Source organism: Trichoderma citrinoviride, assembly GCF_003025115.1.
Source record: "Trichoderma citrinoviride strain TUCIM 6016 unplaced genomic scaffold BBK36scaffold_1, whole genome shotgun sequence".
Taxonomy (NCBI): Eukaryota; Fungi; Ascomycota; class Sordariomycetes; order Hypocreales; family Hypocreaceae; genus Trichoderma; species Trichoderma citrinoviride.
In genome coordinates this window covers 1970586-2035646 of record NW_020194709.1, presented here as the reverse complement: position 1 = coordinate 2035646, position 65061 = coordinate 1970586, and the positions used below count along the sequence as shown (strand labels likewise).

Here is a 65061-nt window from a genome sequence, read left to right as displayed (position 1 = left end):
GTTCACGGACCGTCTCCAAGTCGGCCGATATGCTCTTCAAGTTGCCACCAACGGCGGCCTTGCCCTTGCCCTCTTCCAAGTCCCTCAGCTCCCGACGCTTGTAGTCCAAAAGCTGTTCAAGCTCTCGCTTGACGAGTGCCGGCTTGGAATCACGCTTCCCGCCCTTCTTTCTCTCCGCAATCTCTTCGACCTTCCTAATCTTCTCTTCCAGGTCTTGCAGCTGGCGCTTGAGCCGGACCTCCTCCCAGTCCTCCGTCTTCTCCGTCGAAAAGTCGGTGCCCGCTGTCTTGAAGCCGCTGCGACCCAGCCTTGTCAGATATTGGTCGCCAAACTTTGCCTTGCGGCCCGTCGACGTAGTGTCATCTGCCTTGGTCGCCCACCGTGACGACACACCACCCCTTTGGTTGTCGACCTGGTAGTCGATCTGGTTGCGCTCGAAGCTTGACCGTAGTGAGGCCGGAACTGTTCGGGGGATTCGGTAGCCTTCGTGTCGGTTGTTGAGAATGTGAAGAAATGCAAGACATGCGTCCTTGTTGATGCTTGGTGAAGCCGATGGGTTAATGAGGTTCCAGGCGGATCGGATGTCCGTATCGGGGACGTCTAGCGACTCGTAGAGGTCCTCGAGGGCCGAGACTATCCATATGGTCAACGTCTGCCGGCTAAGAACAGGGGCAAGAGGGCTTCTAACATGATACTTCTCCTCGCATGTCTCGGCTTTCCTGATAGATCTGCTCGTACTTGGCCTTGTCTTCAGGCTTCATATACCATTCAAATCCATCTTTCAAGCCGGGCGTGTCGTCCTCGTCTTCGACTTGCTCAAACTGTGGCTGCTTTCCTGTGATGGCTTTCGTCGCCTGCACCAGATGGGCTTTGGACTCGGGGATCATCCAGTCAGGGAGCGTCTTCGGTACATCGGCAAACTCCTGGCGCGCGCGAACAAGGTTGTCAGTATTTCAGAACGCGTCTCCGAGCTCCGCGGGTTCCGTAGCTTACCCCGTTGAGAATGTCAAAGATGAGTCGCATAGCAACGCAAAACTCTTCGAAGTCGAGGTTTCCATCATTGTCCACGTCGGCCAGGTCCCAGACCTTCTCTAGCTGATCATCGCGAAGACCACTGTTCTTGAGGACGGGCGCAGCCTGGTCGCCAGTGAGGAACTGTCCACCACCTGTCCTATCCACAAAGATGTTCCAGTATGTTTCGATTTCCTTCTGCTCAATCTTGGGAGGCATCGTCGACGGAGCTCGGATCCGAGGCTTGTGCGGATTCGGTGATCGGGAGAGGTTGATTCGGTCAATGGGGGATTCGGTCCAGGGGAACCAATCGCTTGGTCGCAAATGAGAGGCGAAAAGACAATCGCAGGCTCCTCAAACACCACGCAAAGAAATCGCGAATCGCAAAGACGGCCGTAAGAGACGCAAGTGAGCGAACGGGGTGCAGGACAAGGAGTGACGAAGCTTTGGTGCTACTAATGAATGCTAGAGGGAATGCAGTGCAGCCAAGGCGCTGGAGATGCCAAAAGGGTACGGGGAGCGATGTACATGTACGTACCTGAACGGGGCGCATGTGCCTGAGCCCGGATTGGCGGAGTCTAGCGCCCCGTTTGGGCGATCTGCTCATGTGCATGCATGCATTGTACAATTGCCTTCGATCGACTGGAGCAAAGGACGCTTATTGCACACAAGAAGATGAATTCGGATGTGTTCTGTACCGCAGTAGACATTATAATTGAAAACCAACCCTACAAAGCCAAATGAAATTGAAACGAGACAATACAAGTCTCCCGTGCTAAAGAACTTGAAGACGCAGTTGGACTTGACTCTGAGCGTTATAACAGAGCGATTTACATCCAACCAATCGTATTCGCTCATTATAATCTGCTCCACAACTCGCCAGGGGTCCGGATAGAGGGTCTTTTCCTTTTTTTGCTAAGCTGGGCCATAATTTCATCGCATATTTAAACCTCGACGCCCATCGCCACCGACAAAGGCTGAAGCATTCATTTCCTTTCTAATTGCGAGGCGTTCTGATTATCTGGTCGGAGTCTTTCTTTCTTTTTCTTTCTCAGCCTCTTTGAAACAGGAAGCAGCCATGTCGACGACGACGACGACGACCACAACCACCACTCAGGCGCAGCCGATCACGGCCGAGACCATCCTCCGCCTCTTTCCCGACATCGACACCACCAGCGAGGCGCTGTCTGGCCACGATGAGGAGCAGATCCGTTTGATGGACGAGGTCTGCATTGTGACGGACGAGAACGATGCGCCAATTGGCACTGCCAGCAAGAAGATTTGTACGGATCCCCTCTTCCTCTACCTCTGCCCAGCCCGTCCTTCTCGACTAACAAACTCTTGCCCAACGTAGGCCACTTGATGACCAACATCGACAAGGGCCTCCTGCACCGCGCCTTTTCAGTCTTCCTCTTCAACGACAAGAACGAGCTGCTCCTCCAGCAGCGCGCGTCGGAAAAGATCACCTTCCCCGACATGTGGACCAACACCTGCTGCTCCCACCCTCTGAGCATCCCCACCGAGACCGGCGCCAACCTGGTCGACTCCATTGCCGGAGCGAAGCGAGCGGCGCAGCGCAAGCTGGATCACGAGCTGGGCATCAAGAAGGAGCAGGTTCCCTTTGAGGACTTTCACTTCCTGACTCGAATCCACTACAAGGCCCCTAGCGACGGCAAATGGGGCGAGCACGAGAGTACGATTCATCTACCCGACCTAGTATATGGATAGAACATGAGCTAACCTTGCGTATAGTCGACTACATCCTCTTCATCAAGGCCAACGTCGACGTCAACCCCAACCCCAACGAAGTCCAGGCCACCCAGTACGTTACCGCCGACGGCCTCAAGAAGCTCTTCGAGGACCCCAGCCTCAAGTTCACTCCCTGGTTCAAGCTCATCTGCAACTCGATGCTCTTTGAGTGGTGGGCGAGCCTCGATTCCGGCCTGGAGAAGTACACCAACGAGCAGGAGATTCGACGAATGCTGTAAATGGGGTTTAATACGAATACGATGGGTTGTAATACGAATAAGCGTGCGAAAATAGACACTTTCTGAGAGGGTTTTACAATGATGGGAGATGATGCATGTCGAAACGCCGAGGCTGCACGTTTGCGTGACAGCCCTCAATTGGGTCATGATAATTGTTTGTTGCTCTAGAAGAAGAGTAGAATTAGATACCAAAATGCGATGATCAAAATATTACGGAATTGGCTCTGCGTAAAATTCTCGAAAGCGTACACATATCAGCAATATCTCTTTTGCCCAGACCTCGAAATCACTCTGTACTCCCAGGATTGTCATTGTCAAACTTCCTTATGGGCAAAGATAAGACTGCCGAGCAAGTTTTCGTATACGCATACACTCTGTGTGGCTTTTCCGCGGAGACAGAATCTTATCTACGTGAGGCTCCCGTGCAACGTGAACCATGTAGCATTAATGAATGGAGGAGTGGCGTTTCCATTGCTGATTGAGACAAATCCGCGGTGGGAAGTCTCATGCGGGCGAAACTTTATAGGACGTGCACGCACTCAGCCGTACTCGTATGCGAATTCGTATACCAAGTATACCGGAATAGGTACCCTAAAGCTATTTTTTGAAACAGAGGCTTTCAAAACCAGCTATGAGAACTTCATAAGACAAACAAGTTTGAGACCGTATCTTAGATATATTCATTGAAGAAGGAAGCCTTAGTAGTACTTGGTCTTCTTGTACTGGTCTCCAGGAGGTATTTATCCATGGCAACCCATTATATTGTCGTGCTACCTTTCTGTAGGAGAAGCTATCACGATATTGTATTACCAAGTTTATTCTCTCTGACTTTTATGAGAACGAAAAGAGTTTTCTGTCTGCTTCTAGTCATCTACTCGAACCATTCTTGTTTCTCAGCAAAATGCGACAAAAGTCAGACTTCCAGTGACGCACATCTCAGGCGAAGAATGCGGAGTGCATATGAGTGAACTCATTCATTCACATGCTGATCGCCTTGGGGCATCACATCTCACCTCCAAACAACCGTTTACCCTCCCTACCGGCCATTCCCGCAACACTAATTAATAACAGAAACGCCATTGATTGCTAGCCCTTTCCCACCCATCCACCATGCACACATTAAGAGTACTACTTGGAGCAATACATACAGTTCACACGATGTACGAGTACAGCATGTATGTATGTAAGTTGCCGGTCACGAACCGTCTACCCCGGAGCCTCATCCCTTTCCCCGCAAACCGAGACTGCCGAATCCAGCACCCTCTCTGTCACTTCTCAACTTGGCTGATGGCCAATATTGCCCGTTCTTCGACGCACATGCACGAAGCATCGCACATGATGATAAAGAGATAAGGGAAACGTGATTCAAGTTGCACCGGCCAGCCTCTCGCCTCATGCCACGTTTTGTAGTTTCGGAGATGCCCTGTTCCATGTGTAAAGGTGGCTGCCCACCCAGATCAGCTCCCCCACGTTCGTTTTCGACAAGTCTGCTTTTACATAATGCTGATGCTGGACTGTTCGCTCTGAGATATCTACAATACTATTTCTCATATCAGATTACTATCAACCACTGGCTATCGATAAAAACAAAAGTAGGTGCGTATAGACCAGCCACTCGGTGTCTCGTAGCACTCAAACACGCGGTACAATCGGCCATCGGCCCGCGCCACCAGCCTCAACCTTCTTACGTCTGGAACGGCATCAGTCAACCGGGTCGGCGCCCTCCATAAATCAAGTCCCAGCGGGCTAGTGGGCCAATTTCCTGGGGGAGGCTCCAGGAAATGCGCCCTTAGCGCTGGGCCGCCCGTTCATCCGCTGGATAGGCAAACAGGGTCCCAATTCTGGTGTTACTAGCAGCTGACGTTGAAGGCCGGGCTGAGCGAGGTTCGTATCAGAGCGGCGAACTGCGTGGAGGAGAAGACTCCGCATCTTGGCTATCAATGGGGGGGAGTGCAAGATAGCAACCTGTTACGGTTAGACCTGGGGAAGGATCTAGATAACGAGACCGGTTGACGACGATGCAGGTCTTACAGTGCACTGGCACATTGGATGGTGATGAATACGTAATTGTCAACTGGGTTTACCTCCCGTACACTATTTTGTCGTTGGCATTTCTGAATCAGATCTCATATCAAATTACAAGACACATCACGTTGATAGTCTCAAACCTTAAGCTCACCGTAGCACGCAAGCCATCAACCACTGAACACCAAATAGAAAATGCAAAACAAAGTGAGCCTTACGTTGACACACCGGGCATACAGTACAGGAATCATCCCACGATACTTCCCCTCCCTCCCCCAACTCCAGCCGCGGCGGCGCATCATCTGACCCTCAACCTCGGCCACCCGCCCAATCACGGAATCGCCCTCGCTCGGCCAACCTCCCATGTTTCTGCTTCCCTTTCCATTCGTACGGACAACTGTTCGGCCGGGCCAAGCCGGTGTGGACCGCTCACTATCTCTGTTCGGTGCTCTGCGTCTGTTATCTCTGTTAGTGGAAACTTGCCCCCGGCTTCTCGGTGGCGTCCGGTCTTCCGCTTGTCAGATATCCACTAATAGACTGATGTCCTGCTTCGTTGATGCTTCTGTTTGTTGCGACTTCGGCAAGCGTGTGTGTGCGTATGCCCTGTACATTGTATGTAATCCGTCGACGAGGATTAAATACCCGGCTGCCGATCCGTGTCAGATCTCCATTTCATCTGCTCTGCCACCACAAGTCTTCCCAAACCTTTCTTCCTCAACACTCTACTTGGCCTCTTATCTTCTTATCCCATCTGATCTGATCTGATCTGTTTCGGCAAAGAAGTATCGGGGCCATCTCCCGCCCATCCCATCTATAGTAACCTTTCATACGTCCATTCTACCGACGCATTACCTGACAACCAGAGATCGAAGCGAAAGACACACACGGGGAAGGGATAGAAAAGAGAGACTCATAACTAAGCCTCCTAGGTTAACAAAACTTTGAAGAGCTTGGGAAAGAGGCCATCCTTTTTGTATCCCGCTCTGCTGGCTGTTGTTTAACCCTTTCTCACTTACAACCGCATTGATTACAATTCTTGTTATTCTGACTATTACCACTCGTCGTCTCCAACGTCGCCTCCAACCAAACCTCATCTTGTCCCACTGTGGTCCCGTCTCTATCTTCACCCTCTCTGCATAGACGATATCCTTCCCGGGTCGTCGTCAGTGAAGTGATTGATTGCTTGACCGGTGATTCATACCGAACCGCCCTCCATCAAAAGCCAACGAAACTCCATCCTCGCCCTGATCTACTTCTTCATCTTTCACCAATCTCTCTCTTCAACCCTCTATTCTTTCCCATCCATTGAACGGTCCTAAGGCCTTAAACACCACATTGATGTCGGTTGACCTACGCGACTGCCTCAATTGCCTGCAGCACCCCTCCAGGTTTATGCCCGTGTCGAGATCTCAGCTCTCAAGAGTCCATACGGGTGATAGCGCACAGAATAGTATACGTGAGTACCTTTGCGTGTGAAAGATAACCTTTTCCATCATGAAAACAATATCACTAAAGCTGGACGCGCCTGTGGTTGCGTATTCCCACTTATACAGGCAGCATCATCGAGTGAATAAGTCGAAACCATCTGAACCTCAAAGCACTACAAGAACTCGACGAGAAAGAGACAAGTCAGCCCAGCATGGCGCACGTCATCAGTAAAACAAACATCACCACCTCCTCCTCGACCGTCACCGTCGTGGACCACCGCCGCTCCCTCGTGCCCCAGGCCTGGGAGAAGTCGGTCCGCAGGATCGGGCTGGCCGAGTGCGAGCAGGCGGGCATCTCCCTCGCCCACGCCTTCGCCGCCGACGCCCTGAGCCTGTACCTGCTCGACGGCGGCGAGGCGGACCGCTACTCGGACGAGGCCAAGTGGAAGCTCCACGTGCGCATCATGACCTATCTTGTCTCGGCCCATTGCTACAGCGGCGTCGTCACGACCATTGGTCCGGATTATGACGCCGTGGCCTTGTGGTGAGTCTTGAAAAACCCCTGTATCACCATTGCAGTCGGAGACTATGACTAAACTGTTCCTTCAGGATGCCTCCTGGGACGCACATGGATGACTGGTGGACCATCTTCCGAAGCGGCATGTGGCGCCTCTACTACCAGCTCGGTGCAGAGGGCCGCAAGCGCTACTACGAGGACGTTCTGCCTCTCCTGCACGAGACCATGGACGAGGTCATGGGAGACCGCGAGTACTACTATCTTGCGTACATTGGCACCAAGCCCAGTGCCCGGGGCAAGGGCTATGCGAAGAAGCTCATCATGGACATGGCCGCAAAGGTGAGAAGAAGCGCCTTGAGCTTGTATATAAGAGATGAGATGGATTGTAACTCATCAATGACCAGGCCGATGCCGAGAACCGCGCCATGTACCTCGAGTCCAGCTCCCGCGAAAACATCACCTACTACGAGCGCTTCGGCTTCCAGTACCGCAAGGAAATCTCCTTCAAGCGCGGCCCGGTGCCCGTCCCGCTCTTCATCATGGTGCGCGAGCCCGTCGCAGCCAAGGTTGCCGAGGAAGCCGTGCCGATGATGGATCAGATTGAGATTGTCAAGGTGTAAGTCGCCGATGTTCGTGACAAGCCTAAGCGACGACGTCGTGTAAGTCTCCTGTTGGAGACTTGGAAGGAGTTGTCAAGTGAGGCAGAAGCTTGGTGTCTGCTTGGCTTGCTTCTTCCCCCCCTTTTCGTTCTTACTATCCTTCAAACGCCCCCTTCTGAAATGTATGTTGCAAGGAAACGACTGCTTCCTTGCGTTTTTGAACGTTTTTACTTTTCGTCTTTTATTGTTTTCATGTTCGTACGCTCATTATATCTTGCTGCTGCTTTTGCTTTTTGCAACTGTATGAAAGGCCTACTCTCACAATGGCCCAGCCCTGTCTCTACCGTACAATACATACCGATATCATGAACTAGAGATGTATGTGCTAGATGGTCTAATATTCCAACACCGCCCATGTCTCCTCGTCGATTGTGGTATATATCAACCCCAGTCCCATGAGCTCGTCCGCCGCCTCCATCACATCCCGCAGCCCCAGCCCCAGCTCCGCCGTGAGCTTATTCAAGTGCACTCCGTCAGTGCCGTCCGATGACTTCTTGAGGTACATAAACATGTTCTTCGCCTTGTTGCTGCACCCCGAGAGCTTGCTGGCCGTCTGTGCCGCTGCCGCTCCGCCGCCGGCATTGTATCCGTCACCGCCGTCGACGAACATGCTGTCCCCGTTGGCGTCTCCTGCGTTGGGTCCGCCGACGGCGCCGCGGGTGTAGAACAGGTGTACGTATGTCGCCTCAAGCATGTGGTAGTTGACCTCGTTAAAGTCCGTCACCGGCCGGATGACGTGAGCGCCGACGTGCCGCTTGTTGGAGAAGGACTTGAGGCGGCCCCAAACGCGGATGTGGGAGTCAATCTCGAAGCCGGGCTCTGCGTCGCTCTGCTTGTCGACGTCGATCCACTTCTTGACGTCGATCTGGCCCGTGCCGTCGTCGACCTTGATTGTGAGGTTCGTCTGTTGCGGGTTTATGCTGCGGACCTGGCCGACAAATGTGATTTGCGTGATGGGGGCGCCGTCGACTTTGAAGTCGGCGCCGGAGTAGGGCTCCTCTGCGTCGAGGATCTGCTTGATAGTCAAGGGCCGTAATGATTCGTCCTGGTATGACTGTTTGCACGCATGTCAGCTCTGGGTAATTCGTCTGCAGTATAGTCAAGCTTCACCAACCTTGCCGCCGCCTTGGCTGCCTTGCTGTGAACCGCCTCCGGCAAAAAAGCCGCCGGAGTCATCGCCGCCCTGGGCGCCGTAGCTGGTCTTTGAGTATCCGCCGTATGCAGCTGTGGAATAGAGTTCGTATTAGCAAGGACAAGTAAACCGTATCAACGAGGCTGCCTTACACATTATGTCAAGATTTTGTTTGGTGATGATTCTTGGTTTTTCTTAACAGAGGGCGACGCGTTCGAAGCGCGACTCGAGTTTAATGGATTTTGCCCCGCGACAGGCTACAGCGACAAAGTGGGCTTGCTGATGCGCGGAAGAGGCGCTGAGTCAGCAGCGAAGTACGATACAGCATTGGGACCAAGACGGCGGCTCACTGAATCTCAGTGGCTGTGGCTGTGGCTGGTATGATGATACGCAACTTCACATCATCATGTTTACTTCGTGTCTCTTCCGTGATAATAAGATTCAAGGTTATTGGTACCATTTGATGATTACTAGGTTGCTGGTTTCATGAAAATGGTATTCATCACCTATCATGGGTTCATCTTCCGCTAATCCCTCGGTAGTTGATACTAGCATAGATGCATGTGGTCGAGCCACCGCAAACACGTAAACATAAGGTACATGTACTGACACTCATGCCAGGTCAACCGCCACAGCTCAAACATGTAAACCCGGGAATGGAATGTCCGGACTGGCATCTCCGGCCATCACAAAGCCGACCTCCTCCCTTGCCATTGATGTTATTTGCTGCCGTACTGACCAATCCAACTTGTCAACCATTATCATCACCATCATCATCACGAGAGCGCGGCATCTCCATCCCCCGCCGGCCAATAGGCGCTCTCCACCATCAGCCTCGGCAAGATTTAGCCAGCCGGGGTCGCATAGACGGAACTGACTCGAAGCTGCCACTAAAGCCACTGGACTGGACGGACCGCTACCGCTCTGCGACCGCTGCTACGTTATGCCATAAGCCGGGCCTTGACATCAACAACAGCTCGTCGCTTCTCTGCCCAAATGCTTCCACCGCGTTCCGCCCTCTTGCGAAGCATCACCATCTGATACCCCGAAGCGTCGTCCTTGTTCCGCCTCTTCATCTCCATAGCCATTGTTGTTTCCGTCTGTTTCAGCGCATCGCTTCTTCTGCTTTGCGCTTCAGCCTCTTGCTTCTTGCGCTACTCCAACCACCCTGAACCACCACAGCAATCGCATCGCCATGGGAAGATCCCTGACCGCGACACTTCCGCTAATTCCTCTGCCGCGCGGAACGGTCCTGCTGCCCGGCCTCGCCTATCGAATCACCGTCAACTCCAGCCGGCCCGACCTCCCGGCCCTCCTCGCCCACGTGTACGAGCTCGCCGCATCAAAGGGCCCCGATGGCCGCATCGACACCATCCCCATAGCATGTGTCCCGGTCTCGTCTCCGCTGGTCGGTCCGGACGGCCAGCTGCTCATCACCAACGGCGAGGACATTGACAGCGCCCGCATCGAGCCCGTCAACCCGGGCACTGCGAAGAAGGACGACCTGTTCGGCTTCGGAGTCGCGGCCAAGATTGTCGGCATTGACGGCCGCGGGTCCGGCGAGTTTGCGCTGCGTGTCGAGGGCTCAAGCAGAGTGAGGGTAGACTCCTTCACTCGCGAGCGGCCCTTTTTCGAGGCCACAGTCACCTACTATGAAGACGAGAGTATGTCTCTCTGCCCATCTCATCCACGTCATTTGAACAAACAGGCCCCATGGCTTGACTGTTGCTAACACATTGTGCTATAGTCGACGTCACCGATAAGCAGCTGCAAGACTTGTTCAGCCTGCTCAAGCTGCGCTCACGAGAGCTCGTCACAATTCTTCGCATCTCCTCTCTGCTGCCTCGCACAGGCGGCCCCTCCCTCTCACCCGCAGTCACAAAGCGATTAGAGATGCTCATCATCAGAAGAGAATTAAAGGAGGCTGGAATGCTCGCCGACTTCATGGCCAACCTTCTAGACGCCACTCACGAAGAGAAGCTCGGTGTCCTGGCCGCTCTTGATCCCAAGGTCCGGCTCACAAAGGTCATTGAGCTGTTGGAACGTCAGGTGGGGGGCATCAAGAACAACTTCAAGATCACTACATTCACAACGGTCCCCGTTCAAATCATTGATCGGTTGAACGAGAATCCATCTAGAAGGCTGCCGAATAATATGATGCCTCCGATGGGCGGCATGGGGCTTTTGCCACCCCCTGGGGGACAAGATCAAAGCGAAGACCAGGATGCTAGTGAACTCGATGAGCTAAAGAAGAAGCTGCAGGCGGCAAAACTTCCGCCAGACGCTGCCAAGTCCGTAGACAGGGAGCTGCGGCGGCTGCAGAGGATGCCGCCCATGAACCAGGAGTACCAGGTGACAAGGAATTGGCTCGAGACGATATCCGAAATCCCCTGGACGACCACTACAAATGACCGCCTGGGGCCCGATACGTTAATAAAGGCCCGGCAACAGCTTGATCACGACCACTACGGCCTGGACAAGGTCAAGAGGAGGCTCATCGAGTACCTGGCTGTATTGCGCCTCAAGCAATCCATCAACGACGATTTGGAGGAGCAGATCCGCAAGGCGGAAGCTGATGCGGCTGCCGCCGACAAAACTCTCACGGATGGCACCATCAGAGACACTAAGCCAGAGGAGGTTGTCAAGAACAGCGTTAGTCGTAAGGAGGCATCAGACTCCGAACTCACCAAGCTCCAAGTGCTCAAGTCGAAGCGCGCCGTCGACAAGTCTCCCATCATGCTGCTCATTGGGCCCCCGGGTGTCGGCAAGACAAGCCTGGCCAAGTCGGTTGCGACTGCTCTGGGCCGCAAGTTCCACCGCATCTCCTTAGGCGGCGTCCGTGACGAGGCAGAAATCCGTGGCCACAGGCGGACATACGTGGCGGCCATGCCAGGGCTCATCGTACAGGGCCTGAGGAAGGTCGGTGTTGCGAATCCCGTCTTCCTGCTCGACGAGATCGACAAGATTGGCTCGGCAAGCGTCCATGGGGATCCCTCGGCCGCCATGCTGGAAGTTCTGGACCCCGAGCAGAACCACAGCTTCCAGGACCACTACGTGGGCATGCCCGTCGATCTGTCCAAGGTCCTCTTTATTGCCACCGCCAACAGTCTCGACACCATTCCCGGCCCCCTGCTGGACCGCATGGAGATGATCTACCTCCCCGGCTACACCACGCTTGAGAAGCGCCACATCGCCATCCAGCACCTGATTCCGAAGCAGCTCAAGGCCAACGGATTGGCCGAAGACCAAGTCGAGTTCACCCCGGAGGTGGTATCCAAAATTATTGAGTCGTACACCCGTGAGTCAGGGGTTCGCAATCTGGAACGTGAGATTGGCTCTGTATGTCGCGCCAAGGCTGTCGAGTACGCTGAGGCGAGAGACAACGGCACCCTTGACAAGTACCGGCGCCAGGTCACCGTTGACGACCTCGAGAGCATCCTGGGCATCGAGAAGTATGAGGAGGAAATTGCCGAAAAGACGAGCCGCCCGGGCATCGTCACGGGGCTTGTCGCCTACAGCACCGGCGGCAACGGCAGCATCCTCTTCATTGAGGTGGCCGACATGCCCGGCAACGGACGCGTCCAGCTTACCGGCAAGCTGGGCGATGTTCTCAAGGAGAGTGTGGAGGTTGCTCTCACATGGGTCAAAGCGCATGCGTATGAGCTCGGCCTCACTTCCGACCCGCACGTCGACATCATGAAGGATCGCAGCATTCACGTCCACTGTCCTTCCGGAGCAATTCCCAAGGACGGACCCAGCAGTGGCATCGGTCAAGCCATTGCCCTGATTTCGCTCTTCTCTGGCAAGCCGGTGCCACCTACAATGGCCATGACGGTACGTCTTCACTGCCGACCTTTTTGCTTCCCCGTGTCATACCATGCAATTTATCTCTCTAATCTTCCTTACTCTCATCCGATATGTGTCCCAGCACAATAAAATCTTTGACCGGCGTAACTAACGTGACATGTAACACAGGGCGAGATATCCCTCCGCGGCCGGGTCACCGCTGTCGGAGGTATCAAGGAAAAACTCATCGGTGCCCTCCGAGCGGGGGTTAAGACGGTGTTACTGCCAGCGCAGAACCGCAAGGACGTCAAGGACCTGCCTCAGGAGGTCAAGGACGGGTTGGAGATTTTGTATGTTAGGTGAGTACTAACCATTCTCTTCCCTTCTCATTCTAAACTATCTTGCCCCCTTTCTATGTTTGTTTGGTCTTCTGTCTCCTCACCCCGCCCCTCTTCTTTCCTCGCCTCCAATCTTCATCTTCATCTCTATCTCGATCCCCCGCCGGCAAGATGCAGTAACGCCCTTGCGGCTACGCACCTTGCCTAGCTCATCCAAACCGCAGAGCAAGAGAAGACAGTGGAATGGAAAGAGAGAACAACGAGAAATGCAGTGTTACTGACTTTGGTGGTCAAACAGCCATATTTGGGATGCGATCCGACTGGTCTGGCCCGATTCCCACTGGGCCGAGGACCACCAATTTGCCGGCGTCGAAAGCCGTCTGTAAGGGATGAGTGTTTTCACCACCACTGTTCACTACCGTATCATCACCATGATCTATCACACATCTCCCGTTGGCGTCCCGGGATGTTCCGCCCCAATCTGTACTGTGTCTTGCATATCACATCAGATTCCGCTTTGTAATCAGATAAATCATCTAGCAAAACCGGCAACCATCATGCACGGGGTCATGTACATACGTATGCAAGGGAGAGAGCTGGCTTGAAGCCTCAGTCTTGGCATATACTACCACTACAACTACTACTTTGTGTGGCTTGGAAATGGAGCGGATCTAAGACAATATGCCATCAGATCCCTTGAAGGGGCCATTTTGCACGCGGAAATCTAGCCGAGCTGAGCTGCGCTCACGTTTTCCTTTTTGGATTCACGCCCCCCTCCTTTAGAGGCAATAGAACAACATGTCATGTCGTATGTTGCTTCTTTGCATATCATGGGATATCCCTGAGTTCATGTCTGCACCATGATTGTTATGTTGTCACGGAGTAGTAGTCATCAGTGTTGCAGTATCAGTCAGTGTCAACGGGGCGAGTCGTCGTCCGAACTCTCATCGTCAAAGGGCCGTGCATGTGTTCCTTTAACTCACCGTACTCTCCGAAGCGGTCTCTCTGTTTTCGTGTGATCATGTCACTGCATCACCGGCGCCACAGGAAGCGAGTTGCATCCTACTAGTACTCGCATTTTTTGTGTTCAATGGCTTGGATATCCTATATCCCCCATAACACCGCCGGGGCGATTGGGTGATGCTCCAGGAAGAGATGCACTTCTCCTTTGCGTGTGAGATATCCTCATGTCCATAGGCTGCGATACCTGCTTCTGTGCTCTGATATACACGCTTACATGGTCTCCAGGGGGACCATGTGCTGCGGCGTTGAAGACACATGGACGAAATGGCGTGAGAGTAAGACAGCAGCACAAAGATTAGGCACCATCTAGTGATTCATAGTGAGACACTAAGGGATCTAGGGAGAAAGGGGGAAGAGGAAAGAGAGATGAGGATGATGATGATGATGATGATGATGAAAGGAAGAGGGATCGGTGCCGTTTCAATACAGGCAAGAATAAGAGCTGAGAGTCAGGAAGGCGTAAAACCCAGTCCTTCACCGCGATATCATCTTCGGAAGTGTACGCCGTTAGTTCGTTGGGCGACACGATCTAGGCGGATCCATCAGCTGCCTATAGCGAGTCAAGTGATCACACGCATGTCCATCTGTGTCTGTGGTCGACTTGCATCATCTCAGCTCTCAAATGAGACACAGATGCGAGACTAGCAAGCCTGTGTTGTCAAAACTTCCCTCGGTGTCATAATGTGCGTACTTTGTACGCAGGGGGGTTTGTGTGAGCAGTTGCGCTGTGTATCTTCCTTCAGCTGGACATGGATGGACAACGGAGAGAAAGGAAAGAAACGAGGACTGAACAAGACATTACCAGGTGGACGCAAGGTCAGATACCTGCTCTCTCAGAAATGATGGACAGATTGTAAACGTCTGCAAATGTAATTGCATCCCTTGTAGTTGGTATTCGTCCTCTGTTTGAACTACTTGCTCATCTTGCGCTGACAGCTGAGCTATCTTCTTCTCCGCCTCAGAGCCGTAATCTTCAAAGGTCCATGTCGGGTTGTCGAAGCATGCCTCGTCACGCCCACCCAGAGTTACCAGCTGGAACGGCAAGGGCCGTATGTGTAGCTCGAGTGGCTTGCCGCTGCGGCGTATCCCATACACCCGCACACTGGTTTCGATGCCCTTACATGCTCTTTGCTCTGATAGCTGGATAAACAATCCAATGCAAGCGAGGCCGGGCAGCACCAGCGAAGTGCCCCGTGGTTGTTTGCATGTAGGGTGCAAGACCAGGGAGCCAAGGCCTCAAGAATGCGTCCGGAATTCATACTGATCTTTGCCTTGGCTGACGCCACAACGCAACTCATAGATGCTCAAGCTGCTGCCATGAATCTTCCATGTTAGGGGCCGGTGAAGGGCCGACAAAAAAGCTCCCCAAGGGCCCGGCATCAGAGCACCGCGCACAAGCCGGTGATGATAAACATGAGCCTCGTTTCGGCCCTTTCGGGCAGGAAGTTTCGGGCTGCAACTTCAGATTTGAGAAGTATGTTATTCTTCACCAATGTAACGAGCCTAAAACAGCGCAATTCCGTATGATCAAGTATGTGCTGCTCATCCTTGGGGTCGCAGTGAGTATCTCTAAGTGCCGCAGGGGATGCCTGTTCACAAAACAGAACGAAGCAATGATACCTGCCACAATAATACCTGCCAGAAGCAATTTGAAAAAGCTCCGACGGCCTCTTACGAGATAGCTTCTGTCAACCAGGGGCTGCATCAACCCAGCACGTGGTGGCCTTGGCGTTAAGGGCTTCACTCTGAGCCAGGTAGAGCAGAAAGCAACCATGATGAGGATGATAGCGTTCTTGTCAAGTTTACAGCTCCAACCAGGTAGCCAGATGTAACACGACGACTGCGTATTATCTCGCTGGCTGTAAGTGAGTCGTCGGCATGAACGTAGTCGGCATTTTGTTGTAGCAATATAAAAAAGCTGGAATCACGCAGAATGAGTTTGCGGTTCATCTGCCTATCATCTTCGCGAAAGAGTGCGTACCGCAGCTGAAAAGATGCGATTATTCCCGTCACTCCTGAGCTGAACAAGAGCTACACTTTCAATCAAACTTTGTATTCGTGCTCCGTGTGCAGTCGGATACTGGGTGTTTGGTGCTTGCCCAATCCTTGTGTTGGCAACCGTCACACCCCTCAAAAGGCTAACACTCAGTCGAGACCATTCCAATGTGGAATGTCCGTCAGTTCCTCTACCCCAGTCACTTCGATGTGGCACTTGTACTGGTACAAGTCCTTCGTAGTATTCGTAGAAAAGCGGGTGTGGACGCCAAGAGAAGTAAGGGAGGACCTTAATGCTTCGATCCGATTGAGCAGCTAAGCTCCGAGTGTGATGCACGCGCGGCGGATTTCTCGTATGAACGTGAGAGTCTGGGCACGCAGTTCGAAATGCCGGAAATTGATAACAAGACCGCCAGCGTTGACCACATCGACGACTGACACGACAGCTGAGGACACAGCTGTACACGGATCGAAAGGGTCCAGGCAGAAAGTGCCGCCGAATAGATACCTAGTTTCACCACACCATGTCTGTGCATGTATGTCCTTGGCACGGGTTCGTCTATCGCATGTATGTAAGATTGAACGATGTAGGAGTATGTCACGGTGGACTCGACAGAAGGGGGCCACACAGCCCCTTCTATAAACCCCCACCCATATCGACGAGATGTGATGACATGCCAATAGACGCTTGTCAGAAAATTTCCGTCTGGATTCCTTGCCGCTAGGGGCAATTGCGCTTCAGATTCCCGTTCCGGCTGCTGCTTATCTTGGTGATTCTCTCTTGGAGTGGTGAAGCCAGTGGGAAACTTTCCCAGGTATTGCGTCGTTAGATGCCAAGCCTCCCCGGACTGATACTCGGAACAAGTGAAGATCGTATTGCTAGCTCCCCAAACATCCACCGGATGCTACGAGGCGGCATGGCTGTTGGTGAGATGTATTCCCCCATGGCCATGCCGCCGCGTGGCTCGATGGATCCCTAGATATGTCGCAAGACATCGTGCAGGTCAAGGCCGGTTCTTTTTTTTTTTGTTCCGTAGGAAAGCCGTGCGCCTTGGGCCGAACGGCAGCTCTGCACAGGGTGTACTTTGCACCTAATACCTTGGTTGAATATGGACCCTAATCTGGAGCCAGGGAGCCCAAACCCTTCGTCAAGCACGGAGCAAATAAGATTGTACGGAGAACGTTGGTGCCATATCGTTGTACTTCGTAATTCAAACTCCCGACGCCGTACTCCGTAGTCGCAACCTAATAAGGCTTGCTAGCCGAGATATGCACCTTCCTACCGGAACCAGACTAGATGCCTGAGACCCCTTGTTGAAAGGCCGAGGTCTAAGCACGCAACATGAGGCCTGGAGTCGCCGCTTTCGTGTCTGTGCCGGCACTCGACCCTCTTGCCAACTGCCTGACAGCAATGGTTAACGATGATGGCAGTAGCAATATGAGGGCTTTTCCCTCATTCAAGTATAGAAAATCGGGGCGAGCCACCGGACTGCAAAAGCTGTGTCTTTTACATATTTCTGATTTGTTCCCCCAGATTCGTTCGAAGACCTATCCCTGTCCCCCCGGGAAATTTAGCTCTTCAATAGTCCCGCGACCACCAGGAAGAAATGGGGTTCCGGCGGGGTGTTGTAGAGGCCGTGGGAAGAAAGGGCCTGGGCCTTCCGAAGCACAGGTGCCCAGCCGGCCCCAGTAGTCTCGTCACTTTGAACGATGTGCTCGTCCACCATGCAGCGTGCAATGGAAAACGTTGGTCTGACTCTGACCCGAGGCCGAGTGCAGGTGTGGGTGCGGGATATCACCTGCTGGATACGGGAGACAATATTTGCAGTCGATGTGCTCGTTGGTCTGTTGTAGAGGAAATCAGGAAGTATACTCTTTGTTTGAGCTTGGGTGTGAGATTTCGTATTACTACCTACTCGTACGAAGTACTAGTAATCCAGCCGGCACATACTAAGCACTGCGCAGACGAGTTCTTAAGTTGTTAGCCTGCCATGGTTGTTCCGCCGGTTACAACGAGTCTCCTGCTGCTTCGCCGGCGTCTTCGCGGAGCAGCTGCCGAGCGTACGAGATCCATTTCTCTCCTGAGTAGCGCTTCTTGTCACGAGCGACCTGTCGATTTCGGCCTGCCGTTCGTTGAGCTCGTGCAGCGGGAGAGATGGGGCTTTACTCCGTATGAACGAAGTACCACGGGAGCAGATGAGGAGATAATGCTCGTACGGAGAATTTCGATTGGAGACGAGAGGGGAGTAGACAAAGCCAAGGCCAGCAGGTGGCGGCAAATTAAGTGCAGCAGGTGTGGGAGGTTCTGGCCTGGCAGGTACCGACTGCTACTAAGGCAAACGGAAGGTAAAGGGTACCTCGTACCTGGCAAATTGGGCGTCGGGACGCCCAACGGCAAGAGTGAAAGCCGCGATTGCCATTCACTCCCTACCTATGCATCACCAGGCTTGGGGCTTCGGTTAAAACAAAATCCCGTACCTGCTGGACTTCAGCCAATGCTGGCCTGGGAGCGACATTCGACGTGCGTTGCCGACATCAACACAGCTTGGGCTTGGGCTTGGGCTTGGGCTATCAGCTCGAGTCTCCGCCCACACGACTGACCTGAACTTTGCTCTGCGCCTAAAGCAAATATTGCTGCAGTCCGTCTGGTGCCTGACCTTGTCTACACAGGGCCGGTGATGGGTAAGTTGCCAAGGCACTTCTGCTAAAGAGGCAATAACGTGCTGACGACATGCAGCTAAGGTGGACAGAGGGCCACCAACGGCGCCGCTCATCAACGCCGGAATAAAGTCCCAAGTGCAGTGCTTTCTGCAGCTACTCGACCCAAGTGCCAAGTAGTGGCAGTTCGTTGCTTTTGTGAATGGACGAGGGGCGAGCCGCGGGATAGGGAGGATCGGTATTCCGTGGCTCTTCCTACTAGCCACCAAGCAATCTCTGGTCTCTGCGTGATTATGGCCAAGGATCGAGTGAATAAGGGGTGTTCCTTGTCGGCAACTTCTCGACCTAACGCATCCAGCATTCCAGGGATTTCACAGGCCGTCTATCATCGCCGACCTTGCATCTCGATGATCACTCCTTACACGGAGCGTACCTGGAAGCTTTCCTTTTCCGCCATGGAGTGCCCACCCAAGTACGAGTACTTTTGACTTTCGACACCCAATCACGCCAAGGATCTCAAATGTTCCCTCCACTATCGCGGTGGCAGGCTTACTTCGTATCTGCTTCGTACACGTACGGAGTACTAGTATGTATGAGCGGCTATCTCTTGCTTCGGCACGCAAAGCACGAGTACTGAGCACAGATTGTGGGGCATACAAGCCAGTTGCTGGTACTACCGAGTACTCGCAAGGATACACGCTCTTCTTTCTCTTGCTTCTTGGACACTCGAAGCAAGACATCGACAGTAGATGCGTTCACATATAGTACCCGCTGGGATGTACCCACGCTATCTGCCAGTTGGTGAGCTTCATCTGCTCTTCGACCCGTAGCGCGGAGCTAGCGAGCTTTGGTTTTGCTAGAGAGCCCCAGCCGGCGACGGCGCCATACTATCCGCTGGTGTCTTTGGGATCCCGGTAACCGGACATGCCTTGATTCCCCGAAGCCAACGGCTGGTTGGTCAAGAAAAGTCTCCTGGGTAATACCTTGTGTCTCGCAGGGTATACTATACCTCAAATACACAGCTGCTGTTCTCGAATCACTGAAGAAAATACGAGAGTTAGAGGCCAAGCAGAAGTGATGAGAGTTAGGAAGCCCTCAGTCTCGATATCTGTTGCTTGCGCTGCCTCGGATCAAGTGAGACTGTCATCGCCACATCAACATTGTCATCCCGCGTCTTTCTACCATCGAGCCGATCTAGTGTTGTTGAGACTATTGGTGTTAGCACAATACTGCGCAAAAGGCCTCATCAACGAGCACAATTCTCCCCCATCAGCTGAGGTGGGATATGCGCATTCCGTCAGTCGCTGGCCCTGAGGTTGAAAGAGCCGCTTTGCTCCAATCGGAAGTCCATCACCATTGGTTTTCACGGAAAAGAGGCCCGAATTTGTGCCTTCGACTAACAAACAAGGGATCAAGGGGGGGCGAGAGCCATGAATGGGCGCCAACTCCTACTAGTAACCAACGAGTTGTCGGGCTCGGGGGATTTAGCCATGCATAGATCATCGCTCCTCTGATTTGACCTTTCTTATTTCTTCCACGGATGACGCATTCGGAAAGGAAACCGAACAAGGAAACGGGGAACGAGCAAACAACACTCTATTCTCGACTATTCTAAAAAAAGGAAAGGGAAGAAAGGATTGTTGATGAGCGAGACAGAGGAATCGGAATGATAACGACGACGAAGACGACGTACAATGCTGTTTTGTACAGCGAGGGAAGACAGAGGCGTCGTTGCCGGAGGGCGAAAACCTGACACTACTACTTGCGTGTCTCTTGACGCTCAATTTGTTTGTGTCCTGCCAGGTGTCGCTTTCGACAACGGCGAGGTTGGCAAGAAGTGAGGTCACGCCTTGTGTGGCAACCTCCGAGTCACGTTGTGACTGGTCCAGAGCCCGAGCCATCGGGTCAGTGACAGCGGTACCGCGGTACACGCAGCTTCCTGCAAGGGTTCATGCAGCTTTTCAGTGGCTTATCTGGGGAGGATTGGGCGCCTGACTGGCATTGGAGCATCGTCGACGGCATCGAAGCGGGTCTTCTCGCAGCCTGCAAGCTACAGCAGCGCTACCTGGCGCCTGGCGACCTCGGAGACTGTCGCCATATCACTCGGGCCCAGCCTTCAGACCATTTCCTGGCAAGCCTGGGTCATCTAGGCCCATCCGCGTTCAAGTCGCCAGTTATGGGGTCCAGAAGGTTTCCAATCTTCATCGCCTCTTATTCATACATACAAACACACCAAGCATCTCCTCACACAACTGCCAGGACGTGCTTGTAAGACGAATATGACATCTGACGAGTGACTTGTGGAATGAGAGGCCCTGGCATATACATACTCAAGCGAGTAAGAGTCTACTTCAGGTATGAGTACCGAACGTTGCCTTTTCCCGACTGAAATATCAACAAGGGCATCGATATTCACGTCGTCTTCGCTAATTGGAGGGGCGGGAGCCAGGGTGAGTCCGTCGGGTGAATTATCAACATCATGTGTCAATATCTGGTTTCGGGATGGCACGGTCGCACTGCTGCACGGGCACCATAGAAGTATGTACTACATACATGTACATGCTTCTCGTGCTGACAGTCATGTTCAAGTGCGCGCAAAGTTTGCACGATTTGCCAGGGCCTTCCCTTTCCTTCTTTTTCTATTCTTCCTCTTCTTCGACACTTGACAAGGCTCTCGCTCTCCTTTCACGCCAGGGGCTCCTCCAGCGGCAATGGGGACTCCTCGTCTGAGACTCTCCGGGCACCAAACTTATCCCATCAGAGGGGCAGCAGCTGGGTGACGGCAAAACTTTGTGTTGCTCAATGGGAGGGAGCTGGTATGTGACCAGTTGTCTAGCGTCTCCCGTCTTCAGCTGCCTTGGGAAACGGAAACGCTTCTTCTCACTGGAACTGGCTTCTTTACATTGAAAGGCCCTCTTCTCGTATGCGAAGCTGAAAAGCGCTGCTTCACATGCATACACTGCACATACTACTACGTACTCCTGTACTATTCCACACGCCTGGCGCAATGGATGGACCAGGGGATCCTAGTTCTGTACTCGACAAAGTACAAGTACGAAGCACGAAGCAGCTGATGTCCTGTGGAGGTCCTGAAATCTAGCCGGGGCCATTCTGCTGCTGCTATCGTCTCCTCTTTCTCTCACCCGCTTAGGCTACCCAGGTGGTCCATGTTACTAGTGCTTTGTACAGAGTCTTACCTCCTCCGTACTCGCAAGTCTAGGCGAGATGTTGATTTGGGTAAGCGGACGGGTTTGGATGGTTCCGCGCTAGCCTCGGGCCTGCTCACGGATGATCCAGGCTTGCTTCTGGCATTGAGCAATGAGACGGGGGAATCATAGGGATGGCAATCTCCTTTTGCCCTTTAGGTGTGGCCGCTTCTTTGAGCGTCATCGTGGCCGACAGAGATGGCGAACAACTGCGTTGATGGGCAACGTTCCTTTACACGACGTACCTTATGCTCAACAAGCCAATGTTCTCCGTACGAAGTGCCTGTACTCGCATGTTGAAGGACCGCGGGCAGAACGGAGAACCGGCTTGGCCTAAATCGGCACCTACCTTATTCAAGTACCCGTTACATTGCCAGGAACGAGCTACTTTTTGACAAGATGGAGAAACTAATCTCGGAAATCTTGGGTCATACCAACCGGCAAGCTGCCACGCATTTGACAAGGGGAGGCGCCGTTCCCAACGCTAAGTGGCAGACCTCCCAAATTGTCCGCGGACCGCATGCTGGCCCGTTCTTTTCCCATCCGAATCTACAACTTGGGAGCACTCGGCCGGATCTTAAAACGACAGGCGATCTTTGAGAGACAGACCAAGGCGAGTCTTGGGGCGGCGCTGGCGAGACCTGGTTTCACCCCTGGGATTCGACGAGAACGAAGGAAGCCAGTCATTCTTCAAGCGCCATGCCCTGGCTTTGTATTGGCACTGTGCCCAACCACACTGTCGAGTCATCTTCGGACAGGGCACATTAAGCCTCGAGAAGCTTCGCACATGCCCCGATTTCATTGTGCGATGCAGACCGGGAGAGAGAAAACCGATTGAAGCGAGGGAACTGCAAGTTTATCAACTGATGGCAAACAGCCATCACATGTTATGGCGAAGAAGACATGATTCGATCTCACTGGGGCAAAGGGCACGGTCAATGCTTGTACTACCAATCTGGAATTGACCTGGGGCCAGCTTTTCCGTTGCCACAATACCAACGATGCCAGTACGTACAACAACGGAACGCACATGGATATCGGAACAGGCTCGGTATTCTTACTACCGGCGGAGTGCATAATCCTACGTCCGCACAGACGGACTCAGGGTGGGATCGGTGACGCCGGGCAGGCGTGGTCTCAGTGGCTGGCGCCTTGTGCTGCCTTGTAAACGCAACAGGCTCGCACTTTGATTCTGTGTCGTCGGACGAAGCCTGGCAATTCGTCGACCAGTGTCTGAGCAGGTCTAGGATCTGCTCTGCATGTTTGAGATCTCCAAATCCCACACATCGACAAAGCCTCAGCTGGCTACGCAATGCGAGGGAGTACGGAACACCAGCCCTTTCCCTCCTCCCCTTGCCTTATGGGGCAGTCTGCAATCGTCGATGCGACTTCAAGCCGATGCAGTTGCAGCACCCTTTATCCCGTGGTGGTATTACTACCTACACATGTACCTGGTACTAGGTGGTGATGGACGTGTGGAAAGCTAATAAGGTAAGTAGCATTTCATTCCATATCCCATAGCCCTTTTATAACACAACTTCTCCGTACGGCTTCGCAGAGACACTGATTTCACTGACCATCTGAGCTTCGTCTTCCCTGCGAGAGGCCCAGTCGTCGCGTGCCCACACTGCCCATACGCAGAACAGCCGAATGATTGGACGGAGTCTTCTTCCGCTCATCCATGCGATAGGCAGGTATGTATGATATCCCAAGAATTCAACGCAGCCTTGCCGCCCAGCCCGCAGCTCTGGGCGCCGGCCAACAGGAAGATAAAGAGGGCGCTGGTAGACGCATGTAGCCATGTTTGGCAAGCAGGACCTGGGCGCAGGGTCCGGCACGGTCCCTAAATAAGCGTCCAGCTCGTGTCATCTCCACCATGGCCTCCGCCATGATGCCACTTCGATTGTTTAGCCTGATGATGGTGCGTCGTAGAAATCTGGCACTCAGCCGGCCCGCTTAAGCAAAGGCGCCCCGTGGACACCCTCCTCTGGTATCTAGGCCCGCTCGGTGGTGGCCCATCCATGATCCACGAGGCCATCCCTCCAATCCCTCATCGCGGCCGTGTCATTTAGCCAGGCCACTACTAATCCCAGCTTTGTTAGCTTCCCCGACTCCCATGCAGGCTCCCTGTCTTTCAAGTGGTTTGGGGCAACGCGAGCTTCTCCAACTCGGAGAGCTCCTTGAAGGTACCACCGCTGCAAGCCTTGTCTCTTGCGTCTGGTGCCCAGGTTGGGGGAGTACGTACTTACGGACTCAAGCAAGTACAGGTACGAGTCCACAGGGTTGGCACCAGACATCGTTCGGGCCCTTCTAAATGTGCCGAGGACTCCAAAATCTTCCTGGCCCTGGCCACTTCCTCTACCTATTAACTGCTTTGACTGATTCGATCATCTCTCCTGGTAGCTCGTTGACTTACTCAAGGATGACAGAGCTCGCTCATCCCCGTACACCCCCTGAAGGCCGTAGATTGTCTTCCACGGTAAAAACGCAACTTGGGCGCTGCCAGCTTACATTTCTAGAACACCAGGACTATCCCGGCATCTGAGGAGGCTTGGATGAGGAGAAATAGTTGAATGACAGGCCTCACTATCGACATCGTCCCCTGTGCCGCCACCTCCCACCCCCCTTCTTGAACCAACGAGAAGGGGAGATATCACCCAGCCAACTACACTTGGCCGTCTCCCGGCTACGGCTCAGGGCTCCGGGACTGCGTCCTAGTCTCTTTCAGCTGGATCTTACCTCTTACTCGCATGTCGCTCTCCACCACCGTTGTTGAACGGCGCTGGTTATCTGGTGCCCCGTCCTGTTCATGGCTATGGCCACCGATCAAATCCTCGTCGCCGACCTTGACTACACCTTCTGCTTGATACCGAGCTCAACCCCAGCTAGCAGCAGCACGCCCTGGACAGCAAGATACACGCCCCTCTCCACCCAACCTCCACAGCTCTCTGCTTGTTTCCCGCCTTTCCCTTCCAAGTCGGCCCCAATCATAGCCGTCTCCAGTGTCTTATTACGCTTGTGAAATCTCACACGCAAGGTGGCCGTCCCTCCTCCCCCCTCGAGACAAGCCAGCGGAGAATTGTCAGATAGGATTGACCGGGCAGGGGATCGCCGTGGAAGAAGCCATGTCCTGTCGTCTCTGATTAACTCGCTGCAATAAGAACATCACTAGACCAGGAACTCGGTCCGTGGGCCCCGTCTTCATCTCAACGCTACCTACCACCACTTGGCCACCTACACTGCTACTGCTGCTACTTGGTAGCTCTTGCGCTTGTAGTCTCCTCGGCGGATAACCCTATTTTCTATGGTCCGACTATCTTGCATCTGGCGACTGGGTCCTATTGATTAGGCCTAAGAGTCGCACAAAAACCGACTGTAAGCCGCCAATCAGCCTCTCTTGGGGCTGATCCCCGTTGTGCCTTTTCCTCTGCCTCGGTCGTTTGAGCCCGCGACTTTGGTCGGGTTCAGCAACTTCAGACTCGCCAGAACCCGTCATTCAGGTCGTGGAACTCTGCGATTTGCTGCGGGTTGCCGTTCCATCTCGATAACCACCGACGACACAACCGCATGCTGTATCACGAAAGGTTCTAATATCTCTGGCTATCAGGTATCACACCGTTCCAGCGGCGTCTGTTTCACGTCGGTTCTCCTCCACCAGCCGGATCTTGGTTCCATTTTGTTTCGAAATCGCTGGCCTGGCATAGCCTCTCAGTGGCGTGGCCGTACCCTGAGCTCAACAAAACGACCTGTTCCTTTCCTTTCCCTTTCTGAGACCAGGCTGCCGAATTATCCACCCTTCTGTGTTCTCCGTGGGAAAACGCGAGTACGGAAAAGATACATATTGGCTCGCAGATGCTCGTCTAAACACCTCCGGACCTTTCCCTCCTCGAAGGAGAACCACGGCGACGCCCTGCTGCGACATTCAGGAGCTCACGCCGCGATATTGCGGCAAAGTTCTACCTGCCGACAACGGACTGCTCCTGGTCTTCAGGTTTCCTAATATTGTTCGACAGGAAGAGCACCTTTCCTTGAGAACTTCTTAGTTCTTCTCAGGGGCTGGTCCAGTACTGGCTTCTCTACATGCTCGGAATTTGAAGTGTGCTGTTGCTGGCAATTGAACCTGCGGCTCTGGATAGTGGCCAGCTTGAGTCCAGACGGAATAATTCTCCATGACATCAATAACACATTCCTCTAATCCGACGCCGCCCCTCCCGCCCGGGCATCATCAGTCTTATCTCAACCCGGCTCGCTGTGCCTTTGACCTCAGCTGGGGCCGTAAAGAGCCCAGCACAGAGGAGTCAGCTGGACGGAGTAGGGCATATCCGTCGCCTCCTATGTCCGGCTCTCCGCCCTTGCCTCTGAGATCGGCTCACGAGGCTGGTAGTAGAGGTGAAGCTCCGAGTTATTATGCTCCCAGACTGTTAGACGGCCTTCGGGGAGGTCCAGCCCAGCCGCTACCCACGAATCACAGAGATCAGCCTTCACCGATAACGAGATCATATCCGCCCGAGCCAACAACGAGGTCGCCGTATTCGTACCCCAGACCCGAAGATGCAGGAAGAATTGTCCCCTATCCTCCTCAGCACCACCATGGGATGCCCCAGGGGATGGCACCAGCACCCTATTTGAACTCAGCATCTTCGAATACGGAAGCGTATCCTGTGCCTGATCGAACACAGGCAGCCGAAACCCAGCCCTTTACATCACCGAAAACACAGAGGAAGACGAAAGGTCATGTTGCTTCGGCTTGCGTGCCCTGCAAGAAAGCTCATCTTAGGTGAGTTCCCAGCGATTGGTGGATGTGTGATTTGGATGCATATCAGGTTTGAATGGCTAACACTAATTCATCTAGATGCGACGGTACGTTGTAATAATCTTGACCTCTGACTTTCCAAGATATAGTTGGCGCTGTTGAGCTGCTGGCCTGATCTTTTGGACGGTGCACATTTTCCAGATTCTACAGTTCTCCAAAGTCCAGCAAGCAGAAATTCGTAGACACTTTGATGGAAGGCGGTCAAAGTGCAAGAATCAATGGAGCGAGTTGACCCAAGGGGTCACTGGGGATACGGAATGAGAAGCCGAACTTTGGAGCTAACAATCGATTTGCAGCACAACGACCCTGTTCTCGATGTCTCGGGAATGGGAAGGAGGATGCTTGTGTCGACGTTCAGCATAAGAAAAGGGGTCGACCACGATTACGAGACGAAAGAGACGCAAGATTCGATCCCACTAGGTACTCACACCCTCAGGATGTGCCTCTCAGGAGACCACTGAGTATATTTCCCTCCGGAGTTGGTGGACTATCGCCCTACGAAGATTCCCTCCGACGAAACTCGTCATTCCGGCCCCTTGACACCCCATCGACCGATGCTACCTCGCGCTCGTACCAGGAGAGGTCTATGGCGCCTGACGCAGCGCACTACAACTCTTCCTACCCGGGTAGTCCGCGTGCCATGGAACCCCTCGCATACTTGAGCATGGATTTTGATATCGTCAAAGCATCCCCCATGTTCATGGAAATCGTCCACGCGTCGAATCCGATAGCGAACAAATTGAGCGACATCGTCACCCCACATCAGGCGAGTTTCCTCAACAACCTCCAGAACCAGCTCTTTGAAGAGCAACGACTGCACGAGCCGAATTACCTACCTCCTATGCTGGGCCGACTGGATCATGCCATCAAAGAATTTGGGTTTACGAGTGAAGATGTTGCCAGATTTCGCCTCAACCACCTCGAATATTTTGGCTTTGTCGGATACGACGGTTACACGAGGACGTTCCCGCTCCGTTTTGGGCTTGCGAAGGAGGGCTCGTTCTATTTCGTTGTGTTCTTGCTGAATCTCCAGCACCATCACCCGCAGCTACCGCCGCCATTACCTTCACAGCAACATACGTCCCAGACACAGCAGTCACAGAATCAGCAGCCTCAATCGCATCCACAACACCAGCAGCATCAGCAGCACCCACAGCAACAGCAAGTGCAACAGCAGCCTCAACAGCACCAGCAGTATCCGCAGCATTCACATCAGAGACAGCATTCACAGCCTGCTCCATACACACAGCCGCCGCAGTCTTCACAACCTACACAGCACTCACGGGAACCTGCCGGCTATCATCAGCCGCCGCCCTCACATCAGCCGGCGTACGGAGATCAGTCGAGCACTTCCTCAGCGGATACCTATCGGCATCGCCTCAGCGAGGGCTCTCTCCGACTGCCACACAATACGGCTGTTTCGAATGCCGGCACAAGCCCAGGTGTTCAGTCTTACTCACAGCCACAATACTCCGGGCCAAGTTACCAGACGTCTCAGAGTGAACATGTCCCTGCCAGCCGGCCTGCAACTCAGCCCTCTTATCAGCTACCCCCTATCCGGGCACCACCTGATCACCGACCTGTGTCCCGAGACGTCGGCTGGCCCAATGGCGAACGATCAAGACGAGTCGATATCGGTGGCTTGCTAGAACAGCCTGGGGATGCTATCAGGCGATGAGGCAGCCTATCAGGTTTACCCGGGAACATTGTTTCCGAATTTGGCGGCTGTTCCAACTCGAAAATTGCCGCTGTACATTGTCATCCTTGTTGAGCGCTTAATCATTGGCGCAGGCGCTTGATTCTCTTCAGGATCTCGAGGTGAATCCACTTTACTATTCAGCATATGAGTGACGTTTGTTGGGTCTTTGTTGCGTCAACGCTTTGTCAATGGACCCAAACACTCAGTTTGATTATATATACTGTCGACAACGGCCGGATCTGGATTTCCAACAGTTTGGTGTCATTTGAATTCTTCTTGCCGTTGCTTGTGTCTCAAATCTGTACACCTTCGCTCCAAGATACTTATTCTTTTATTATTTGCCTATTTCCTTGGTATGGTCGATTATCCGACTTTCATTTCCTTTATTGGGCTATAAGGCAAGAAGGGGCGGGCAGCGAGCGGTATCCTGTTGCAAGGAGATGGGGGGAGGCCAATTGGATTGAATCGAGCGTTTCTGTCATTGATATTTGTTCAGGTTACAAGGAGTTTGCACGCACCAGAATATGTTTTGATGACCAATCCTGCGTCTATTTTATATCATTGATTTTCTTCTTTTGGGTCATCTATTCAACAGGGCCTTGCGAATCTTGAGCGGCAACGGCGGCAGCTTATGGTACAGGGTGTCGCAGTCTGGTTTTTCGAAAGCGTTGTTCTGTTTTCTTCTTTGGTCTATTGAAGATTTTCTGGAGTTGAAGTTTAAGAGGGATCGTGCTGGACAGTTATGGCTGAAAATGAGCGGCCAGTATAGCGGTTAGCAATTCGCTTCCATCTTTTCAATGTAACGAACCCGACGAGCTTTCCCCCCCTGAATTCGATGTCGTGACGCTTATTAACATTTGGCTGGCTAACCTATAAATTCAGGTCCTGAATATACAGGCATGCGGGATGTAGACGCTCCAAATCCTCGGCCTTGGCCGGCAATACCTATGCTTCAGTCTGATCATTGAACAGTTCTTGTATTAGCCTTGTAGTCTATTTTGTCACATCATCAAAAAGCATCTATCGAAGACCCCAAAAGTTCTCATGCTTGTGGCTGGTGCTGGTGAAGTATCGGGTGCCGTCCCAGCGCGTCACGTGCGGACGTGGGATGTTCGCGTAATCATGCAAGTCCTCAGCTCTTTCCTTCCACCGCCATCCACTTCTGTTCCTTGGACAAGTAATTCTAATGGGATGAAATCTCTTCATCCTCATCCATTTTATTCATCGTGCCTCTTTATTCTGTGCGGTTTACTTCCGGCAATTGTTGTGTGACGGGTTGTCCTTCTTCTGGCGTTGTCCAATGATGCTCGGGAGTTCGGGTGTGTACATGTTGCACTTGGTGTTCTGAGTGCCATTTGCTATTGCATTGATTGATCGGATAGGCTTGATTTTGCGCAGGAAATGGACGGGATGGACATTGACAGCGCCCCGAGTGGGACGAAGAGGAAGGCTGTGGACGAAATTGAGTCTCCGAAGCCGGCGCGAAGAATCAGGGTAAGGCATCTCTCTGCCAGCTTCTTTCTCCCTTATACAGACAGCCCTTGAGGACTGTGAAGTGGTATGGAGAGTCGATTCACTGACTCGATCTATGCAACTAGGCCCTTGATCCCGATGTTGTCAACAAGATCGCTGCTGGAGAAATTATTGTCGCGCCGGTCCATGCGCTCAAAGAACTGATTGAGAATGCCGTGGATGCAGGCTCGACGTCACTGGAGATTCTTGTCAAAGACGGAGGCCTGAAGATGCTTCAGATTACGGACAACGGCGGCGGCATCGAGGTACCTTGCCTTCGCCCACAATCTCACATCACCACATGGTAGCTAACACTCTGGGAAGAAAGAGGACCTCGAAATCTTATGCGTGCGGCATACGACGTCCAAAATCTCCACCTTTGAAGACTTATCGTCAATTGCCACATATGGATTCCGCGGCGAGGCTCTGGCCAGCATCAGCCACATTGCACATCTTACCGTCACGACCAAGACCAAGGAGTCATCTGTCGCCTGGCGTGCGCATTACCTGGACGGAAGATTGGCTCCTGCGAAACCAGGGCAGTCCGCGGAACCCAAGGCCGTTGCCGGCCGCCAGGGTACTCAGATCACAGTGGAGGACCTTTTCTTCAATGTGCCAACTCGTCGAAGAGCGTTTCGATCCTACGCTGATGAGTTCAACAAGATCATCGACATGGCGGGGCGTTATGCAATTCACTGCAGAGGGGTTGGCTTCACTTGCAAGAAGGCCGGTGAGGCCACCAATACGCTTTCCATACAAGCGCAAGCAAGCGTGATAGACCGCATTCGACAGATTCATGGTAGCAATGTTGCCAATGAGCTAATAGAGATCTCGGCCTCTGATGACCGATGGGGGTTTTCTGCTAATGGGTATGTCACGAATGCCAACTACCACATCAAGAAGACAACGCTGCTCTTATTCATCAACCACCGCTGTGTTGAGTCGACGTCCATGAAGAAGGCTCTTGAACAGACATACTCCAGCTTCTTGCCCAAGGGTGGCCACCCGTTCATATATCTCAGTCTCGAGATTGACCCAGCTCGAGTGGACGTCAATGTTCACCCTACCAAACGGGAAGTTCACTTCCTCAACGAGGAGGAGATCCTGCAAGCTATTTGCAAGAGCATCGAGGCAGAGCTTGCGAAAGTGGATGCGAGTCGAACATTCATGACGCAGACGCTATTGCCGGGAGCCAAGCCAGTCGAGCCTGATGAGGATGATAGCGACGCACCCTACAAATTCACCACGCCGGCTCTCAGAAAGGTGAGGCGGAATTCGAATGACCTCGTCCGGACCGACACGTCTCAGGGCAAAATCACTGCCATGTTCGCGCCGGCCGGATCCTCCAAACAAGTAGGCTCTCCTGCTCGGGCCGTGGAAGACGAAGCATGGGCTGTTCCAGAGCCGGTAGAATACACTACCGTGGACCGCGACCAGGTTCAATGCCGCCTCAGTAGCATCAAGCAGCTACGCCAGGAGGTGCGAGATGAGATACACCACGAGCTGACGGAAATCATCGCCTCGCATACCTTTGTAGGCGTCGTCGACGAGGAGCGGCGGCTTGCCGCCATTCAGGGGGGTGTGAAGCTGTATCTGATTGACTACGGACACACTTGCTTCGAGTACTTTTACCAGCTGGGGCTGACGGACTTTGGCAACTTTGGGACCATCAATTTTAACCCGCCACTGGATCTCAGGGAAGTGCTCCAGCTGGGTGCTGAAGGTGAAAAGGAGGCTATGGGCATTTCCGGCGAGGGATTTGATGTCGATGTTGTTGTCGAAAAGGTGGCGAATCAACTTATTGAACGGAGAGAGATGCTTCTCGAATACTTTTCGCTCGAGATCACTCCCACGGGGGAACTGATATCGATTCCGCTCCTCGTCAAAGGATATACGCCGTCTATCGGGAAGCTGCCCCGGTTTCTCATTCGTCTCGGGCCCCATGTCGACTGGACTGATGAGAAAGCGTGCTTTCAAACCTTCCTCACGGAATTAGCGACATTCTACGTCCCCGAGCCATTGCCAACGTCTCCTTCGGGCAAGTCGAAAGAGGAAGAAGGGGATTCGGAGGACGAGCAGAAAGAGGAGGAGGATGAGGCCCTTGAAGAGATAAGAACGAGAAGGCAGCATGTCAGATGGGCTGTTGAGCACATCTTCTTCCCCACGTTCAAGTCGCGGCTGGTTGCTACAAAGAAGCTCATGGATGGGGCTGTGTTGGAGGTTGCCAGTTTAAAGGGATTGTACAAAGTGTTTGAACGGTGTTAATCATGGGGCAAGGCGATGTATATGATGGGATATATCGGAGTATCAGTCCGTTCTATATTACGATGCAATGGCGTTTAATGTTTATGTAACTACCCAATCTGCATTATCATGTACCCAAATGCAAGCAAATTGCAGTTGTTGCTTTGCTATCCCCATCACGTGTCCCCTCTACCTCAACGTCACCTCCACCGGCTTATGCTTCTTCTTATACGCCAAGAATCTTGTCAAATTCATGACGACCTCGTCCGCCCTGTGCCTCAGCTCAGACTGGGCGCTCTTGTTGATGCTCTTGGCCATGGCCTTTGCCTTTGCCACCACGCCATCGAGATGCTTCAGGAAGCCGCCCTTCCAGAAAACTTCCGCATCATACGGATACTCTTCGTTGCCGTAAATGTCAAAGACCTGGTTGAACGCCTCCACTGCATCCGCAGCAGGTGTATCCGGAAGGCCCGCAATGACAGTAATGAGGAACGTGCCAATCTCGCGGTTGAGGTCCGTCGGGGAAGGATGCATGGCAAGCTGTCCGAGCACCCCGATGCACTTCACGCCGAGAGCCTGGAAGGGATCCTCCGGGTCGAGGCGGGCGGGCGCCCCCTTCGTCGCCTGGTAGAGTGAGATGAACTTGCGGTGCTCGTTGGGCTGGAGGGGCGTCTCGCCGTGCAGGACGCGGGCGACGGCCCACGCGAGGCTGGTAATTTGCGTGGCGAGGTCGACGTCGGCGGTGTCGGAGGCGAGGGTCGGTGAGATGATTTGCTGCCAGAGGGCGCGGCTGATGGGGGTCCAGGCGTTCTTGATGCCGGCGTTGGAGTCGTCGGCGAGGTCGAAGAGGGAGACGGACCAGGCGATGTTGTTGAGGGCGGAGAGGGCGTGGGCCTGCATCTTGAGCGCGAGATCGTCCGATGGTTGTAGCGTGGCGAGGCGGATGAGCTCGGGGAGGGCGACCTGGATGAGAGCCTTGAGGGTGGGGAGCTCATCGATGTTGTCGTCGCCGTGGTCGCCGCCGGTGACCATGTCCATATCGGCCTCTATTTCGGCCTCGTCCATGTCGTCGTCTTCGTCATCACCTTCGTCGTCTTCATCCTCCTTGTCAGAGAGCACTTCGTCCATGTTTTCGTCATCGTCGCCATCTTCGTCACCGTCCTCCTTTTCGGCTTCAGAAGCTCCCAGCTCCTTTCTGGAAGATGATTGGGGGCCGCTCATTGCAGAGACTAGACTTGTGCCGATGGACGCAAGCGTTTCCAGGGCCAGCTGTTGATATTCCGAAGGACTAGACCAGCTGCTGCCGTTGGCGACGTTCTGCCCGGGCACGTAGCCAGCGATGGCCTTTGTAAGGGTTGGTACAAGGTCTGAGTCGTCGGCAACGTCGGTCTTTGGCGAAACGTTCTTCAGTCCGAGAAGAGAGGCGTAGATGTTGTGAAGAATGGTACAAGCCAAGATGCCATCTCCGCTGACGTCGTTCCTCAGACCTACCAGCGCCTCATAGCAGGTAGTACTGCCACGGCAGGTGAGCTTCTGGGCTAGATCTGAGTTGTCTTCGGAGAGAATCATGAGACAAGCCATGGCGTCTCCGCGGATGTCTGCTATGGGATCTTGCTCATCTTGGGGCCTGTATGAGATGAGTGTGAACAGTAGATTGGTGATGGTCGAGTTGTTGCAGATAGCTTCCAATATCTCCTCGCTGGCCTCGGCCAGGGCTGTTAACAGTGAGACTAAAGATGCAGCAATACTTGAAACGAAGCCTTTTTCAGCTTTGGGCAGCTTCGCAAAGGGGGTTTCTGTTGAGGTAATCTTGTCTTGAATCTGTATTGAATGTCGCTGTTAGAGAGAATAGCTTGAATAATGAGCCAGGGGAAATTTCTTACCAGCTTTGAAGCAAACTCAATCGCCGTCAAAACATCTTGTCTGAACAGATGGACACAGAAGTCAGCCTCTTCCTCCTGGGCCAGGACCTGCAAGATCCCCCAGCCGGCAGCCCGACTCTCAAGAGCAGCGTCTGTCAGCGTTTGGGTAAGAACAGTGTAGACAATCTGTTCTCGCAGCAGCAGCTTGCGGCACTTGGTGTCCTGGATGATGCTGGAGATGAGCGAGGCAGCGGTTGAGCGAGATTTCGGATCGGCGCTTTTGAGGTCGTTGATGATGGGAAGGATCTTGCTTTCTCTCAGAGCGGCGAGTTCAGGGTCTGAGGGAGGCTTGACGGTTTTGGCGACGGGATCGCTGCGGTAGCCGCCCTTGGATTTCTTTGATTTGCCCATTTTCTAATGATTAATGGTGATGAAAAGAGTATAACTGGTATCAATAAAGAATCTGGATAAACCAGAGAGAAAGCGGTATAACGGTATGAGTGTTGTTTGTGTTGTTGAAGCTGCTGTTTACATGGATGAAATCTTTTTCTTCCTTCTAGCACTAAGATCGTTGCTCGTACCCCACCAGCAAAATGGCTGCCCCTCCACAATGATGGACTCGGAAGTGCCAGAGAGTGGGCGGGTATCAGCCACACTAGTCTTCAGTGAACCATCAGCGCTACAGGTCAGTTGCTTCAGGCGCTTTAGAGGGGCTCGATGACCTGTATTTCCAGCGCTCCTCCCGCGCTTCTGTCACCCAACCCGGACGCCAATCCATGTGCCAGCCACAAGCCACCAGCCACTGGACGAATTTCGGCGTGTACATACAGTAAGCTCTTCACAGACTGCGCCACAGTTGCTCTCTAAGCGCCTTCGTTCGTGTAAGGCAGGACCACACAGAGCGGGAACTGCCAGACTAGCAGTAGCTGCTATAAAGCTGCCACAACACCCAGTTCATCTCATTCAATATTACCACTCACCACCGCTCGGGTTTCCTCCAGCGCAGCTCTCGATCGAAGCAACAAGCGCAATTCGAGGCTGAGGCTGTGTCGCCATGTGACGAACTGGTCAGATTTACCTCCCCCTTGACCGGTAGCAATTCGCACACAAGTGGCAAAGCTGAAGCGCCTCACGAACAAACGACATGCCGCCCCCGGCAACCCGCGGCTGGTCTCTGTCGCAGCTCTGGCGCAGCGACGACGAGGAGATGGCCAACAAAAAGGACGATGACATTGGCCTGCCCCGGCACTCTAAGCAATCCGACCAGTGGCAAGCCGCGCCCAAATCGTCCTTACGCTTGTCCGCGGTGCTTCGGCTTATCGTGTATGCTGGTGCTCTCTTCTTGCTGGCATATGGGCTGTTCAGGATCATCGGGCCTGCTCCGGGAGCCTCTTCTCTTGATCCGGAAAATCTGATGCCCTTGTATGGCACTCAACGCCCTCCTCCCAGATATGATGCGCCTCGTATGGAAGAAGAGGGACCTTCGATCAACTCGGCCAAGGCATCAAAGCCACAAAAGCCCCAGGTTGAAACCAAAGGCGGCAGCGATAGCCACCGAGTTGAGAGCAAAGCTGCAGCGGAAACCTCCAAGACATACAATGGGCCGTTGAAGCTCCCGCATCTGGGCAAGTCGCTGCAAGCCATCATGTCAGAGACGTCCGGGAGGCTTGCGAAGAATCGCAATGTCTTATTCACGGCTGCGAGCCTCCAGAGTGCAGCACTTCTGCTCCCAATGGCGTGTGAGATGGCCATGGAGCGCCAGAACTATGTGCATTTTGCTCTGATGAGCAGGAGTGACATCCCGATGAAAGAACTGCTGGCTATCAATGGCCTCGACAAGGGATGCCCCTTGATTGTTCATGGTACGGCGTCTTAGAAGCGGCTCGTGCGCTGGCTATTGATGTTTGGCAATGCTGATGAAACTGACTATATAGATGCTCGTCCCGACCATTCGACGACAGCAACCGAGCCGCGGATGGCACTTTCTGTAGCCCGAGCTCTCTGTAAGTGAAATAGGAGACTAGCTCGTTTAGATGCAGTCACTGACCGGTAGCCCTCTCAAGACTATATGGGTGTTTACATGCACCCCCAAGCGATCATCATAGACTCCTCAAGTACCGAGGAGAAATATTTCCTCTCTGGCATCCATGATGAGATTCAATCCATGCAAGCTACCTTGATTGAGCTCCCAGAAAGGCCCGGGAAGCGATTTGCCTGGCTGTCAAAGCTCGATGCTTCTGCCCTGGCAGGTAAGACAGCGACTTTCCCTCGAACCGGTGTTCGGCTTTTGGCAACGTTCGTGCTAACGATGATTTTCCGAAGCGTGGAACGATGTCAGCTTTGACATTCTGATTCATGCCCCTCATCACGGCACAGGCAACCTCAAGCGGCTACTGAGGTCCCTGGCTCGGGCTGATCTGGCTGGGGTGTCTCCGCCTCACTTGACCATTGAACTTCCATCGAGAATAGATGGAGACCTGAGCAACTTCTTGAGCGGGTATCAATGGCCCCCAAAGGTTCCCGCTGGAGCCCAAAAGCCACGGCTGCTCTCGCTGCGTCACCGTATCCCTCGGCAGAAATTGAGTGAAGAGGAGAGCTCTGTCCGGTTCCTGGAGTCCTTCTGGCCGACGAAACCATCTCACTCTCATGTCTTGGTTCTTTCGCCTCACACTGAGGTCACCCCTCAGTTCTTTCACTGTAAGCTCCATCTTTCCCTCTTCGGTAACAAGGTCCGATTTTACTGACTCTGAAACAGATGTCAAGTATTCGCTGCTGCAGCGAAGATACTCGGATATTGCCACCCAGCAGGAGTGGCAGACCAAACTCTTTGGCATCAGCTTCTCGGCGCCAACAACATATCTTGATGGCAACAGCGAATTTATACCTCCCAAACCACTCGAAGGACATGAGTCAGGCGCAAAAGATACTCCCTTCCTTTGGCAAGCCCCCAGCAGTGATGCAATTCTCATCATGGGCGACAAGTGGGTGGAGCTTCACGGCTATGTGTCTCAGCTTCTGGACAAGCGGCATGCCTGGTCGACGACGCCGGATCTCCTCGCCAAGAAGGAGGTCAGTAAGAAATACCCTGCTTGGCTGGAATACACGCTCCAGCTGTCACGGCTCCGAGGCTACGTCACCCTTTACCCTACCCAGCAAACCGCCAACAGCGTTGTCGGCATTCACAACGATCTGCACGACGTGCCGGAGGAGTATGAAGATGAAGCAACTTCTGGACAAGACTCGATCAAGCTTTCCACGGACTTGTTCGACCCAGCATCTCAGCTGGATATGCTGGCAACGCTTCCGAATGGAGGCGACTTGCCGCTCCTCTACCACATCCCTTGGTTGACCTGGGATGGCCAGGTGGCACAGGATTTCAACATCCGGGAGGCTGCTGCCAAGTACAAGGAGGCGTTCCGCAGCCAGGTCGGACAGTGCAAGGATGAAGGGCCGGAGGCTTTTCACGCCGCTGATCCATTTGCCAGAGATTTGTTCTGCTTTGCTAAGGGTGGGTGATTTTGTAAGGGAGCATGGCGCATGACGGAGTTATGGCGAAATCTGTGACATCTTGTTGCCCTCTTTTGTATCAATGAGCCATGTACAAACACTTCTTGTAGGAAACAGGGGATTCCCATGAGAACATTCTTAAACCGAGGAGGCAAGAGAAACAGTCGTACATCATGTCGCAACATATGGTATTGCTATATCAACTCATCTTTGGCGTACTTTGTCTATCACTAGGAGTATGATGCACGTTCCAATGATTGAAGTGGCTATTATGCCCAACACCTGTGAAGAGCGTAGTCAGCGCACTGCAAGCTTTTGCTTCTGGTCACAGAAAGACTTACGATTTGTGTCTTCCAGCCGGACTGCACAATGGCCGCCCTACGACCATATAGATTGACAGTTCCTACAAATCAGGAGCATTTCAGTTAGCCTCACCAGTCGAACCATTCGTAGGAATGATGGCCAAAAACGAGGTGCAGATGGGGGAATAAAGATAAAACGACGAGGAAAGAAAAACTCACTTATATAGTTCCCCGCCCCCAAAGCCAACGTCACAACGGACAGGACCCAAAAGACGGCCCCCAGCGGCTTGGCCACCTGGCGCTCGAGCTCGCTGGGCGTGCGGTTGATGTGGAACGAGACGGTGATTGCGACGGAGACGATGGCCATGTATATGGATAGGCGGAGGTACGAGAGGAAGGCTGCCCATTACTTTCTGTTTAGCCACACAGTTCACTTGAAGGATTGGAGGGCAGGTTTTACTTCTTTCGTTGGCGCAGTGGTCTCGCGCATCGCTGCTTTCGTTGATGAATAGGAGGGGTCCTGGGAGCGGCCACTGGAAGAAAGCGTTTGATTCATTGGGCCTAGAGTGTTTGTCTGTTAGCCACAGCTTTTTAAAAGATGAAGGGGGGTTCAAAATCATCGCGGAGATATGCGACGAGATGGGAATGAGATAGCAGGAAATGAGAAAGTGTGTATGAATGTTTTGACGTGCCCTAGTTCGCTGACTTCGATGGGTTTATTGAGTGAAGTGAGCGGCGCGCAGCATGCCGTCGTGAGCGTCTCTTCGTCGGACATGGCGGCGGTAAATGCCTATAAATGCTCGCTCATATCATCGGCTTTCCTGTCTGTTGCATATTTGAGAACGTTGCTGTATCCCGTATGCGCTAACTGAGTGGTGATGCGGGATAGTTATGTCGTGGTTTTGAGAAGCGAAGTTGGAAAAGTTGAGATGACGTCGGGTAGAGGCGCGCAAAGGGGCCTCACGTGCGCTACCGGTGTGCGTGTTATGCAGCATCACGAGACGCTTTCATATGCCTCACCATTACTGATTGATTAGATAGACAGCTGTGGTACAAATCTTTTTCATCTTTTCATGCCGAGGAACATGCTTAATCTTATTTTGAAGGTGATAATATCCATGATGACTCCAACTCATAGGTAACGACTTCTCAGTCATTTCATGTATGCCTGCTTCAGACAAATGAGGCAACGCAGCCATCTATACAAAACCTCATCTACAACCCCTACAACAAACATCTAAAACCCCCAAATCTCGTTCCATCTCCCCTCGTCTTCTCTCAGCGCACCATCCAACCTCCCAAACCGCGCAGGCAGTCCCGTATTGGCCTCCGGCAAGCAAATCCATTCCCTAACGCAGTCAGGCACCTCTTCCTTGATGTGCGCAATGCAGATGAGCGCCTGCTGGTCAGACAGCCCCTTCACCTTGACAGTCCCATCCTTGGACTGCTGGCTCTCGACAATCTCCTCGCCCACATACGTCTTTGCTTCTCCCTCCGTAAGGAACAGCGTGCATTTATCGCGGACAGCATCGTCCATGCCGCTAAACGACTCATCCAAGACGACGATATCAGGGCTCTTGATCATGGATCGAATGAACAGCGCCACGCGCTGAGCACTAAATGAAATCTCGCCAAACATGTAGTCATCAGCCCATTTCAGGCCCTCGCTGCCAGCGGCGCTGTTGGGCTTCAGCTCAGGCTCAAACCACCTGAGCGCCGCCTCGACCTTCGCACTCGCTTCGGCATTCAGCTTTGGCTTCGCGCCAAACGTCTCTGCCCAGGCATTCTCAATCACCTGCCTGATGGTGTGGCTCCTCGGCATGTGCTGGTGGACTTCGGGGCTGGAGTGGCCGATGCGAGACTGGATGTCCCAGAACGTGAGCGGCAGCTGTCCCGAGCCTGGTTCGGGAAGACGGCTGCGTCCAAAGAGCTTGATGGGCAAGGAGTATGTCTGCGGGTGGTCTGAGCCAAGCAGAGAAACGATGGTCGTCTTGCCCGAGCCATTGGGGCCAAACACGCCCCAACGCTCACCCCGTCGGACGGTCCAGATCAGGCCAGCCTTGTCACCCTGAGATGTCTTCTGTGACCAGTTTCCTAGAGCAATCTTGTCACCGTATCGGACCTGGCATCCATCCATCTCAACCAGGGGCTCGGCATTGGGATTGATTGGCTTCTGTAGGTGAGATGATGACGATTGAGATGACGCCGAGTTGGCTGTCAAAGCGTTCTTGGACAGAACTCGGCCAATATCAGCCAAGGTGTGAACAGGTAGCTTGTCATCCTCTGTTAAGCCGCCCACTCTTACACCGTGGACATACTTTTTCAAGCCATCCAGCACCACCTCCTTGGGCCCCATTGACTCGATCTGGCAGTCCATCCTCAGGTACACCAAATGCGTAATCCATTCCGGCAGAGGGTCCTGAGGCCTCGCGCTCAGCACCAGCCGCGGGTTTGCCTTTTCGGCAAGAGATTCCAACAGGGGACTCAGTCCAGAAACCGTAGGAGGATCGAGGCCCATGAAAGGCTCATCCAGAAGCAGGACCTCGGGCCTGGTCAGTAGGGCACGGGCTATCCTTGCCCTCCTGCCTTGGCCGTTGCTGAGGAATGTCACGGGCAGATCAAGCAGATGCTCCAACCTGAGATCCTTGACAACGCGCTGCAAAAGCTCAGTAGATATCCCGCCTTCTTCTTCGCCCTCCTGACCTGGTGTCTTGGCAGGGTTCAGCTCCGTGTTACCCAACAAAAAGTCTCTCAGCGAGAAATCGGTAATCTCCCTGCGAGACTCGTACCGCGCAGACAGATACGCCGACGTCGTGACAGCGCCGCCCAATCCTCCCGCCCCCTGCTCAGCGTCAAATCCGACATACTGAATAGCTTTGCTGGGCGTCCTCAGCCTCGCCGGCACAGCATCCGACGACAGATACGGATACGATCTCGCCGTAGGAGGCTCACATATCAATCGTCCTCTTAGTACCTGTAAGAATGTCGTCTTTCCGGACAATGAAGGCCCCACGATGCACCAATTGTGCGGCTGGGGCGTTGACGAGGGCAGCTCAAACTGGAGGTTCTTGAACAGGGCCGGATTGGCATGTGCTGGGTGAGAGTTTGGGTGGTGCCGGTAGAATGTGCCGTTGGCGATGCGAATGATGGGCGCTCGCGCTGAGGCCGGAATCTTGCTGATCATGGCTGATGCTGTTGAGGAGGGACCTCTTCTATGCTTGATTCGTGTTATTGAGACCAAAGAGATGGAGAGATATTGAAAGTGCTATTATACTCCAACTGGAGTTCCATCAAACAGCAATTGGGAATTTGAAAGAACTGAGTAAGGAAAGAAATCCACGTCAAACAGATGACCAGCTTACTCAACCCGCACTTGTTAAAGCGTCACCACTCATCTGCACAGAGTGTACGGATATATGAACATCAACTTTCTCCGCGATCGGGCCCAATTCGATGATACAGCTCTGGGATACCCTTTCGGGTTAGTCGAGCGGATGATGACATAAAAAGATACGTACCCCTCCTTCGCAAAGGGCATGTGGGGACCTCGAAGCTGGGACGCGAGGCTGTTGGAGCCTGTCAAGACATTGAAGCAGCATCACCACCAACCTGCGAATCGCCAAACGACGAACATCTTCCAGTCTCTCTTCGTCCCTCATTGCCTCTTCTTCCAGCCGGCCGCATAAGAACCAGACGAACGAGCGCCTCTTCCCCAGCAACCGCACCTCTCCTCCTCTCATCCGCAAAACATCCTCACAGCCATCATGGTAAATCCATCCATCCATCCATCTCCATCTCTCCTCACTCTCCTCTTCCTCGCCAGCTAACTCGACATCCCCTCTCTTGCGCAGTCCCTCCGAATCGTCCCTGCGGCAAACGGCCCCTCAACCTTCTCCCACACAGACCACACCTCCTCCGCCCCCTCCGCCCCCGGCATCCACGACACCCTCCGCCACGGCGTCGGCCTCTCCCCCTTCGACGCCGCTGCCAACAAGCCCGTCTCGACGCACCCCCTCGAGGCCCGCCTCAAGTCCTGGGAGGCCACCCAGGAGGCCCTCCGCATGGAGTCCCTCCGCCGCACCTTTGGCATCGCCGAGCCCGTCCGCCGCGGCATGGAGCTCAAGATCGTCCGCGACGGCGAGTGGCGGCCCATGGCCCTCGGCGGCGGCCTGCCCAGCGTCCACGAGGACATCCTCAAGGGCCGCGAGGACACCATCACCTGGGACGATGTGTTCACCGGCAGCGAAACGAGGGCTGTGGCTGGCTTCCACGAGGAGATGGAGAAGAAGCTCAAGATTCACTAAGGGGAGCATTGGTCAGCACAGAAAGAAAGAAGAGCAGAGGAAGTCAACGAATCACCATGTACGATGGATAGACAGGCTCGGTTTGAAAGAAGATACCATGCCTTTACATCCCAATCACAGGACATAGACTTAACAAATCATAAAAAAAAAAAGGTTGAAAGCACAAGCAAGACGCAGTATACTTTGAAGGGAACATCACCGTGGTCGTCATATGCATAGTTACGGCATGACATGATACAATATGTTTTGCATTTCTATCCTGCAATAGCAACAGTCACCTCCCACGCTGGAGGCATAGTCCATCGACATTATGAAAGGAGTGTATGAAAGTCGAAGAAGAGGCTACAATTGTACATAGACAAATGATATGATGATGCGCCGGTAATGACTCCCTTATTTTCCCAATTCTTCCGCGTCCTATATTCCCATCGCGCTGCTTCCCTGCATGGCTAAACGTGAAGAGACGAATTCAAGCAGCGCAAATAAAACCACAAACAAAAGGGGCAAACACAGGAAAAGGGTGGGGGCAACACGAAGATGCTGCGAAGAAACAAATATGGATGAGAGACACTGGGCCCTCTTTCGCACGCAGGTAGATCTGAAACGTTGAGCGCTTTCACGCACGCGTCGGTTGATTTTCAGAAGCCCACTTGGGCACCAACCCAGATACCAGTCTCTGAGGACAAAGGTCTATGCAAACAAACACATCCTTATCGTGTCCTGCCATGTGTAATTGCCACCAGAGATTATGAACAAGAGAAGGCATGGGAGAGCGCGACCGCAAGCGCTGTCCATACCACACGCTAAGAACGCTTTATAAGATGACACAGCAGCGCCCCTCTCTCACGCGGTCTCCGTCTGCGGCGCCAGCAGGGAGGCTCTTGCTCCCAGTCTTGGGTTCCTCCTCATCAAGATCCTGGGGCCGGATGCTCATGTGGACCACGTTGGGGCTGTCGTGGCTAAACTGGTATTCTGCAGCCATGGTAAGTAGATGATTCAGATAGATCAAGAAATAGGGAGAAGACGGCTCAAAAAGGTGAGGCAATATAAATAGAGACAAATGAGACTGAAAGGAGGGAACCACACATACTCTTCAGCTGCTCCTTATCATCCAGCAATTTGCCAAAGTGAATGAGCCGTATGCTGGTCGGGCTGGCGGGTTTGGCCTCCCAGTCAGACCTCCACTCGCGCAGAATCAGTTCCTTCAATGTGTAGATGCTGATGCTGAAAGGATCGGGGTTGCCGTTATCGTCCTCGTCCGGCATGGCGACATGTCTTTTGCTCAGATATTTCGCGTCAATTTTGTACGGATGCCGGCTGCCAGAGGCTAGTAGCAGGGTAATGTTGCAGACTGGGCCGCTGTCGGTGCCAGATCCAGCAGGCTTGATCTCCTCGTCAGCTGGGCCGATGGCCATGACTGACTCCTCCTTCTTTTCCTCCTTGGACTTCTCTTCCTTGGACGACACGTCCTTGGGGGCGCGCTCTTGCTCCTTGGGGAGTTCCTGCTGGGCGACCACCTGCTGAGCGGTCTCGGGCTCGGTGATATCGTCTTTGCGGTCGTCCTTCTCCTTGGGAGCTTCTGCTTCGGCCACAGGCTCAGAGGAATTGTCTACCTGCTTGCCTTTTGATGAGGACGCAGCGGGTGCCTCGCTGTCGTCGGTGGATGCAGGGTCGGCCGACGCTGTCGCGTCGACGGGAGCATCCTTGGCCGCATCGGTTGTCGCCTCGTCGCTGGATTTCTCATCGACCTCGGACGTCTGAGGGATATTCTTCATCTGCACAGCACCGGTAGGTTGCTCGAGGCCCGAGTCGTTACCAGGAGCGGCGCTACCACCGATCGTGGTCGAATCCGCAGCAGCCGACATGTTTCAGTAGGGAGTCGGCACAGCGAAGCGTGAGGAATGCGGGATCGGTGCAGCACCACCAAAGGGGTTTGGCGACGTCGGCAAAAGAGCGTATCAAACGGCTCAATTCATCAACGGTGAAGAGGGCGCGTAGAAAAAATAAAAAATGTATGTCGCTGGAGTGGTAACGAGCGTTTCCAATGCAGTCGGGTGGGTTTGACCGTCTCGGCTGGAGACTGGCTGCGCAGGGAGTTTAAGGATAGATAGGATGTCAAAGGGAAAAAGGGAAGAAAGGCACTGCTGGGACAGAGCCAGTCAGTCGACGACTTGGCAGATCAAATCAACGAACCAGCGGCAGGCTCAGCGACCAGCCCAGATCAACTTCCGGGGACACGGGGTGTGGGGGGGAGGAAACGATGAGCGGGACTCCGGCTAGAATGCAAAGAACGAGCGACGAATGCGCTAGCGAGGCCAGGCGCTGGCGAGGTCAAGAATGCTGTTTCTGTCGACTTTGCCCGACGCAGACGGAAAAGTGCACGCCTCCGATCGTTATTCAACGGGCGGAGAGGCGTGGTGTGGGTTAAGTGAGCGCCCAGGTTCGGTGAGCGCCGCCCTTCGTTTTACCCTTTCCGTTTTCCTATTCTTTTGCAGACCTACAGACAGGGGCGGCGGTTAGGAAATAATGAACAATAATGAGCAGCCGCAGAACCAACGGAGCGAGAAGTACTTCGTGCTCGGTACGGTAGACCCGTTATCGCTCTCAGCACGAAGCGGACTCCGTATTCCCAGGTAATCAATCACGACGAGCGGCCGACCAGACCCCTGTCAGTGTAGCGCCGACCAGACAAGCAAATGGTCGCATAGGGACACAGATGAGTGCTATGGCGCGGGGAACAAAAGCTGATAGCCCGGGCCGCCGTGGTACTATGTAACAAATGAATGAAACGGTCGGTAGGTAGTTTATTTGGTGATCGAGACCGCTGGTACGTAGGTGGTGATGTTTAGAATTTGGACGACGGTCGCTGTGTTGCCTCGAGATGAAGAAGACTTTCTTTTTCTGCCGTCTATGGAGTACCAGTCGGTGAGATGATCTAGATGCCAAGTGCTCAGGAAGCACCTTCCTGCTTGATGCCACGAACGATGGTGAGTTGTAGATACTAAACGAAGGGAAGGCGCGCAGCATCACGAGGCACTCCATGTCCAAGGCCGTAATAAACTCAACTATTTCATCAGCCTACAACTCCAGATTCTGCTCTTGGGATTACCATCCTCAAAGCACAATCAGATAAACTTGACCAGCCATGGAATCAGATGCAGAGCTACCGCAAACAAGTGCCAGGCACCTCACGTCTTCCATTTGCCAGCCTCAAATGAGCCACAGCTGCCGCCCTGGCCTGGAGCCGAATCGAATCGAACTCTCAGATCGTAGCTAATCCAGCGCATCGTCGGGCCTTGGCTCTCGCTGCTCCAGCTCAGATGCGGGAGACCTCGTGCAGTTTCTGCCTCTGTGCCACCCAAAGTATGCAAACCCCTTTGCCGGTGGCGCACCAAAAGCACCAAGCTTGCATATCGGCTTCATGATGAGAACTAACATACCAACCCAGCCGCCATTCGGCGACTATCTTCCGCCGTTCATGATGGTTGGCCAGCGGCTAGTGATTCGCCCTGCAGTACAAGTAAACACTTCATCCTGACGCAGCACTTCTTTGTCAAGCCCTAATCTCAACTCACCTCGGCTTCTTCATGCATGATGAGCGAGGCCCCTGTCCCAGCCAACCATCTGCCGCCCTCAACCTTCCCACCCGGGAAGGCGTTGCCGGTTTGAAGCCATCCGTCAAACGCCAGAACCGGGGCAACGATGCACGATTCCATCTCAGCTCAGTCAAAACACTAATGAGCACCCTGTTCGAAATAAACGGAACCACTCGAAACGAGCTGAGCTCATGTCACTCAGGACCCCCCTTCTCAGGAAGTCGGGCGTTTGTCGGATTCGACTCCTTCGTAGCTGGCACTGCGCTCTCCGACTCTCCGACACGGCGTCGCCGTCCTTGACGACATCTCGTACGAAGTACTACTGGCCGTGCTATTTCTTAGAACCTTAGTGCGACTGCATCCTGAGTCTTGACGTCGATTACAAGTACCCTTGAGTAACGATGAAGTCAACCAGCGGCTGTCTGTTGGTGCTCTTCTCCACACCTATCGCCGACAAAAACCACAACGGCGAGCACCGGAAGATGCTTTATACTGTCGATCAACACATCGAACTGCTTAACACAGCACGGTATTCTACATGTACTCATGCGCTTTTACTATGCCCCGTTCACCTTTTCTACGGACCTTTTACTGTACCTCGGGTATGCAGCCTGAGGATGTATTAGCCCGCTGGCGCCATGGAATCTCCCTACACCATACCAGGAACATCACCAGTCTAATGACGCCTCTCTCATTTCAACCCTCCTCCCTCTCGTCTGACAGGCACACAAAACTCTAAACACATCACTGACCAGGGGGAAGATACAAGTACCACCATTCCACACTGCAGCGGAAAGTGAAAACAAACTTTACAGTACGGATTCCAGAAGACGGAGTACGCGATAGCACTCTGAAATCTCCGTTTCGGACGCCTTATAGGTTTTGTATGAGCTCCGCTTGCTGCCGCCGTTCCCGGCGACGATGACCCCACAAGGCTCACGCCTAACATGCGATCAATGGCACAAAGGAGTTGCGCTGGGAATGGCACAGGGATTGGCTGTACGAGCGAGACACGGGAACGAAAAGAGGCACCGTGCTGTGACACTTCCAGATGTCAAAAATGGTGACGAGAGTAAGCTCGCACAACGGCCGCCTATCCTCTTCTTGAGCTTGGGCTCAGGCATGAAGGAGATTACCGTCTTTGATTGTTGGTTCCAGCGGCGTGTGTTCCTTGTAAGCTGACACGGCACAATTCCCAGACCTTTGGCATATTCCCTGTTGGGGCGCAAAACGTTCTGCTACCGAGCTTGCACGAAGTCAAGCAGACATAGGATGAAGTTCGCCGAAAGACGGATCAAGATGGAGATACGAACTGCACGAATGGTAGAATCCAACTTCCAGCTACTCTCTGTATGAAGATGTCTACCGGTACAGGTACGGCCCACAGACATGGGCATTATGTACGTCGATATGAATTAATATCACGATGCCCGAGGATGCCTGCAAAATGCTCCGGCAAACCTCCACCGCGCAGCGCAACGTCCCGCAAATGAACCCATATCAAATCACGCCAATCTCCCAAAGACCCTCTCGCTTCTCCACAACATGCAGAATGCCGTGCTGCGAGTTCCCGAGCTCCACAAGGCGTTTGATGCCCGTGCTTTGAGAAGATGCAAGCAATGCGACGGAGCTTGGAAGGGGGCTCCTTTCTGATGAATCTGTGACTGGTCGTGTGACGAGACGTGGGTTGTTGAATTGCGAGTTGCGAAAACAGAAAGCCACAAGAACAGGTAGCCTATCACGACGAATCATGGTATTGGATCTTCGTCCTATCATAAGGTAGTAGAAATTATGTGAGGATATACATCAAATTATTGTCAGTTGATATAGCGACATTCTAACCAGATCGTACACGCTTGCTCCAGCAAGCCCAAAGTAGGTAAGTAAACTCGTTACAATAAATAACACATGTCAGTTTCATCCCATGATCCGACATCTCTTCGCCATCAGGGCATCACCAAATGCCCTTCCTTGCTGCCTTTGTCCTCGTTTACAAGACCAACAAATCACCGTTGCTTCCCTCGCCATGCGCCGGCTGCAACACAGCTTGTGGCGCCAGGGCATTCACTACATAGCCACTGACATTGCCCCCTCCTCCGCCGTATCCATCGTCTCCGCCGTCTATTCTCATGGCGGCCATCTGCTGCGTCCCAATGCTGGAGAAGTAGGCGTCTGCGTCGTTGACTGCCTGCGCCAGGTTCCCCCCATTGGGGGCAGCTGGCGGTGCGGCGGCGGCGGCAGCGTTGCGCGTCCTGAGATCGATGTTGGTGGGCTGGGTGCCATTGCCAAACATGCTCAGGCTCTTCTGGTTGTCGAGGTCGTTGATGGGCCTCTGCAGCGCCGGAGAAGGAATCAACTTGCGCGGCCTGGCAGAACGGAACACGGACTGCACGGGCTTGAGGTACACCGTCGCCAGGGTGCCGACGTTGAGGCACATTTCCTCCAGCGTCGACGATTCTAGGCGCTCCGACTCGGCTGTGATGGGAGGCTTCTCCCCCATGACGATGCTCTTTGCTGCGTTCATGTCGGTCGACAGCAGTCGCCAGTACATGTAGGCACGGTCACGCAGATCGGGGTTGTCTGTTTCCTCGGTGGCCCACTTGAGAACCTTTGGTACCAGCTCCTGGCCCTTGGTCGGCCTCTGGATGAAAAGCTTGACCGTTGCGGTGAGAAGCGCCAGCTGCACTTCGACGGGTTCCTCCTGGAACGAGTACAAAAAGTCCTCCAGCAGCGCGTCGCTGTTTTCTATGCGGTCTGCATATTGGCCAATGACCCAGACCATGGCAGCCTTGGCCTCTGGCTCATCAAGCGAGTCCAAATGCTCACACAAGGTGCCAATAATGGACTCGTACTGGTTTGGGTACTTGCGGAAGATGTTTCTGATCACCACGGTGGCTTCCTGCACAATGTACGTGACCTTGGTGGCAACCAGCTCCAGCAGCAGATCAATGCATCGTCGGGCCGCGGGTTCAATCTTGATGGCGAGCTTGCCGATGGCGCGGACAGCCTTTCGCACGAAGTGGACGTCGATTTCCGTGGCGTATTCTCTCAGCTCGGTGAGCACCTCATCAATGTTCTTCTCGTTGGCCAGCATAAAGATGAGCTCCAGCTTCGTAACCTTGACGTAGATAGGGTCGTTGTATTTGCAGAAAAAGACTCGGATATCGTTTCTCAGCACCTCGGGCCGTCGTTGCAGAATAAGGAGCGCGTTTCTGAGTGCGAGATACTGCACCTCGGGGCCTTTGGCCAATAGCGTCACCAGAGGAGGAGAAAGCTTCTTGCAGAGTGCCGAGATCTGCTTCTGGTCCGCAATGTAGTTCATCAAGTACAAAATCACTCGGATGCAGGTTAGTACAACTGATGAGTTGGAGTGAGAGAGCCGGGGGGCTATTCGCTCGGCTAACAGAGACGCCTCTCCTGATTCTTGGGGGACATATGACATGAGCGCCTCGAGGATATACGTCTGACCCCATCTTGACTGGTTGTTAGCAAAGCCCGTTGAGAGAAACATGTAGAGCGCCAACTTACTCGGAGCAGTCAGGCAGGATCGCCACCATCTTGGAGGCGTTGGTGTAGTCAATGGTCAGCTTGATGGCATCGCTCCTCTCCCAAATGTCCATCAGTCCAGCCAGGGCACTGGCAACGACGGTAGGGTTGTCATCCCTGAGCAGGGAGTTGAGTCGATCGATCAGATCCGACTGCTCAACCATGTGCCTGTCGTGGTCGTAGAGCTTCGCGACGCAGAAGGCGGCCGTCTTCCGAACGTAGGGGTCCGAGTCCCTCAGCATGTGCTTGACCAATGGAACCGTGGCCGCCACGAACTCGCGCACATGGATGTATGACATGGTCCGTAGAGCGAGCGCTCGCACGAGGGGGTTTGAGTCTTCCATGTCCTGGAATAATAGTTTAGCTTCGCTGGCTTGGGGCCTGTTGATTGTTGTAGTTCACTTACATGTTCCAGAATGGGAATCGCATTGACCGCAATCTCTGGTCGAACACGCGCATAGTTGACCAAGTAGAGAAAGCACCTGTCCACAGCGTCAATGATGAGACTGGCTCGTGTATAAGACATGTTATAACGTCGGATCGAGCATACATCTTCTTAATCTCCAAGCTCGAGATATGCATGCACTGAATGATGTCGGGAAACAGCGCGACCATGTCGTTGTTGCTCATGGTCATGTTGGCCACGATGCGCTTGAGCGCAATCTTCTTGGTCGCATAGTTCTTGTCCTTCTTGCCGCCGCTGTTGAGCTCGAGGCGCAGCTCCGCGACTTTGCCCTGGGTTGATCTTAGCTTATCGAGCGAAAGAGCTGGCATGTAGATGAAGCCGAGGGGGAGAGCCATCGTTGCATCGGTGTGCGCGATCGTGTTTAGTGAGGGAATGTCATTGTCGGAATGGGTAGATGTCGCGGGGTTTGGCGCAACGGCACGCGGCGCAGTTATCGCAGTCTTGTGAAGACCACGGTCAAAGCAGTGTCGTCGTCGTCGCCGCCGTAGAATGCGACTCTGACGACTCCTGATACAGGCGACGACACACCAATGATTCGCTCAACGTTGCGCGCAGGTAGTAAAACAGATAGGAAAGGGAAAGCCAAGGTGACAGAAGGAAAGCACCTGTGTATTTCGAATCGAACGGAGGAGAAGCAACAACAAAGGGGGGGGCAGGCAGAAGACAATAGGGAGAAAGATGGCTTACTCGAGCGAACAGCTTGAAGTCCCCTCCACCTCCGTTGTTAGACATGGTGACGGCAGGCTATTAATCGAAACGGCCTCCTCCCCCGCAGACACAATGCGCCGCCAAATCTGGGTGTGGTTCCGACCGGGTGTTGGCTTCTTGGCTGTGAGGTGGTGGTGTCGCCTGGTCTGGTCTGAATAGTAGTTGCTCCGTACCGAATTAGTCGCAACGTCGTCACGCGGCCGCTGTCACCCCTTGATAGCGAGACTCTGGCAGCTCCCAGTATGGCAACCAACCCAAACAAGCACTCCTAGCGTATAGATATCTTCCGGGATAGCAGAACAAGGCCTTATCGATGCTGCGCCTAAATTCGTGAAACCCGGTGGCGTGTGTGATGCTGCAGGCTTTCGCAACTTGACACACCCACCAACAAGTAGAGCTCACAAAGCTCCAACAACAGACGGCCGAAATGCCACAGTGTGTTTCTATCGCGCGGCCGGTTTCGTGATATCGGCGATTTCGAAGACAAATCTGTACTCCGTTCCGTTGACGAGGTTTGTGTTGTATCGAGGTGAGGGCTGACCAATCGCTGTCGACACGCGCGCCGTTTCGTTTCGCTGTCCGCTTCGGTTTTGCGGTGCTCAGGAAGCTCGTTCGTTCCTCGAAAGGCGTCGCGGTTTCGCAACCAAGAATTATGTAATTCGGGAAGTTTGAAAGGGTCCCTGAGAAGGAGAATTCGAGTTCGATCCGGTCGAGGGGAACAAACAGAATTCAAGAACAAGAAATTTAGCGAAAGGGAATCTCGGTCCCAAAGGTTCGCGCAGCAGCCCCGTCGGGAGGTAATAAGGGAAAAAGGAGGGAAACGCGCCGGCAGGGTCGGTATATGCAGGCCCAAAAGGACCGGTGCGAGGGACCCCCATTTGATTCGGCCGGGGCTATCGATAAGGCCGGGCTGGCTGCAAGCTGCTGCTGGAGGAGCAACCAGGTAATTGGCAACCCACTGCTGACTATCAATCGGGACACGGACAGCAGTGACAGAGACGGACAAGCTCTCGTCGAGCTAATCCCACCTTTTGCATCATCCATTGCTGCGAACGAACAAACGACGACAGGACCGCCAGCACCACTACAGAAGACCAACAGTCAATCCATCCTTGACCAGAACGATTGAAATCGAGTCCATCTTCCAGCACCATGGCTTCCACTCCGGTCGTCCCCGCGCCATACTGGGCCTCCCAGCTCGACTTCCCCCCCATCGCAAAGTCCAAAGTCAACGGCCTCGTCGATCCCCCAGGCTTCTCCGGCGCCCCCAGCGGCCCCAAGGTACGCTCTTCATCTCGTCCTCCTCTTCTTCCTCGTTCTTTTCCTTCAAGTACTGCAAAGACAAAGCTAAAACCACGCCCAGAAAGGCAAAGACGTCAAGACCCAACCCCGAAAACCCCCCTCCCCCGAAGAGCGCGACACCCTCAAGCTGAAAAAGGCCTGGGAGGTCGCCCTCGCCCCCGTAAAGGGCCTCCCCATGACCGCCATCATGATGTACATGTCCGGCAACTCCCTCCAGATCTTCAGCATCATGATGGTCTTCATGGCTTTCAAGAACCCCATCGTCGGCCTCATGGCCACCAACCAGGCCTTTGAGCGCTTCCAGACCGACAGCAACGCCGGGCAGATTCTGCAGACCAAGCTCGTCTACGTCGCGATGCAGTTCTTGGCGCTGGCGGTGGGCATCTGGAAGATTAACTCTATGGGCTTGTTGCCGTATGTTTTTACTCCTTTGAGCGATCATGGACTCAACTTCACTTTGCGTCTTCCATTTGCTAACATGATCTAGGACAACACGATCTGACTGGCTGATGTGGGAACCACTGAGAGAGCCTGTAGAACACGCAATCCTAGCTCTGTAAAACAGGAAAGGGAAGTCTTTGACATTAATAGTATAGTAATAACGACTTTTATGAGACACAACGAACGCTATCAACAGCTCGACTGTCTATTTACCAACGCCACCGCCTTGTGATTCTGGATGCAACCCATGCTTCCAGCAGGTGTATGTAGGATGAAATGGGGAACAAGCATGATAAAAGCAACCAAAGGGGGATATCTGAAAATCTAGCTTCATATCATCGTCAAGGTCATCGCTCATTCCGTTTCTGTCGTTCCAGGTTCTGTGTGCTCGCTGTCAGTGCTGTTTGCCCTCTTTAATTTCTCGGCCCTCCAACGAGGTCCTCGCCTTTCGATAAATCGTAGCCAAGGCAGGCATGCCACCATGAGCAGTGCCAGAAACGTAAAGCACCAGCCCCGACCCATGGCATCAATCATGTAATCCACAACGGCAGTGGCCGCAGCTCCAAACAAGCAACGGACCAGATTGTTGGCCGCCGCTGCCGTAGCCGGCGATCCGGGATACAGATCAACAATGAGTGTGTTGAGTATGCTAAAGGTGCTCGGGACGAGCATGCCGATGGCGAAGACAAGAACAAGCGGCACGGCCACGCTCGTCTCCGCCTGCAAAGCCCAGCCATAGCCGATGACAGCGGCAGCGCCTGCAAGCAAAGAAGGGTAGATGGGTTGGATCCGCGCCGACTCGATGGGGAAGTCTCCAATCTCGTTTCGTCGTCCATGGCTCGGATCGATGCCCAGCTTCTTTGCAATACGGCGGTAATTCCAGTCCACCACATATCCTTGCAGCACAACTGTCAAACAGCACCCAAGGCCGTATGGCAAGAAGCATAAGCCGACTTCCAGCTCATTGTAGTGGTATATCTCCGTGAAGAGCGGGGACAATGTGGCCGCCACCAGAATGAAGTTGCAGTAGATGATGGCCGCAATGAGCAGGATCTGGCTCATCTGCTTGTCAAAGGTAATGACGAGGGTGCCCAATGGATTTGGAAACCGCAATTTTCTCTTGGGTCCAGGTTCTGGTTTTTCGCCCCTTTTCCTCCTCTTCAAAAACTCAATCACGGTAATGTTCCAAGACTGAGGCGGTATTGACCCGTTTCCAACAACGTTTCGACACATTTCGGGAACGGCGATGATCCATGGAACCAGCCATACCGCGACAAAGATGACACAGAACCAGAAGATGGATGGCCAATCGAGGTATTGGGTCAACAGGCCCCCTATCACCGGACCAATGGTCGGCCCAAGGTTGATTCCAACACTGACAAAGCCCATGTACTTCCCCCTCTTAGCGGTCGGTGTGATGTCGGCAACGACAGCGTACGAAAGAGCGAGAGTGCCGCTGCTGCCCGCTGACTGGAGACAGCGCAACACCAGGAGCGCGGCGTAGTTTCGTTGCAAGGCGAGGCCAATGTTGGCACAGATGTAGATAACAAAGGCGACGATGAAAGCGGGTCGACGGCCGGCCATGTCGCCAAAATCTCCAAAGATGGTCGGTGATATCCCTTGGAAGATCATGTACGAGGTCAGGGTGAGGTTGATGAGCGAGATCGAGACGTTGAGCTCCTCGGCCAAGGCGTCCAATGCCGGGAAGTAGATGTGAGCAGTCATTGGGGAGACCACGCTCGCGATAGTCGCCATGATGGTGATCCATATCTTCATGCGCCGGGAAAAGATGCTGTAGGGCTCGTTGATGGCGTTTCTGTTGCCAAGCTCGACATTGTCGATGGTCGTCTCGCCCAGGTTTTGGCTCGCTGGCAGCTCTGCGGCATCCTGATCCGCGAGCTTGCCTCGCAATTGCCGATCAAGGTAGGGCTCCCCGGTTGCCTCGATGTCCGACTCGACCTCTACCGGCAGAGAGCTCTCGCATGTCTCTTTTTCAACCGGCCGTATCGCTTCATCTTGCTTCATGACGATGCATCGGGCAATGGCCGCGTCTTCAACGAGAGGGGGCGATGGACGCGGCGGCAGCACAAGAGGATGATGATTCAGAAAGCAAGAGAAGAGGAGGATAAAGGGATAAGATGCCGGCTTCAGATCGGATAACGTAGCAACGGAGACCAGCTGTGTGTGGACGATCAAAGTTCGGATCCCCACAGATTCGGTCGATGCCCGTTATCACCCCCCGAAAAGCCCGAAAAGCTGGTTTCCTCCTCCAAGGTTGTCTGGTCCAGGGTCACAGGGGTCAAGAGGCCTTGACTCGATTCGGGCCAAATTATCCGTTAGATGCCTTGCATTGCAGCTACGATGAATGCAAGCAGAATCTCAGTATTTCCGGGGAACCATGGCTCAGATGCCGAGAGACGAAGCCAGCGTCCAGGTTGCCGTCTGCTGACCCGAAGACAGTCCGTCTCTTAGAATGAGGATTAGTAGTAGTCGTTTACAGGCTGTCAGGCAGACCCGGGAATAATAGACCAGCCAGGGGAAGAAGGAGGATAAGGTCATAGGAAGCAAAAAGGAACAAAGACCCTGCCATAATTAGCATCACTCCAGCACGCGCCCTTCCTCCTCGGTCGACGTCCGAGCGTTCAAAGAAGGGGGAAAACACCATAAGATCTCTGTTTGCATCCACGAATCAGACCGGTCTGTAGCCGTTAGCTCCCGCCCACACGCAACTCAGTGTTGCTTTGGCATTAGCGTCGATATTCTCCGGTGGCGCATCGTGAATTGTCCCATCTATCCATCCAGCCATTGCCAACAGTAGGTACGCACGGGTGAAGCGTCGACTGGGGATCTGCCTCGGTCCATCAATGTTGGATACCTGCTCAATTGTTTCGTCTCCAGCGTACGAAGTGGTAGCAGTACTACCGTACTTTGTGGTAGTATCCATGAACATGTATGAAGTGAAGTAGGCTTTCTGCAGGCTCGGTGGCTGGACATGCTTATGCCGGCGCCATGCTTGCGACATCCGGACGGGAGGCGGTAACCGCGCCGGGCCGTTGAGGGAAGATTATGTAGCATCACCATGGTTAGGATCGGTATAACATCTGCAATCCACACGGGCAGTCTCGCAGAATTCTCCTGGAGTTCGTGATCGAGGACGCACTTCGTACACGAACTCAACCAACATCGTCGGTCTCTCAGCTGGTGGGCCATTCGCTCAGCACTTGCAGACAAGACAGTCCACTTCCTGAATCGTAGAGGCAAACTGACGTCGAGGAACGGCGGGAATAGTCCGGGCCACAGCCGCTTGTGGACCGATTGTGTCTCACGGCATCCGTAACAGCAATCGATGGCCGGATGGATCAGAAAGTCGAGGTTGTGCGTTTGCGGGTGGATGCTCTGCTGACTAAGCACAATCGCAACTCTGCCAGCAATGAGCTTACACCATACGTAGCTCCATCAAGTTGGCGATGTCGATGACGTGCATGCAACAACTTTGGCGACAAGGTCTTTCTCGGGCGCGATTGACTGTCGCTGGATAACTCTTGGCGAGATGGACGGCTCAAGCTTTGCGATACCGGCGGATGTGAATATCACAGAGCAGTTCAACGAGCTGCTTCGGCAACATCGCGCGCCGCCGGTCGTCAAGAAGGTGTCTCTGGAGGACCTTGACAGCTTTCTACAGGAGGCATACCGAATTGTCAGTCATTCTTCACTGCAGATACAACCCGATCAAGTCTAGAAACTGACTACTTCCTTTAGAACTCACACATTACAAACCTACACCAGCAACTCAAGGATGTACGGCAAGCATATCTCTCGACGGCGCAACCCCGCCGCGCACAAGTCCGACTCGCCCAGAACCAGCCACGAGTCCTCTCCGACCGAGAACGAGAAGAAATCGACGCCAATGCGAAGCAGATGATTCGGGAGCTCAACGCGAGCATACGATCGCTGGACGAAGCCGAACAGCTCCGCCGAGAGACCGAGGCGGCCATCATCCGTAAAAAGTACACAAAGGGGCTGGGCGCCCTCGGCTCGTGGGCATCCGGTGGCCTCGCCAGCAGTAAATCCGCGGAGCATGCCGCAGCCAAGGCGCAAGCTCTGCAGTTGGGAGGCTATCGGGACGGCGTGCTGTGGTTTCTGCGGCAGCGGCTGGAGCTGTGTTGTCGCACGCAGCAAGACATGATGGAGACGAGACTGCGCAGAGAGCTGGAGAAGAGCCGAAGCATGCTGCCGATGGGGGATTTGGCAGAGTTTGCCCCGACGGCTTACAAACCGCAGCGGCAGGCGACGTCGGGACACACCATGGCCCCTGGCACCGAAGAATCATCTGCTCCGATTACAGAGGGTTTGACAGACGAACAGGTTCAGATGTTTGAGGAGGGCAACCAAAGCATGATGGAGCACTACGAGAGCACGTTGGACAAAGTGAGGTAGGTCAAGGCCGCTTAGACTCTGCTCAAACCCTCAGACGCCGTTGGAAATACTGATAGAAGCCGTTACAGAACCGCGGAAAAGTCTCTGCTAGAGATTTCGGAGCTCCAGACGCTGCTGGTAAACAACCTCACAGCGCAGTCCGAGAATATCGAATTGCTCGTGGCCGATTCGGCGTCGATGGCGGATAACGTTGGTGGAGGAAACAAGCAGCTCAAAAAGGCCACCCAGCGGCCGAGCACGGCACGATATACATTTTTTGCGGCCAGCGGGTTGTGTGCATTCCTGATACTGTGGGACCTGATTATATGAAGAAGAGTTGGAATGATTTGTCTACGGTAACATAGCATCGAAGAATCCAATGCCGGCATTAACAAACATGCTTTGGGGTCTTACATCTCGTAAAAGGGGAATTCGAGTCTGGAGCCGTTCAATGGCCCATGGGGTCAACTAGGGGAGAGACGGCGGCATGTGAAAACGAGACCGGGCCCCAACACGAGCCGCCATTATGCGGGGGTCCATTAAACTTTGCTGTCCACGAGGCTTGAGGGGGGCGTTTCCGAGCCTGGTACCTGACTCTACAGTCAACAGGGCCGGGAAGCTAATGTCAAAGAGGGTATTTGCGGACTGTGACGATGGGCAATTATGTGTCATTCGACGAAAAGGAGGAGCTCTATCTGGGGATCCGTGGCTTGCAGCGGGTGTGTTTGTGTCCAATCGGGTGGAGTTGAGTCGTCTTGAAATCCGGGGTTCGAAAAAGTATCGGCTGGCTTTATGCATTACCTTACTCAGGCCCTGCTTTGAAATTCGGCTGGTTCATTTCCAACTGTTTGAGCAGCTGTGATAACAATCGTCCCTCTCGTATGAGAAATGACAACAACTAGGTAAGCTATGGGGTTATGAGGAGTAACAGGAGGGAAATGGCGAGTGGTCTCATGATGCAGCCTTTTGATCATCAACTTGCCTCTAAGCGTACCCAGAAACAAGGGTTCTATAAATGTCCTTGTACCCAATACTACGGAATGCTACTAAATCTGGCAAATTAAGGTGCCCATCTATTCGTACCATCTACTCCGTGTGGTCTTGAAAGTACAGAGACCGGCCGGCTCAGCTGCCCGTGCAAGCCGAAGGCCTCGGCCAAACCACTAACAAGCCGTGGAGTTGCACATGGCATGACGACAGATAAAAAGCGGCCCAACTGCCCGAGATGCATGAGTCCAACGTCCCAATGCGTCTTACCATGTTCCTTCAAAATTGCTGCTGCTCGGACTAAATTGCCTCTATAACTTCCAAGGGTACTTCCTACGGACTCAATACGGAGTTTTTGTGTTGCGCTCGTCCGACCCTTTTGGCCGTTTTCGTAACCCGTGTTCATTACTTGGCTGCCTTGAGGCCTGTCTGATTACAAGGTATGAATGCCTCCAGCAAGGCCTGGTGATGAGACGACCGCTTCCCATCGTCCGCTCCTTTCCACCGCGTTCACATCTCGAAGCGGTAACAAAGGGGAAAAGAAAGAAAGAAAGGAGACTAGAACAGACTTGCTGACTGCATCACTGCCCAAGGGTCTCTGTCAAATCTCCTGAATATCAGCGCTGCAAGCCGCCCATCACCATCACAAGCCAAGCAGGCACCAAACAAACCAACGCAAGCGAACCCTTTCACTTGTCCGGCGATAACAAAGCCCAGCTTCCCGTCCCGACCGCCTCCAAGCCCTGGGCCTCCGTGCAGCACGCATCAGATCCCGTGGCCACCCCCTGATATCGTCAGCTCGAGGCTTTTGCTCCGTCTCAAGCTCGTCCGGGAGTCGGAACCCCCAAGTCGCAAGGTATTGAAGGTAAGCTTTCGAGGTCTGGTGACGTGCAGGCACCAGCAGGATTAGCGGGCACCACAGGGGACTTGCTCCAGCGCCTCTCCACCATTTCTCCAGGGCATTTCTCCAGCGGCGATTCAGCCCCAGCCCGCTCCCCCGTTCCAGGTTCCTTCAGGGTTCTACCAGGTTCCCGCAGTGGCTGCAGCTGCCCTGTCCTGGGACTTTAGCCGTCTCCAAACCCCACCATCCCACCATCAGACCACTGGAAGCGCACGTATTGTGTCGAGTCACTCTCGCTCGTGCCTGGAACGTTTGACTTCCCGTCTGCTGGTCGTTCCATTAACTTGTACATATTAGACGACATCCCACCAAGAACCGCCACCATGGCTCCTCCATCATCATCATCAGCGTCATCGCCCTCTCAACCCTCTCCTCAAACAACCTCTCAACCTACATCTCAGTCTCAGTCTCAACCTCAAGCCAAATCCGCTTCGTCTGCCTCTTCTCCTCCTCTCGCCCGCCTTCACAACATTGCGAGCCACATCTCTCCCGCAATGGCCTCCACCACCAACTTCCCGCCAGACACGGTGCCCCAGGCGCCTGAGGATCCCCTCTTTGGCCTTGCCCGCGCCTACAAGGCTGACCCCAGCCCGAACAAAGTCGATCTGGTATGTTGCAAGCTCCTGTTATTGATCCGTCTTCTTTCCTGTTGTATTCCTTCTCCTTTTCATGTCCATTGCTTTCCCCTCATTCTCCTCATCATGCCCCTCGTTCCCGCGCGGCCGTCACTCGGCTCGACTCTTCTGTCGCAATCGCGGTTGCGACGTCGGAGCCCACAAATCCGCCCAAAGCTTGACTAATAGATACCGCCTCGAATAACGGACTTGTTACTGATCCTCCTGCTTACTCTAGGGAATTGGTGCCTACCGAGACAACAATGCGAAGCCCTGGGTTCTGCCTGTGGTAAAAAAGGTACGGTGTCTTCTTCTTGCTCCTGTCCCGTCCAGAGAGTTAGGCGCTGCGATGCGATCCATCGATGATGCATGCCTAGCTCCTCTTGCTTCTGATGCTAGTAATAAGCTCAATCGGCGCAGCCATCATTGGTCCGCTTGCGGCTCTTCCTCTACCTCGCATATCAAGGCATTGATTCGCTGACCCACTGCTCGCTGCAACAACAGGCTGATGACATTCTCCGAAACAACCCCGAGTTGAACCACGAATATGCCCCGATCGCCGGTATCGAGAGCTTCACCAGCAAGGCCGCGGAGCTCATGCTCGGCGCCGATTCGCCTGCCCTCGCGGACCGCCGCGTGACATCTGTGCAAACCATCTCGGGCACCGGTGCCGTTCACCTGGGCGCCCTGTTCCTCGCCAAGTTCTACAAGGGCAACCGCACCGTCTATGTGTCAAATCCCACATGGGCAAACCACCACCAGATCTTCAACAATGTCGGCATCACCGTCGCCCAGTATCCCTACTTCAGCAAGGAAACCCGCGGACTGGACTTTGAGGGAATGACGGCGGCCATTTCAGCGGCCCCCGAACGCTCCATCATCCTGCTCCACCCCTGCGCGCACAACCCTACCGGCGTCGACCCAACACCCGATCAGTGGAAGCAGTTGGCCGTCATCATCCGCGAGAAGAAGCACTTTCCCTTCTTCGACTGCGCCTACCAGGGCTTTGCCTCTGGCGACCTTGCACGAGATGCCAGCGCCGTGCGCTACTTTGTCGAGCAGGGCTTCGAGCTCGTAGTTGCTCAGAGCTTCGCCAAGAACTTTGGTCTTTACGGAGAGCGAGCTGGCTGCTTCCACTTCGTGGGCGCTCCCGCCGCCGACGCCGCCGAGACTGTCACCAGAGTCGCATCTCAGCTCGCCATCCTGCAGCGATCAGAAATCTCCAACCCTCCCCTGTACGGCGCAAGGATAGCCAGCACCGTGCTCAACGACCCCCAACTCTTCGCGGAGTGGGAGGAGAACCTCAGGACCATGTCGGGCCGCATCATTGATATGCGCAAAGCTCTCCGATCCAAGCTTGAGGAGCTCGAGACGCCAGGCACCTGGAACCACATCACAGATCAGATTGGCATGTTCAGCTTTACCGGTCTGACAGAACCCCAGGTGATGAAGCTCCGCGAGGAGTATCACATCTACATGACCAAGAATGGGCGAATCAGCATGGCTGGGCTGAATACCCACAACATTGATCATGTGGCTCAGGCTATTCGAAAAGTGGTTGGCGAGACGCAGTAATTGTATGATACGGTATAATAGATGGGTTCTCAGGCGTGTGGCTTCATGAAGACCGCCACGAGCTAGGGAGCAGGTTTGTTTTTATAAGGGTGCTTTTATCTCTTTTGTTCTTTTCCCATGACAGTGGGTATAGATGCAGCTATAAATGGCATACGAGGTCCTGAAAGGCCCTGAACTTTTGTTGTTTCTCAACGAACAGCACACACACACACATGATTGTATTCGCCGTGGTGACCCATGATGCTACTCGTGATGGAGAATGAAGACCCGCTTCCCCAGATTCTTGCAGATGCGATTTCGATCGGAACTGGGTTCCGGCGCATGGCCTGTGGGACATTTCAATGGAGCTTTGTGCCTAGTCATACCGTGCTGATATGACACCGCCCAGTACTGCGCTGGACGACTTGATGAATGGTGTTTGATCGGGATGCGGTCAATAAGAACGAGTTCAGGCACCGTCAGTGAAGGAGAAGGGGGACAAACATACGAACCTCGTGGGACTGGCCCAAATCCATCGAGCGGGGACTATATATATGCGTATAGGCACAGACAAGATAAAACAAGGATGTTCGATTAGGCTAGATCTCAAATGCTCTTTACCGTGGGAAGCATGGCGTGGTATCGTTTGGCACATGGGTATAGAAGCAGATGCTTGTTCTCTTATAATTGGGCCCAGAGAGCGATGGGTAGTGAAGACAGAGAGCTGTCAAGCAACTTTATCCTCAGTGAGGTGGATGTTCCATGGCTTCTGTATGTTTATAATCAACCAGTAGCTTGGATTGGGATGCGATAAAGCATCATCCACCTAGTTGGAAACTTTACAAATCGTGAAGCCTGGTGTCAGGAGTAAAGAGACACAGCCCTCCTTCTACAATGCGACAGGGCTTCATACAAAACGTCTACAGTATGTTAACTAACCATACATAGGGGACTTCAGTACTCCTTTCACTGCTATAGAAGGAGGGGAATTGATAGTTTGAACAGATTATATGCAGACGATGGTGAATTTTATAAATAAGAAGAGGAGGACCAAGAAGCGCTCAAGGGTAAGCTCAATGGGCTCCCTATGCCGCCTTCGCCGACCTCTCAATCACAATTATGTATACAAAATGGATTGAAAAGTGTTATGCTTAATTCATAACAATATGTTGATATGGCATGGGTAGAAAGTATCTCAGCATTATTTCCAGTTCCTCACATGCCCTTGCAGTCTAGTACATGATCCAAACTAATCCGCCACACAAAGAATCTCATATCATGAGTCTGACTTTTCACCTGTCTCATCATACAGACGATCTCCCAACGTAATATCTAAAGACACTCATACAATAACACATTAATGATACTACTAAGCCTCCAATACGGGGACACTAATACTTACCTCCTTGCCTCCCTACTCCCCCCCCACATCCGAGAACCAGGCTTCGGCGATTGTTATCAAACCATGACAGCCATGACACAGTCAATATCCACAACTCCCGTTGCCTTTTCCCGCGCTTCCTATTCTTTCTGTGTCTCACTTGACTAGTGGGCAAACAAATGCACACCCTTCACGCCCGACAGATTTCGGAGCGATAAGAAGGAACTTTGTATATTTGCATGAGGAAACCGGAGAGCATCAGCTCCAGCCCCCCAGAACGCCGATTCAAACACGGACAGTAACCCTCATCTCTGTCCGTGTTTCATAGCAATCAAATGTCCTTCTTAGGTTTAAACTCTTGAGATTGTCCTCCAGAGCGTAGTTTTATCTGAGTCAACCATCATGGTTGTATCCCGATCAATGACACTTCAGAGAGACAGGGGGCCTAAACAACGCCCATAAAAAATAAAAAATAAATAAAAGAAAAATGTGAAAAAACCAAGATAGACTGACTACGGTGCGTGTAGGCCACATATTCAGCCTCCTGTACATTGTACACAAAACATGGGATCCATTCAGCAATAAACGCAAACATCCCTGTGCGGCTGATCCGAGCCCTGTCAACCAGGTTGGACGGTACGCATGTGTCCGTGTCCATGCACTCGTCCATGTAGGTATCTCCTACACTCTCACCCTGGTCAAACAGCCATCTGAGTGCGTCTCAGCCTGATTTTCTTCCAAAATTTGCATCCACGCAGGAGCATATGATGGACGCCACGCAGTATCCAGCTCCAAGACATTAATGTTTTCCGTCGAAGCGGTGAACAGAGTACCATGTTTCACGCCCTCATGCAAACCTCGTCTCGTCCGCAAAAAGGACATCCCCCATGACATTACCACATACTCAGGTGCCTATCCCTGTCAGTCTCGGATCTAGATTCCTCGTGGCCAAGAAAGTTAATATAATCACAAGGGGAGAGATAAACCATGGCCTTCGAGAAGCCCACTTGACGTCGTAGCAAACCAGATCTGTCTCACCGAATTGCCATGTAACCAAGCGGACGAAACATGTCATTTTCAAATGGGGCTGAGACAGACCTCACAGGCAATAGCATCATGCAAATGTACGAGAGGGCCCGCCAACCCGGATGAAAAAATCTCGATCGTCACGCATAGTTGGGGGCGACGGGAAGTGACGAGGGTATCGGCACGCCCAGGTTATGGGTGGGTGTATGTGTAACCGGCGATTGGGATAGTTTTCCATTCCCGTCAACGGGCCCTAGAAGGATTCAAAGGAAAGTACAGGTGTCATTGGGCAAATGTAGGCAAAGTCAACACTTCTATGGGTGTGAAGACCTTTGCAACATTTGACATATATGGAAAGGAAACGCGGTGCAAGCTGCTTGTAATGCTATTAAACGGGTGGTGTTACACAAAGAAATCCAAGTAAACATTGCAGTCCCTCAACGAGCATCAACCAAGCTGAATCTGAAAAGTAGGTACCACAACTCTAATGCAACGCTGGCGATGGAAACCATTAGTTGGAACCCGCCTACTAATTCTACATTTGAAAACTCCATGGAGCAAAAGTACGCATAAAACGTGAAGAGAAGGAACATAGCTAGAATATGCGCATCCGGGCGTTGATATCAGCCAAAGATGGTCAAATAACGCTCCATGACTTTGAGAGAAGATAGCAATTGAAATCTCAAGTAGGTGCTATGTCGGCAGACCACGAGCTCGCAAAGCACAGTCTTGAACATCATCAATAGTGTCCTCCACCCGGCCATTCAAGGGGAAGATCATCAATGGCAGAACAAATCCTGGCGAAATGCGCCGGCATCCAGGTGTCGTATAGGTTCCTGGTAAAGCGGTACGCAGCCCACCTGTCGCAGCCAGGATCAGAAAAGTCAAATGAGTGAATCATCTTTCGATAGAAGTTTGTGACGTCCCCATGAATAACCGGGTAATGCACCGATATCTCCACCCGGCGATGATTATGTGCTATGGAAAAGCCCAAGATCTGGCGGTGCACCTCGGCCTCACGGCATACTCCGCGGAAGAGCTCAACGACGCCGCGCATGGCCACTGACATGTTGTGTACGTTCTGACGCTCGGCCAAGGCAATGGGCCCGATTTCCAATGAGAAACAGGGGAAGTACATCTCAGGCGTGGCCATCATGGGCGAGGTCTCCGCCGCGCAGATCTGGTCGAAGAAATCCGTAGCTTTGAAAAACTGCTCTTCGGTGAAGGCCTCGGAAGAGAACCCAACGCCGTAGCTGGGCTGCGGCTGAAGGCGGATGACTGGTTGCGAGCTTGACCACACCTCGTCTGTGGATTCGCACAAGAATCCCAGATGGGGATTGTCATTAGCGAGAAGGTCAACTGACGGCGCAATCAGAGGAGTGATGTCGCGAAATAGCGTTATCTCGTTTTTGGACCTGATCCTCTCGCAAGTTTCGCCAACGATATCGTCGTCAAATAAGGACTTTAGGGGAAGCGGCTGCTCTCTTTCAAGCAGATCCTTGTAGAGTGCCGTCGCCTCTGCACCAAGGCCCTCTGAATCCTCGCTCATATACGTTCCGCACCGATTGAACTCATACTGCCATGAGGGATCTCGAAAAGGAACACTCTTGTGCTCCCTAGGCCACATGAACCTGGGCAGCGCATAGCAATCGCTGTCAGACTCGGAGTTAAGGGATAGAGAGGGTTCCCCTCGGCCCCTGCTGAGCAAAGCTTGCCAGTCAGCATAGGTTTTGCAATATGGCTCAGAAACACCGGTTTCCTTGTCAATTGCCTCCAAAGTTGCGGCTCCATGGCTAACAGAGCGAGGAGACATCTGGCGAACGCTTGGATTGTCGTTGCTTGCATCCAGGGTGCTCGTCTCGGTGGGAACACGATCCCAGGTGCTCGTGCCGTCACGGCTGGCTTCCGTGGTGCTCGATTCTTCTTCTGCTGCTGCCGCAGCAACATCTAGAACCGTCTGTGTATGTAGTGCTCCCATCCGACATTCTGTGTAACGCCGCACGGTCTCAGAAGCCGCTCTCTTCTCTTCTTCGCTTGCACATTCAGCCGCCGCATCGGCCAAGTCGGCAATCGTGGCAGCCTTCTCGTTGACGAATATTATGCCAGTGATAGATC

At 53.3% G+C, this 65061-nt stretch overlaps 21 protein-coding genes across 21 annotated transcripts in view; 11 read left to right on the top strand and 10 right to left on the bottom strand.

Moving 5' to 3' along the window:
• The window catches only part of BBK36DRAFT_1134022 (EH-domain-containing protein), a 1752-nt gene extending 251 nt beyond the window's left edge, over positions 1 to 1501 (bottom strand). Inside the window, exons 1-3 of the mRNA XM_024892170.1 lie at positions 994 to 1501; positions 689 to 923; positions 1 to 633 (exon numbers count right to left, since the gene is read on the bottom strand). The exon at positions 1 to 633 is cut by the window's left edge and continues 106 nt beyond it. Of these exons, the coding sequence (XP_024754002.1) occupies positions 1 to 633; positions 689 to 923; positions 994 to 1230 (1105 nt within the window). The 5' untranslated portion in view covers positions 1231 to 1501. The remainder of the gene's footprint in view (positions 634 to 688; positions 924 to 993) is intronic.
• Positions 1502 to 1800: 299 nt separating this feature from the next.
• On the top strand, positions 1801 to 3214 carry BBK36DRAFT_1134021 (sopentenyl-diphosphate delta-isomerase-like protein). The gene is given in 8 exon segments (XM_024892169.1): positions 1801 to 1869; positions 1881 to 1918; positions 1930 to 2051; positions 2083 to 2292; positions 2306 to 2307; positions 2366 to 2704; positions 2764 to 3050; positions 3148 to 3214. 4 exon segments carry the CDS (start codon positions 2090 to 2092, stop codon positions 2997 to 2999), a joined length of 780 nt encoding a protein of 259 aa, XP_024754001.1. The 5' UTR covers positions 1801 to 1869; positions 1881 to 1918; positions 1930 to 2051; positions 2083 to 2089; the 3' UTR covers positions 3000 to 3050; positions 3148 to 3214.
• A 3449-nt stretch (positions 3215 to 6663) lies between these two features.
• BBK36DRAFT_1165189 (hypothetical protein) lies at positions 6664 to 7588 on the top strand (the record flags this gene model as incomplete). The annotated part of the gene is made up of 3 exons (XM_024894754.1): positions 6664 to 6995; positions 7061 to 7307; positions 7373 to 7588. The coding sequence occupies 3 exons, from the start codon at positions 6664 to 6666 to the stop codon at positions 7586 to 7588; spliced, it is 795 nt and encodes a 264-aa protein (XP_024754000.1).
• Positions 7589 to 7961: 373 nt separating this feature from the next.
• On the bottom strand, positions 7962 to 8803 carry BBK36DRAFT_1165188 (replication protein A, subunit RPA32; the record flags this gene model as incomplete). Its single annotated transcript, XM_024894753.1, has 2 exons — positions 7962 to 8681; positions 8738 to 8803. The coding sequence occupies 2 exons, from the start codon at positions 8801 to 8803 to the stop codon at positions 7962 to 7964; spliced, it is 786 nt and encodes a 261-aa protein (XP_024753999.1).
• A 1151-nt stretch (positions 8804 to 9954) lies between these two features.
• Positions 9955 to 13269, top strand: BBK36DRAFT_1107675 (ATP-dependent protease La; the record flags this gene model as incomplete). The annotated part of the gene is made up of 4 exons (XM_024889280.1): positions 9955 to 10423; positions 10507 to 12593; positions 12735 to 12904; positions 13182 to 13269. 4 exons carry the CDS (start codon positions 9955 to 9957, stop codon positions 13267 to 13269), a joined length of 2814 nt encoding a protein of 937 aa, XP_024753998.1.
• Positions 13270 to 15319: 2050 nt separating this feature from the next.
• On the top strand, positions 15320 to 16339 carry BBK36DRAFT_1137337 (hypothetical protein; the record flags this gene model as incomplete). The annotated part of the gene is made up of 6 exons (XM_024893149.1): positions 15320 to 15380; positions 15419 to 15465; positions 15725 to 15767; positions 15825 to 15879; positions 16088 to 16178; positions 16217 to 16339. The coding sequence occupies 6 exons, from the start codon at positions 15320 to 15322 to the stop codon at positions 16337 to 16339; spliced, it is 420 nt and encodes a 139-aa protein (XP_024753997.1).
• Positions 16340 to 25934: 9595 nt separating this feature from the next.
• BBK36DRAFT_1175146 (hypothetical protein) lies at positions 25935 to 28258 on the top strand (the record flags this gene model as incomplete). The annotated part of the gene is made up of 4 exons (XM_024895956.1): positions 25935 to 26542; positions 26662 to 26666; positions 26875 to 27772; positions 27926 to 28258. 4 exons carry the CDS (start codon positions 25935 to 25937, stop codon positions 28254 to 28256), a joined length of 1842 nt encoding a protein of 613 aa, XP_024753996.1.
• A 1420-nt stretch (positions 28259 to 29678) lies between these two features.
• On the top strand, positions 29679 to 32054 carry BBK36DRAFT_1108033 (DNA mismatch repair protein; the record flags this gene model as incomplete). Its single annotated transcript, XM_024889326.1, has 3 exons — positions 29679 to 29771; positions 29876 to 30055; positions 30114 to 32054. The coding sequence occupies 3 exons, from the start codon at positions 29679 to 29681 to the stop codon at positions 32052 to 32054; spliced, it is 2214 nt and encodes a 737-aa protein (XP_024753995.1).
• A 168-nt stretch (positions 32055 to 32222) lies between these two features.
• On the bottom strand, positions 32223 to 34309 carry BBK36DRAFT_1175131 (hypothetical protein; the record flags this gene model as incomplete). The annotated part of the gene is made up of 2 exons (XM_024895955.1): positions 32223 to 33854; positions 33917 to 34309. 2 exons carry the CDS (start codon positions 34304 to 34306, stop codon positions 32223 to 32225), a joined length of 2022 nt encoding a protein of 673 aa, XP_024753994.1.
• Positions 34310 to 35039: 730 nt separating this feature from the next.
• On the top strand, positions 35040 to 37411 carry BBK36DRAFT_44968 (hypothetical protein; the record flags this gene model as incomplete). Its single annotated transcript, XM_024898085.1, has 6 exons — positions 35040 to 35317; positions 35462 to 35757; positions 35830 to 35898; positions 35959 to 36144; positions 36218 to 36592; positions 36651 to 37411. The coding sequence occupies 6 exons, from the start codon at positions 35040 to 35042 to the stop codon at positions 37409 to 37411; spliced, it is 1965 nt and encodes a 654-aa protein (XP_024753993.1).
• A 194-nt stretch (positions 37412 to 37605) lies between these two features.
• BBK36DRAFT_1175115 (hypothetical protein) lies at positions 37606 to 38479 on the bottom strand (the record flags this gene model as incomplete). Its single annotated transcript, XM_024895954.1, has 5 exons — positions 37606 to 37684; positions 37744 to 37805; positions 37924 to 38103; positions 38165 to 38291; positions 38393 to 38479. 5 exons carry the CDS (start codon positions 38477 to 38479, stop codon positions 37607 to 37609), a joined length of 534 nt encoding a protein of 177 aa, XP_024753992.1.
• A 462-nt stretch (positions 38480 to 38941) lies between these two features.
• On the bottom strand, positions 38942 to 40888 carry BBK36DRAFT_1109038 (P-loop containing nucleoside triphosphate hydrolase protein; the record flags this gene model as incomplete). The annotated part of the gene is made up of 1 exon (XM_024889430.1): positions 38942 to 40888. One exon carries the CDS (start codon positions 40886 to 40888, stop codon positions 38942 to 38944), a length of 1947 nt encoding a protein of 648 aa, XP_024753991.1.
• A 580-nt stretch (positions 40889 to 41468) lies between these two features.
• Positions 41469 to 42008, top strand: BBK36DRAFT_1175111 (proteasome maturation factor UMP1; the record flags this gene model as incomplete). The annotated part of the gene is made up of 2 exons (XM_024895953.1): positions 41469 to 41471; positions 41556 to 42008. 2 exons carry the CDS (start codon positions 41469 to 41471, stop codon positions 42006 to 42008), a joined length of 456 nt encoding a protein of 151 aa, XP_024753990.1.
• An 814-nt stretch (positions 42009 to 42822) lies between these two features.
• Positions 42823 to 43873, bottom strand: BBK36DRAFT_1108506 (hypothetical protein; the record flags this gene model as incomplete). The annotated part of the gene is made up of 3 exons (XM_024889372.1): positions 42823 to 42980; positions 43099 to 43447; positions 43601 to 43873. The coding sequence occupies 3 exons, from the start codon at positions 43871 to 43873 to the stop codon at positions 42823 to 42825; spliced, it is 780 nt and encodes a 259-aa protein (XP_024753989.1).
• Positions 43874 to 45196: 1323 nt separating this feature from the next.
• BBK36DRAFT_1137329 (hypothetical protein) lies at positions 45197 to 45724 on the bottom strand (the record flags this gene model as incomplete). Its single annotated transcript, XM_024893148.1, has 3 exons — positions 45197 to 45357; positions 45449 to 45470; positions 45584 to 45724. The coding sequence occupies 3 exons, from the start codon at positions 45722 to 45724 to the stop codon at positions 45197 to 45199; spliced, it is 324 nt and encodes a 107-aa protein (XP_024753988.1).
• A 1867-nt stretch (positions 45725 to 47591) lies between these two features.
• Positions 47592 to 50582, bottom strand: BBK36DRAFT_1134016 (Adaptor protein complex beta subunit; the record flags this gene model as incomplete). The annotated part of the gene is made up of 7 exons (XM_024892168.1): positions 50485 to 50582; positions 50440 to 50450; positions 50304 to 50393; positions 49701 to 49885; positions 49557 to 49632; positions 49133 to 49497; positions 47592 to 49077 (listed from the first exon to the last, which is right to left on the bottom strand). The coding sequence occupies exons 3-7, from the start codon at positions 50346 to 50348 to the stop codon at positions 47595 to 47597; spliced, it is 2154 nt and encodes a 717-aa protein (XP_024753987.1). The 5' UTR covers positions 50349 to 50393; positions 50440 to 50450; positions 50485 to 50582.
• Positions 50583 to 51461: 879 nt separating this feature from the next.
• Positions 51462 to 52186, top strand: BBK36DRAFT_1175097 (hypothetical protein; the record flags this gene model as incomplete). Its single annotated transcript, XM_024895952.1, has 3 exons — positions 51462 to 51605; positions 51688 to 52040; positions 52114 to 52186. Exons 1-3 carry the CDS (start codon positions 51477 to 51479, stop codon positions 52184 to 52186), a joined length of 555 nt encoding a protein of 184 aa, XP_024753986.1. The 5' UTR covers positions 51462 to 51476.
• A 235-nt stretch (positions 52187 to 52421) lies between these two features.
• Positions 52422 to 53843, bottom strand: BBK36DRAFT_1107647 (MFS general substrate transporter; the record flags this gene model as incomplete). The annotated part of the gene is made up of 1 exon (XM_024889275.1): positions 52422 to 53843. The coding sequence occupies one exon, from the start codon at positions 53841 to 53843 to the stop codon at positions 52422 to 52424; it is 1422 nt and encodes a 473-aa protein (XP_024753985.1).
• Positions 53844 to 55617: 1774 nt separating this feature from the next.
• BBK36DRAFT_1165175 (t-SNARE protein) lies at positions 55618 to 56813 on the top strand (the record flags this gene model as incomplete). Its single annotated transcript, XM_024894752.1, has 3 exons — positions 55618 to 55764; positions 55827 to 56500; positions 56573 to 56813. 3 exons carry the CDS (start codon positions 55618 to 55620, stop codon positions 56811 to 56813), a joined length of 1062 nt encoding a protein of 353 aa, XP_024753984.1.
• A 2052-nt stretch (positions 56814 to 58865) lies between these two features.
• Positions 58866 to 60560, top strand: BBK36DRAFT_1175087 (aspartate/other aminotransferase; the record flags this gene model as incomplete). Its single annotated transcript, XM_024895951.1, has 3 exons — positions 58866 to 58979; positions 59224 to 59283; positions 59490 to 60560. 3 exons carry the CDS (start codon positions 58866 to 58868, stop codon positions 60558 to 60560), a joined length of 1245 nt encoding a protein of 414 aa, XP_024753983.1.
• Positions 60561 to 63685: 3125 nt separating this feature from the next.
• BBK36DRAFT_1165172 (hypothetical protein) lies at positions 63686 to 64573 on the bottom strand (the record flags this gene model as incomplete). The annotated part of the gene is made up of 1 exon (XM_024894751.1): positions 63686 to 64573. The coding sequence occupies one exon, from the start codon at positions 64571 to 64573 to the stop codon at positions 63686 to 63688; it is 888 nt and encodes a 295-aa protein (XP_024753982.1).
• Positions 64574 to 65061: the final 488 nt, after the last annotated feature.

Coding starts and splice junctions, on each gene's coding strand:
- BBK36DRAFT_1134021 (XM_024892169.1), top strand. CDS start 2,090: ATGTCGACGACGACGACGACGACCACAACCACCACTCAGGCGCAGCCG. Junction 2,705..2,763: donor CAAATGGGGCGAGCACGAGA/GTACGATTCATC, acceptor CCTTGCGTATAG/TCGACTACATCCTCTTCATC.